Source organism: Hemitrygon akajei, chromosome 11, assembly GCF_048418815.1.
Source record: "Hemitrygon akajei chromosome 11, sHemAka1.3, whole genome shotgun sequence".
NCBI lineage: Eukaryota > Metazoa > Chordata > Chondrichthyes > Myliobatiformes > Dasyatidae > Hemitrygon > Hemitrygon akajei.
In genome coordinates, this window is record NC_133134.1 from 85,587,316 (window position 1) to 85,645,334 (window position 58,019).

At 49.2% G+C, this 58,019-nt stretch overlaps 2 protein-coding genes across 3 annotated transcripts in view; both read left to right on the top strand.

The window, feature by feature from the left end:
* LOC140736357 (soluble guanylate cyclase 88E-like) overlaps positions 1-965 on the top strand; it is a 54,222-nt gene extending 53,257 nt beyond the window's left edge. Inside the window, 2 exon segments of the mRNA XM_073062346.1 lie at positions 1-25; positions 768-965. The exon segment at positions 1-25 is cut by the window's left edge and continues 13 nt beyond it. Coding sequence (XP_072918447.1) covers positions 1-25; positions 768-965 — 223 coding nt within the window.
* Positions 966-30,230: 29,265 nt separating this feature from the next.
* Positions 30,231-53,081, top strand: tnfaip8l2b (tumor necrosis factor, alpha-induced protein 8-like 2b). 2 transcript variants are annotated; one of them, XM_073061283.1, is made up of 3 exons: positions 30,248-30,339; positions 32,392-32,498; positions 49,998-53,081. In XM_073061283.1, the coding sequence occupies exon 3, from the start codon at positions 50,004-50,006 to the stop codon at positions 50,562-50,564; it is 561 nt and encodes a 186-aa protein (XP_072917384.1). In that variant the 5' UTR covers positions 30,248-30,339; positions 32,392-32,498; positions 49,998-50,003; the 3' UTR covers positions 50,565-53,081. The 2 variants fall into 2 exon arrangements, with proteins under 2 accessions (XP_072917383.1, XP_072917384.1); XM_073061282.1 differs by lacking the exon at positions 32,392-32,498 and having other exon boundaries at positions 30,231-30,339.
* The last annotated feature ends 4,938 nt before the right edge of the window (positions 53,082-58,019 follow it).

The window sequence follows — 58,019 nt, forward strand, 5'->3', positions numbered from 1 at the left end:
TGGGGACAACATCCAGATTCGAGTGGTGAGTCTTCAGAGTCAGGTCCAGGAGGCAGGGGGTGTTGGGGGTGAGGGAGAGCATATGGGTGGCAGGTTGTGGGAAAAGGGAGGGTGGGTGTCTCCAAAAACAAATGCCCAACTGTCAAGTCATTCTAGTCACCCTGTGGGCAGGAGTCACGTACAAGAACGAATGGCCATTTGAAACTGGGACTTCAGCATCATCATCATCATCCAATGGAAGAGAGCTTTAATTTAAACCATTTGGCCATTTGGGAATTCATCAAGAAATCAGCAGGGAGCTGTAAACAAACCCATTTGGCCATTGGTTGTTTGGATTTCAACAGCCATGAGTTAAGACCCATGACCAATGGCCGTAAGCTGTGGGGGGTTTTGTCCCATTGACTGTTGGTGTTTGGATAACCAGCGGTTAGAGGGTTCTGCATTAAACCATATGCCATTGACTGTTGTAGATGCGTCAATGATAAAGAGAGAGGGCAACAGAATGCATCTACAGTGGTTCCAGCCTGGTTGGTATTCTGGACTGTTGGATGTTGTATTTTGAACTCACTTTGATTTTGTGAGGTCACACACTATTTTCCTAAATGTTTCATTGAGCTCCACCTATTCGGAGAAACCAGACCCTGGTCGGAATATGGTAGTCAGAATGGAATAGCAGCACCCAGGATCCCCGACTACAAACGTGACCCAATGAGTGATCAGGATATCATTCACAGCTCTCCACTCATCGTTTTACCAAATGCCAATAGCCAAATGGTTTCATTTCCAATTCTCAACACGAGTACTCACCAAATCTCAACAGCCAATGGCCACGGATTCACGAAAGCTCAATAGCTAATGGCCAACAGCTGATCAAATCCCAAAATCCAATGGCTCTCAGCTCAGCAAGTCCCAGCTGCCCATGGCATTGGCTCGGCATGGAATCTGGATTCCTGGCTGAGCAATAAAGCGTATGCAGATATGTATGATTTAAAGAATTTCTGTGCTGCACCAAAAGAAGCCTATGGCCTTAGATCATCATGATTGTCCCCTCTCCTTGGTGCTAATGGGAGCGTGCTGATCTTGGACAAAGAGAAAATCCTCCATCGGTGGACTGTGCACTTCGACAGTGTTACTCAACTGTAAATGATGAAGCCTGGCCCAGAAGTGACACGTCAGCACTCTAGCAGCATCAGACCCAATAGGAGGGAAGGCGGGGCAGTGCTAACAGAAAAGCACCATCAGCTCTTCCAACTCGTGGCAGCAAGAGCTTAAAGATGCAGCCATCATTCACCTGTATAAGTGAAAGGGAAACTGACAGTCCTGAGGCGACCATCGGGGATACCTTTGCTGTCTACCACAGGCAGGCCCTTGCTGGGCCTTTTCTCGAAGGTCTCACATCGCACCTCGACTGGGGATTCCCACCAGAGAGGCAGTGTGGATTCTGAAAAGAGTGTGGGATTATCCACATGGTGTTCTCTGCAAGAGAAATGTCAGCAGCAAAACACTAACAGGAGAAAATCTGCAGATGCTGGAAATCTGAGCAACACACACAAAATGCTGGAGGAGCTCAGCAGGCCAGGCAGCGTCCATGGAAAAAGTACAGTCGATGTTTCGGACCAAGACGCTGCGGCAGGGCTGGGGGAAAATGCTGAGGAGTAGATTTACAAGGTGGGGTGGGGAGGGGAGAAATAAACACAAGGTGATAGGTGAAACCTGAGGGGGAGGGGTGAAGTAATGAGCTGGGAAGTCGGTGGTGAAAACGATAAAGGGCTGGAGAAGGGGGAGTCTGATACAAAAGGACAGAGGCCATGGAAGAAAGAAAAGGGGGGAGGAGCACCAGAGGGAGGCAATGGGCAGGCAAGGACAAGGTGAGAGAGAGAACAGGGGATGAGGAATGGTGAAAGGGAGGGGGCATTACCGGAAGTTTGGTAAATCAATGTTCATGCCATCAGGTTGGAGGCTACCCAGTCAGAATACAAGGTGTAGTTCCTCCAACCTCATAATGACAGTAGAGGAGGCCATGGACTGACTTGTCGGAATGGGAAGTGGAATTAAAATGGGTGGCCACTGGGAGATGTCCCACTGACAGCTTCAACATCTCCCTGAGCAGCGCCACCGTTCCAACGTGCTTCAAGGCCGCCACCATCGTCCCTGTGCCGAAGAAGTCTTCAGTGTCCTGCCTAATTGACTACCGTCCCATTGCACTCACATCCATCATCATGAAGTGTTTCGAGAGGCTCATCATGAGGCATATCAAGGCCCTGCTGCCCCCCTCACTGGACCCCTTGCAGTTTGCGTACCGTCCCAACTGCTCAACAGACCATTGCCATCACCCTCCACCTGGACAAAAAAGACACGTACGTTCGGATGCTGTTCATAGACTTCAGTTCAGCATTCAACACAATCATCCCTCAGAAACTGATTGGAAAGCTGAGCCTACTGGGCCTGAACACCTCCCTCTGCAACTGGATCTTAGACCTCCTGACTGGGAGACCTCAGTCAGTCCGGATCGGGAGCAGCATCTCCAACACCATCACACTGAGCACGGGGGCCCCCCAGGGTCGCGTGCTCAGTCCACTGCTGTTCACTCTGCTGACCCACAACTGTGCTGCAACACACAGCTCGAACCATATCATCAAGTTCCCCAATGACACGACCGTGGTGGGTCTCATCAGCAAGAACAACAAGTCAGCTTACAGAGAGGAGGTGCAGCGGCTAACGGACTGGTGCAGAGCCAACAACCTGTCTCTGAATGTGAACAAAACAAAAGAGATGGTTGTTGACTTCAGGAGGGCACGGAGCGACCACTCCCCGCTGAACATCAAAGGCTCTTCGGTAGAGATCGTTAAGAGCACCAAATTTCTTGGTGTTCACCTGACGGAGAATCTCACCTGGTCCCTCAACACCAGCTCCATAGAAAAGAAAGCCCAGCAGTGTCTCTACTTTTTGTGAAGGCTGAGGAAAGTCCATCTCCCACCCCTCCATCCTCATCACATTCTACAGGGGTTGTATTGAGAGCATCCTGAGCAGCTGCATCACTGCCTGGTTCGGAAATTGCACCATCTCGGATCGCAAGACCCTGCAGCAGATAATGAGGTCAGCTGAGAAGATCATCGGGGTCTCTCTTCCCGCCATCAGGGACATTTACACTAAACACTGCATCCGCAAAGCAAACAGCATTATGAAGGACCCCATGCACCCCTCATACAAACTCTTCTCCTTCCTGCCGTCTGGGAAAAGGCTCCAAAGCATTCGGGCTCTTATGACCAGACTATGTAACAGTTTCTTCCCCCAAGCTATCAGACTCCTCAATACCCAGAGCCTGGACTGATACCTTGCCCTACTGTCCTGTTTATTATTTATTGTAATGCCTGCACTGTTTTGTGTTTTTTTTTTTCTCTGTGTTGTTTTTTACGTAGTTCAGTCTAGTTTTTGTACTGTGTCATGTAACACCATGGTCCTGAAAAACGTTGTCTCATTTTTACTATGTACTGTACCATCAGTTATGGTCGAAATGACAATAAAAGTGACTTGACTTGACTTTTCCTGGTGGATGGAGTGTAGGTGCTCAGTGAAGCCGTCTCCCAATCTACGTCGGGTCTCACCGATATACAGGAAGCCACACTGGAAGCACTGGAGGCAGTATATGACTCCAATGGACTCACAGGTGAAGTGTCGCCTCACCTGGAAGGACTATTTGGGGCCCTGAATGTCATGAGGAAGGAGGTGTAGGGGCAGGTGGAGCACTTGTTCCACTCACAAGGACAAGTCCCTCCACCCCCACTTTCTGCTTTCCACAGGGATCGCTTCCTACACGACTCCCTTTTCCATTTGTCTCTCCCCACTGTCCTCCCTCCTGACACTGACTGTTCTTATGCTATGTTGTCTGGTTAAGGCCTTTGACACTATAGATAGATAACTAGATAGATCGCTGGAGGTGTTGATTGGTAGATAGATAGATAGAGACGGACAGACATGGTGTATCTCATGGGTAGACATCTTGCCATAGTGCAGCAATTCCATGATGGCATGTAAGCTAGATTTCAGGAGAATGGTGAGGCAGCCGAGCCCTACACTGTCTCAAATGGGGTAAAGCAGGGCCACATCTTGGTGCCAATACTATTCAGTCGGGTGTTTTCCACCATGTTGACTGATGCCCTCAGAGATAGCGATGTGGACATTGGCATCAGATTCCACACTGAGGGAAACTTCAATCTCAGGAAGCTACAAACTAAAACTAAGTTTGTGAGAGACGTCATCGAAGGCTTCCTTTTTGCTGATGACTGTGCCCTCAATGCTGGCTCAAAGGATGATATGCAGCATTGTGTCGACAAGTTTTCTGCTGCCTGTACCAGCTTTGGGCTTACGATCAACAGCATGAGGACCGGGGTAATGCATCGGCCAGTTCCAGGGAAAAAATCAGATGCTGAGCGGTCAACTGTCAAAGACCCAACCTAGTGACCAGGTTCACATAACTTGTCAGCACACTGACCCAGAACATGGCCATTGACGATGAAGTACATGCCAGGATTGCCAAAGCAAGCGTAGCCTCCGGTGGACTTTATACCAACATCTGGAACAGAAGAGGCATAAGTCTCCAGCCAAAGCTGAGGGTATACAGGGCCAAACTACTTCCCACTCTGCCTTACGCCTGTGAAACATGGACAGTGTACCAAAGGCATGCCAGGGAACGGAAACATCTCCACACAGTCTGGATCAGAAAGCTCCTCAGCACGAAGTGGCAAGGCAGAATCCCTGCCACTGAGGTACTGACCAAGATGGGTCTGCCCAGTAACTCCACCATCCTGATAGTGTCCCTGTAACAGTGGGCAGGCCACCTAGCTCGCGTGCTAGAAACTCGCTGCTTAAGGAACTGCTTTACGGCAAACTACAGGATGAAAAGCGTTCCTGTGGAGGTCAGATGAAATGCTATTAAGACGGCCTGAAAGCTCCACTAAAGTCTTTTGGCATCAACCCAGATATGGGAATATCATCCAGGATCGGATCGAGTGGCTCTCCTCCCGCTACAGAGGTGCAGCAACACAAAGCAGAAAGGACAATTGCAGCAGAGAGACACAGGCCGGCCAGGAAAGACTAAGACAACAACCCTGAACCCAATGTAGCTGCCATTTTTTTTTTTGTCCACTCTGCCAAAGAACTTTTCAAGTGTGGATTGGTCTCTCTAGCTGTCACCTACCCACAGACCCATCCAGCCCCTACAAATCACAGATGACTAGAGTGGTTCTCATTGTTGCATGATGGATGATCAATCAATACAACACGAATTCACCAAATCCCAACAGCCAATGGCCATTGGTCCACTAAATGCCAACAGCCAATGGCCACTGGCTCACCAAATCCCAACAACCAATGGCCACAGGCTCACCAAATCCCAACACCCAATGGTCATTGGTCCACTAAATACCAACAGCCAATGGTCATTGGTCCACTAAATGCCAACAGCCAATGGCCACTGGCTCACCAAATCCCAACAGCCAATGGTCATTGGTCCACTAAATGCCAACAGCCAATGGCCACTGGCTCACCAAATCCCAACACCCAATGGTCATTGGTCCACTAAATACCAACAGCCAATGGTCATTGGTCTACTAAATGCCAACAGCCAATGGCCACTGGCTCACCAAATTCCAAAAGCCAATAGCCACTGTCTCACCAAATGCCAACAGCCAATGGCCACTGGCTCACCAAATCCCAACAGCCAATGATCACAGACTCACCAAATCCCAACACCCAATGGCCATTGGTCCACTAAATACCAACAGCCAATGGCCACTGGCTCAACAGCCAATAGCCACTGGCTCACCAAATCCCAACACCCAATGGATCCACATACAACTCTCTAGCCATTCTCCTCAAACCTGTTTTACTATACATAAAGTAGACATACAGTGGAGGCAGTTTAGAGTGAGTTCATCAGGTTGAGAAGGAGAGGTTTTGTTTAGGAAGAAAGGTTGGGTATGTGATGGGAGGAGGGGTATAGAGGTGAGGGGGAGGGATGGAGAAGAGAGGGGAGGTAGAGAGGAGATATTATTGGAACTTCTCAACCCAGAGAACTGAATTTGATTCCAACCTCCAGCGCTAACTGTGAGGAACTTACACATTCTCCCTGTGACTCTGTAGGGTCTCCCACGCCTCAACAACACGTGGGCTCAGTTGGTTAATCGGCCACTGTTTATGCCCCCCTCTTACCCCAATGTGAGGATGAGGGATAGAATCGGGGGTGGGGGAGGAAGATTCAAGAGAAAGTTGGGAGAATAATGGCAGATGAGTGAAAATAGGTGATCGGATTAGGAGGAAGAGGTGAGGGGAGGAGGGGGACAAGGGAGGGGTGAGGGGGAGGAGAGGAGAGGGGAGAGGATGGGGAGGGGGATGGGGACAAGGGAGGGAGAGGAGAGGAAAGAGGGACAGTGTATGGGCAGGAGTGGTGGTGAGAGGTGTTGAGTGGGAGAAGTGGGATGGGGAAAGGAGAGGGAAGATGGAGGTGAATGGGGACAGGAGAGGTGGACCGGAGGGCAGACAGAACAGGAGGGTGAGTCATTCAGGATCTGTGACTAACAGGAACTTGTGTCCAATCCAGGGATTCACTCTGGGATGGTGGTAGCTGGTGTGGTCGGTTTGAAGATGCCACGGTATTGCCTTTTCGGAGACACAGTCAATACCGCGTCCCGGATGGAAAGTAATGGTGTGGTGAGTGAGACCTTCTAAAGACCCCACCCAGACTCACACACACACACCGTTGCTGTAGACCACAGTCTGGTCACACACACTCGATTCGTCATTGTCCCTCCCACAGCACAGCTCCCTCCTCACTGCCCCACCCCTCCCCTCCCACAGCACAGTGCTCCCTCCTCACTACCCCTCCCCTCCACTCCCTCCTCACTGTCCCTCCTCTCCCCTCCCCTCTCACAGCACAGCGCTCCCTCCTTATCGCTCCTTCCATAGCACGATCATCCCACCTCTTCGCCCCTCCGCAGCACAGCACTCCTTAATCATCCCTCCCACTGTGCGGCACTCCCTCCTCAATGCCTCTCCTAGTTGCCCCTTCCACTGTGTGGTGCTCCATCCTCGTTGCCCTTCCCACAGCACACCCAAGTGTAAGCCACACTGCATGTGGGAATCTGTGTCCCTCTCAACCTTTCCCTCAGTCACTCCTTTCTGACAGTTTAACAAAATTCTTTCTCCCACTCCCCCCACCTTCTCTCTATCCCTCTCTCCCTTCCCCCGTATTCTTGCTTCTCTCTCTCTCTCCCCTTTCATTCTCCCCTCTCTCCTTTCTTTTGCTCTCCCCCTCCCCTCCCACTCCCTTCCCCTCCCCTTTCCCCTTCTCCCCTCCCCTTCCCTCCCCCCCTCCCCTTCTCCCCCTCCCCTTCTCCCTCTCCCCTTCTCCCTCTCCCCTTCTCCCTCTCCCCTTCTCCCTCTCCCCCTCCCCTTCTCTCCCTCCCCTTCTCCCCCTCCCCTTTCCCCTTCTCCCTTCCCCATTCTTCCTTTTTCTCCATCCCCACTCCCTCAACCACCCATACAATCCCTTTCTCCCCTCCCCTTCTCCCCCTCCCCTTCTCCCCTTCTCCCCCTCCCCTTTCCCCTTCTCCCCCTCCCCTTTCCCCTTCTCCCTTTCCCATTCTTCCTTTTTCTCCATCCCCACTCCCTCACCCACTCTCCACCCATACAATCCCTTTCTCCCCCTTTCTGCTTCTTCCCCTCTCTCCCCCTCCCCCTCCCCCCCACCCTCTCCCTCTCTCCCTCCCCCTCCCCCCACCCTCTCCCTCTCTCCTTCCCCTTTACCTCCACACTCTCCCTCTCTCCCCCTTCCCCCAGGGAATGCAAATCCACATCAGTCAGACCACTAAGGACCACCTGGAACACGAGCCCTACATCATCGAGGAGCGGGGTAAAATCTTCGTCAAGGTAAGCTTCTCAAGCCCAGCCCTGGTTTGCACGTTGTGTCCACAAGAGGTTGGGTGTGTAGGATAACCCACCGAGAGTCATCCACCACAGTAAAAGGCCTTTTGGCCCATCGTGTCCTTGCTGACCCATACCCACCAAACCCATTCGCCACCACTGGGTCTGTCCCCTTCTCTGCCTGGTCGATTCAAGTGCTCGTTTGGATGCTTCATCAACATTGTGAGAGTCTGTCTTCACTGTCCCGTCAGATTCCAAAATCCCCCGATGGGGGAGACGCAAATCCCCTCCAACACATCACAGTCCAGCACAAGCGAAGCCCGCCCTACCATTAAGTACATTTACGTGGATCGCTATAACAAGAAAGCGGCACCCATCACCAAGGACCTCCACCCCCGCCCCCAGGCCTTGCTACTCACATCGGGAAGCAGGTGCAGGAGCCTCAGGTCCCACACCACCAGGTTCAGGAACAGTTATTACCCCTCAAGCATCAGACTCCTGAACTGACGTAGATAACTACACTCACCCCAGTTCCACAGCCTATGGACTCACTTTCCAGGGCTCGACAGCTCGTGTTCTCAGTGTTATCTTTATATTCAGTTTGTTTTCTTTTACACATTGGCTGTTTGTCAGTCTTTGTTTATGTGGGTTTTTTTGGTAAAATTCGATTGCATTTCATTAATCCTTGGAAATGCTGCAAGAAAATGCATTTCATGGTAGTATATGGCAACATAACACACATTGACATTACTTTGAACTTTGAACCATCCCCTCAGTGTGTCCCAGATTCAAACCTCCCTCTGGGGGAATAACTCCCCTGAGATTCCCTCCCTCTCCCCTTAAAAATGTGCCCTTCAGATTAAAAAGTTGTTCCTCAGGTTCCTATTAAATCTCTCCGCCTCTCACCTCAAATCTGTGCCCTCTAGTTCTTGATTCTTCAACCAAGGGGAAAAAAAGACTGTGTGCATTCATCCTGTCTACACCTCCAATGCTCCAAGGAATAAATTAGCAGCCTGCCCAACTTCTCTCTATAACTGGCACTCAAATCTTGAGAAGACCAGAAGTCCATAAGACACAGGAGCAGAATCCGGCCATGTGGCCCATCGAGTCTGCTCCGCCATTCAATCATGGCTGATCTTTTTTTTCAATCTCCTCCTCAAACCCAGTTCCCAGCCTTCTCCCCGTAACCTTTGATGCCATGTCAAATCAAGAACCTATCAATCTCTGCCTTAAATACACCCAATGACCTGGCCTCCACAGCTGCCTGTGGCAACAAATTCCACAAATTCACCACCCTTTAGCTAAAGAAATTTCTGTGCATCTCTGTTTTGAAAGGGTGCTCCTCTATCCTGAGGCTGTGCCCTCTTGTCCTAGACTCTCCCACCATGGGAAACATCCTTTCCACATCTATTCTGTCTAGGCCTTTCAACATTCGAAAGGTTTCAATGAGAACCCCCTCCCCCATCCTTCTGGATTTCAGCGAGTACAGACCCAGAGCCATCAAATGTTCCTTGTTTGATAACCATTTCATTCCTGGAATCATCCTTGTGAACTTCCTCTGGACCGTCTCCAAAGCCAGCACATCTTTGAAGGGCTTAAAGCTCCTCACAATACTCAAGGTGAGATCTCACCAGTGCCTCAGCATCACATCCCTGCTCCTGTCTTCTAGACCTCTTGAAATGAATGCTAACATGGCATTTGCCTTCCTCACCACCGACTCAACCTGCAAGTTAACCTTCAGGGTGTTCTGCACAAGGACTCCCAATCCCTCTGCATCTCAGATTCCTGGATTTTCTCCCCATTTAGAAAATAGTTCTCAAATTTATTTCCACTACCAAAGTGCATGACCATGCATTCTCTAACATTGTATTTCATTTGCCACTTTCTTGCCCATTCTCCTAATCTGTCTAAGTCTTGCACCCTACCTGTTTCCTCAACACTACCTGCCCCTCCACCAATCTTCGTAACATCTGCAAATTTGCTAACAAAGCCATCTATTCCGTCATCTAAATAATTTATATGCAGCATAAAAAGAAATGGTCCCAACACCAACCCTTGTGGAACGCCATTGGTCACTGGCAGCCAACCAGAAAAGGATCCTTTTATTCCCACTCACTGCCTCCTAACAATCAGCCAACGCTGTAATGATGCCAGTAACTTTCCTGTAATACCATGGGCTCTTAACTTGGTAAGCAGCCTCGTGTGTGGCACTTTGTCAAAGGCCTTCTGAAAGTCCAAATATACAACATCCACTGCATCCCCTTTATCCATCCTACTTGTAATCTCCTCAAAGAATTCCAACAGGTTTGTTAGGCAGGATTTTCCCTGAAGGAAACCATGCTGACTTTGTCCTATCTTGTCTTACATCACCAAGTACTCCATCACCTCATCCTTAACAGTTGATTCCAACATCTTCCCAGCCACTGAGGTCAGGCTAACTGGTCTATAATTTCCTTCCTGCTGCCTTCCTCCCTTCATAAAGAGTGGAGTGACATTTGCAAATTTCCTGTCCTCTGGCACCATGCCAGTTCCAATGATTTTTGAAAGATCATTTCTAATGCCACCACAATCTCTAATGCTACCTCTTTCAGAACCCGATTAACATATCTATTAACCCTATCTATGCTCCTTATAATCTTACTCACCTCTATAAGGTCACCCATCAGCCTCCTTCACTGCAGGGAAAACTGCCCAGCCTCTTCCCATAACCGAAGACAAAATCCCTCTGCACTCTCCAGTGCAATCACATCCTTCCTGTGGATGGTGACCAGTGCAGTCTAACTAGTGTTTTGTTAAGTTGTAACATAATGTCCCACCTCTTATACTTTATGCCCAGGTAAAGTCAAAGGCTAAATCAAGTTTATTTTCATTGTAACACACACAAAATGCAGGCCAGGCAGCATCTATGGAAAAAAAGTACAGTTGCTGTTTCGGGTCAAACAGGTCGTTTTTTCCATAGGTGCGCTGAGTTCCTTCGGTATTTTGTGAGTATTACTCGGATTTGCAACACCTGCAGATTTTGTCGTTTGTTATTTTCATCGTATCTTGGTAAACGCGACAATTATGAATCAATTCCCAACGCACAAGTCCACGTGTGTGCAGGTTCAGAAAGAAACCTTCCTAATCAGCATCACTGATCAGAGACACATGAGAAACATAAAATAAGCAACTATTTTTGAGAAAGAACAGAACTGGAACCAAAACTTAACAGTGTGTATGGAGGTCACAGTGTTTCTGTATGAGGTGGTGATCGGGGTTGTACCGGTCGGTTCAGGAACCGAATGGTTGAAGGGAAGTTGCTGTTCCTGACCCTGGTGGTGTGGGGCTTCAGGCTTCTGTACCTCCTGCCCGATGGGAGCTGGGAGAAGATGGCCTGGCCCGGATGGTGGGGATCTTTCATGAAGACAGAAGTCCCATTCACCTTCAAAGATGAGTTTTATTGTCACATGTACATTGAAAGATACACTGAAATGTATCTTTGCAACAAAACAAATCAGGGAGGATATGCTGTAGGCAAGTGTCACCATGCTTCCAGTACCAACATAGCACACCCACAACTCACTGACCCTAACCTGTACGTCTTTGGAACGTGGGAGGAAACCAGAGCACCCAGAGGAAACCCTTGCAGAGAATGTACAAACTCCTACCCAGTGACAGGCACTTAACCCCTATCACTCGTGCTGTAGGGCATTACATCAACAGCTACATCACAGCACCATCCCAGCCAATGTATCAAGCTGTGTTACCACGTTCAGGTTATGAAGTCCCTCTGTTCCTCAACACTCCCCAGCACCCTGCTGTGATGTGAATAAAGTCACCAGAGGGGGACAGAGCCAGTGGATACAACGGTCTTTTATTCATCAAAATGAGACTCTCGGAGGAAGAGGTCTCCCAACCCAATGTTACATGACATTTTTTATATACTAAAGGTGAAAGGGAACAGCAGGACAATTCTATAGTTACAATGTACCTACAGTGCTTCTTTTGAATTACATACAGTTTTCACACCTCCCTCTTCACACCCACGCTCCAGACACCCAAGATGAACATTAATCCCCACTGATTGGTTTGATATCAACTCCAGGAAAACTATTGTTCAGGGCTGCGTTTTAAATTTAATCTACTATCCACATTCAGGCCAGAAGAATGGCTGCCGTTGAACATGTTATTTGTCATATACCCTGACTCCAGACTATGGTCTAACATAGCCTACCATTACTGTGTGCACTACCCTGGTTTGACTCCCAAAATACATGGCCTCACCATTCCTCAGGATTGAATTCCATCTGCTGAGTTTTCCAACCGATCCATGTTGGGAATGACAAACCCCTTTCCACTCTGTCCAGGGTAAAGGGTACTGGAGGATGTATTGGGAATGACAAACCCCTTTTCCATTCTGTCCAGGGTAGGGGGTACATGAGGACGTATTGGGAATGACGAGCCCCTTTTCCATTCTGTCCAGGGTAGGGGGTACATGAGGACGTGTTGGGAATGATGAATCCCTTTTCCACTCTGTCCAGGGTAAGAGGTAACGAAGCTGTGTTGGGAATGATGAATCCCTTTTCCACTCTGTCCAGGGTAGGGGGTACATGAGGACGTGTTGGGAATGACGAGCCCCTTTTCCACTCTGTCCAGGGTAAGAGGTAACGAAGCTGTGTTGGGAATGACAAACCCCCTTTCCTTTCTGTCCAGGGTAAGGGATACATGAAGACGTATTGGTTGAAAGGGAAGAGGACGCAGGGCTTCACGAGTGATTATAGCAATGAGTTAAACGAAAACAGCATCTCCAGGTAAAAGAGAAATAGAGCTTACCATTCAGCCCTTCATTCTCTGCTATCCCCTTCAGTGAAATTACATGCAATTGCCAACAGTCCTGATTTAACCAAACCATCCATTCTTTTACATTTAGCTCCATCTTACTTGCCCTCTCTCACCATAGTGAGTGGAGGCCATTCATCCCTTCATTTCTGCTTCCCCATGTCGTATCAGCACCTTTTCTTACACTTCTTACTTCATTTCCTATCCAATTGATCCTCGGCTCAGAAAACAAGCTCTTATTGTTCTGTGGGAGGGGGTGAGGAGGGAACGCCGTGGGAGGGGGTGAGGAGGGAACGCTGTGAGGGGGCTGAGGAGGGAACGCTGTGGGAGGGGGTGAGGAGGGAACGCTGTGGGAGGGGGTGGAGGGAACGCTGTGGGAGGGTTGGGGGAACGCTATAGGAGGAGTGAGGGGAGAAAAGCTGTGGGAGGAGATGTGGAGGGAACGCTGTGGGAGGGGGTGAGGAGGGGAACACTGGCATGGGGGTGAGGAGGGGAGGCTGTGGGAGGGGTATGGAGGGAACTGTGGGAGGGGGTGAGAAGGGGAGGCTGTGGGGGGGTGAGGAGGGCACTGGGAAAGGGTGAGAAAAGAGTCCTCGGGGGGTGAGGGGGGAACATAGAGAATGTCAAGTTCAGCAATATGATAGTGTTTGACAATTCTTTTCCCCCTCCCCTCACCCCTCCCCCTCTTACATCCCCTCATCCTCATCCTCACCCCTCACCTCCCCGTCCCCTCATCCTTGCCCTCCCCCTACCCGCTCCTTCCCCCTCCCCTACCTTCTCCATCGCCCCTCCCCATCCCGTCCCCTATCCCCATCCCCATCCCCCCTCTCCCTCCCCGTCCCTCCCTCCCTGCTCGTCCCCTCCCTCGCCCCTCTCCCCCGCATCTCTCCCTCCCGTCCCCTCATTCCTCGCCCTCACCCTCCCCTTGCTCTCCTCCCCCTCCCCTTCATTCCTTCATTCTTTCTTTCTTCTACCCTCTTCCCCCTCTCCCTCTGCATCCCCCCTTTGTAAATCCTCATCCCCCCACAGCCGGAGTCCAAGGGACTCCTCCCAGGAGCTGGACCCCGAGGATGAGGCCGAGGAGACCCCCCATTCCTCTAGTTCCTATGAGGGATCTGAAGACTTTCAGGAGCTCAGGAAGGGGGTGAGAGCCCCACAGAGGAAAGAGGTGCCACAGCAAGTTGTTGCCACGGAGACGGTGCCAATGACCAAGACGAGAGCACAGCCAATCACTCGCAGCCTTGCACCCAATGCCTACCTCAGGAGTGTCACCTGCGTTCTGATTTGAAGGCAGTTCGGCTGCCCGCTGTTTTTGTTGCTTGGTTGGAAAGGGGTTGGAAAAGGCCAGGAGGGCGGCCATCTTGTTTCTCAGCCCCATCGCCCCATTAAGCCAACATCCCCATCCTTCTCCTCACTCCTTTTGCACCATCAGCTCTCCCATCACTCCAAAACACCCAGACCCCAACCAGCATAAACCATCTCCCCTCCTATACTTGTACGTCCCAATCCTCCTGCACCCCATCTTGTCTCTGTAACACCCTTCCTCCTCTACACCCCTCCCTATGTCTGTAACCCCCTCCAGCTCCTACACCCCTCCTTGTGTCTGTAACCCCTCCAGCCCCTACACCCTTTCCTGGCTCTGTGACCCTGTCTGGCCCCTACACACTTCCATGTCTCTGGAACCCCACGGGATCCGACACCCCTCTTCCTCCTTCCCTCATTGTCCCTCTCATTCTCTCCCTCATTCCAATCCTTTTTCCACCATCCCCCCCTAACTCCACCATGTCCACCTCACATGCTCTCTGATGCCCGCATGATAAATTCCACTACCTCCCTCTCCCATCCCCTTTCCCCAGGACTCAGCCTGCTCAGATCCTTTCCTCTTTCAGCCTTAAACCTGATGCTGAGATCTCAAAGCAGTGGGATTCTCTTCCCCCATTCGGTGGGCTCTGTGCTGTGGGTTCATGCCTGCTGGGCCTAGGTTCGTGGTGTTAGGCCTCCGAGCCTTTGCTTGGAGTCTTAGTCTTTTAGACTTAGAAAACTTCTGTTTTTGGCCTCAGTTCTTAATCTTGGACCTTAAATTTGTGGCCTTAGTTGTTACTTTTGTGGTTTTGTATTCTTTTATAACCACGTAGGTGTGGTCACACTTGGAATGCTGAATTCGGCATTGGCCACCCTGCTGTAGGAAAGATGCCATTAAGCTGAAAGTGCAGAGCGGATTTACAAGGATGTTGCCGAGACTCGAGGGCCTGACTTACAGAGGGAGAGGATGAGCAGACTAGGCCTTTATTCTTTAGAGTGTTAGAGAGGGGTGACCATATAGAGGGGTATAAAATCATGAGGGGTGAATGCCCACAGTCTTTTCCCCAGGAATGGGAAATCAAGAACTAGCAAACTCTAAGGTGAAAGGGGAGAATTTAGTAGGAATCTAACAGGCAACTTCTTCACCCAGATAGAATAGTGCAGGCAGTTGCATTAACAACATTTAAAAGACTCTTGGACAGAGACACAGATAGGAAAGGATTAGAGGGATACGGACAGGTACATGGATAGGAAAGGTTTAGAGGGATATGGACAGGTACACGGATAGGAAAGGTTTAGAGGGATATGGACAGGTACACGGATAGGAAAGGTTCAGAGGGATATGGACAGGTACACGGATAGGAAAGGTTTAGAGGGATATGGACGGGTACACGGATAGGAAAGGTTTAGAGGGATACGGACAGGTACACGGATAGGAAAGGTTTAGAGGGATACGGACAGGTACACGGATAGGAAAGGTTTAGAGGGATACGGACAGGTACACGGATAGGAAAGGTTCAGAGGGATACGGACAGGTACACGGATAGGAAAGGTTTAGAGGGATACGGACAGGTACACGGATAGGAAAGGTTTAGAGGGATACGGACAGGTACACGGATAGGAAAGGTTCAGAGGGATACGGACAGGTACACGGATAGGAAAGGTTTAGAGGGATACGGACAGGTACACGGATAGGAAAGGTTTAGAGGGATACGGACAGGTACACGGATAGGAAAGGTTTAGAGGGATACGGACAGGTACACGGATAGGAAAGGTTTAGAGGGATATGGGACAAATGTGGGCAAATGGGACGAGCTTAGATGGGATCCTGTCATGGATCAGTTGGTCTGAAAGGCCTGTTTCTGTGATGAGGGACTGGGCATTGGGATTTTGGGATTTAGGCCGTGCTTTGTGTGTTGGACTTGGAATCTTGATGATGAGGAGGATTTGGAGGTGTGTTTGGGCCATTGGGAGACAGGGTTTTGTTTCCTCTGGCCTTGAGAATAAACAAGGAAGAAAGACGAGAAGGTATCTGTTCAAGCAAACCATATAACAGAGGAATGGCTGATGTTCTGGCCTTGTGCTGCGGTGGTCAGAGCTGCGGCCTCACATTCTGTAAGTCCCCGGTTGAGCCCGAACTCTGCCACTGTCTGGCTGTGTGGGGTTTGCCCGTTCTCCGGTCTTCTCCCACAGCACCAGCACTTGCAGAGTTGGTGCATTCATCACTCCTTACACACAGGTGAGAGTGAGAATTTCAGGAGCGGGGGCGGGCGTGGTGTCGCAGTTCATTTGATTGTTTGAAAAAGCAAAAATAGGGGGAAGAAGGGGTAAGAACAAGACTGCTGGGCCGAACTGCCTCTATACAGCTCAGTGTGAAAGATCTGTTGCCAAATCGGGTGGGTTATAATCTGTATTTTGCACAGGAATCACAACCAATTGGATACACAGTGATTTTAGGGAATAGGTAGACTAAAACATCCTGTCTGATCGGGTGTCAATGTAGAAAACTTTCCTGTAACCTTAACTACAATAAAACTCAGCATATTTGATAACCTTTTAAAGTTTTATTTCACATATTTGTGTAGTTGTCCTAATATTCTGAATTTATTTATGTATGATTTTCAGGAGAAAAGATTTGGGGAGAATTGAGAGTGGGACTTCCTTGCTGGTAGAATCCGAATCGGACACCTCCCACGTTGTCCGTCCCATCACACAGTCCCGGGGTCAGACACAGAGTGAAACTCCCTCCATACCGTCCCATCACACACTCCCGGGGTCAGACACAGAGTGAAACTCCCTCCACACCATCCCATCACACACTCCCGGGGTCAGACACAGAGTGAAACTCCCTCCATACCGTCCCATCACACACTCCCGGGGTCAGACACAGAGTGAAACTCCCTCCATACCGTCCCATCACACACTCCCGGGGTCAGACACAGAGTGAAACTCCCTCTACACCGTCCCATCACACACTCCCGGGGTCAGACACAGAGTGAATCTCCTTCCACACTGTCCCATCACACACTCCAGGGGTCAGACACAGAGTGAATCTCCCTCCACACTGTCCCATCACCCACTCCCGGGGTCAGACACAGAGTGAAACTCCCTCCACACTGTCCCATCACACACTCCCGGGGTCAGATACAGAGTGAATCTCCTTCTACACTGTCCCATCACACACTCCCGGGGTCAGACACAGAGTGAATCTCCTTCTACACTGTCCCATCACACACTCCCGGGGTCAGACACAGAGTGAATCTCCTTCTACACCGTCCCATCACACACTCCCGGGGTCAGACACAGAGTGAAGCTCCCTCCACACCGTCCCATCACACACTCCCGGGGTCAGACACAGAGTGAAACTCCCTCCACACCGTTCCATCACACACTCCCGGGGTCAGACACATTGGTAAATTATTATTATGTATATATTGTATAGCACCGGTATTTGTAATAAACGATTTTGTAAAAAATAAGGGTCAGACACAGAGTGAAACTCCCTCCACACCAAGCTTTAACCATTTCTTATCCCACACAGTATAACATCTGTGATGGTAGATGACATTGATAGAGGAGTCGAGGTCTTGTATCATGTAGGCAACAACCGCTCTGTCAGTGCAGAAAAAGATTAAACTGCAGATTGAGCAGAGTGTGGCCTGTTGTTGGACACAATGGTGGCTATTTTGGTGTCACAGCTGCTCAGAGGAGAAGCAGACATTTCGTCTGTGTTGTGAGCCACAAGATGTTCCTCCTGATTGGTCCCACCACCGTCTGGATGTTGACATCTGATGCAGTAGATTCTCATGGAGTCATCCAGCTGCTCCAGGCCTGCCGAGGAACTTAACTACGCCAGTCCTATTTGTCCAGGCTTGGCCCATTTCCCTCTAAAGCTGAAGCCAGGGCTCTGAGTTGGGATGTTGTGGTGCAGTTGTACGAGATGCTGGTGAGGCTGACTTGGAGTTCGGTGTACCGTTTTGTCACCCTGCTGTGGGAAGGGCGTCATTCAACTGGAAAAAAGTGATGGAGGAGTCACGAGGATGTTGCCAGGACTGAGAGCCCGAGTTATTTCTTATCTCTATGAAGAAATAATTTTTATTTCTTTCTTCTTTTTTTCCAAATGAATTCTTGAATAAGGGGCGTGTCTACAGAGCCTGTGTTCTGTTCTGGATGTCGGATGGGGGTTTCTAGGAGATTTCCGGCCTACCTGATGGCCACATCTGCACGGGGTCATCGAGAAGCAGCTCCTCAGAGACCGTGTTAGGGATCTGGAGCTGCAGCTCGATGACCTTCAGCTGGTTAGGGAAAGTGAAGCAGCGATAGACAGGAGCTACAGGAAGGTAGTCGCCCCAAGGCTACAGGAGACAGGTAAATGGGTGACTGTCAGGAGAAGGAAGGGAGAACATCGGATAGTGGAGAACACTCCTGTGACCGTCCCCCTCAAATGTAAGTACTCCTGTTTGAGTACTGTTGGGGGGTTGGAACCTACCTGGGGGCAGCAACTGAGTCTGGCCCTGGGGCTCAGAGGGGTTGGGAACGGAAGAGGAAGGCAGCAGTGATAGGGGACTCTATAGTAGGGGGACAGGTAGGCGATTCTGTGGGCGTGGTAAAGAAACACAGATAGTAATTTGCCTCCCAGGTGCCAGGGTCCGCAATGTTTCTGAACACATCCACAATACCCTGAGAAGGGAGGGGGAGCACCCAGTACCCCGTAACTGGGTCACTTACCAGCAAAGATAGAGAGGTCCGTTGAAGTCTGATGATACTATTTTTAACAGTATTTATTAGTAAAGATACACAAAAATAATATCAATGCAAACATACAGATAATATACGTTGTCAGTACTAAATCTAAAGGTGCGGGTATAATAATAATCAATAAGAAATAAGCTCTATCGTTGTCTAGGGGATAATGAATTGTCCGATGGAAATGTACAGTTCACTGCAGTTCCACCAGCTGCCGTCTTTTGGTTGTCGCTGTGTTGCACTTTGTCGGAGAGAGAGAGAAATAGGAATAGAATGGGAACAGTTACCCTGCGGGTTTTCCAACCTTTATGAGGTCGATCCGTCGGAGTCTCGTTGGGGGTGGTCGTTCACTTGTGGCCTCTCCTTTAGCTAAAGCCGTTCTTCCGTGTTAAGGCCGCCAATCCCAGGCAAGGGAAGGACGCACACGAGCCCCCCACCGGCTGTCGCTATTAAACGCTGTCACAGGATTTCTAGCGTATCTTCTGGTGCATCTAAGGGGCTGTTCCCACAGACCCTCTTTTTATCCTGACTCACAGGGGCTCAGGTGTCAATCAGGTTGGGGATGATGCAATCCCTCCACCAACCTCCTCCTTGGTTCATTGCCTGGGGCTTTGATTGCATCGTCCAGGATGCAATACACAAGTCCGTCTCCAAGAGACAATAGCCGGTATCAATGGGTCTGCCTTTCGGAGGCCAGGACACATTCCAACTCTTTTGTGGATTCTGCATGTCTTTCTCTCATTTCCTGTGTCTCCTGAATTGACTCAATAGTGATCTTGCGATTCTCACAAAGGAGGGGGCTACCCCCGCACCCTTCGGCCCCTCAGAGCTGTGGCACATTCATAACACCCCCTTTCTTCAAAGCGTTTTCACCAGCGGTGAAAACGAAGTAGTACAGAGTCTTACAGGATTTTAGAATCTAACACAATACAAAAGCTTTTCTTTTACGGAGTAATACAGTTATACATTCAATTCAGTATCTAGATGGTTACCGATTACAATTGTCACTTCCTTTAATATCTTAACATCTTGTACCCTACTAAAGTCTTGTAGCATCAGACTCCAATTGAATAACCACCTATTTTTAGGTCTTATTTTTCTTTAGCCAACAAAACTAAAGAGTTGTGATCTTAGCTTACGGGTATACCACAACAGTTCATGCAAATACTAATCTGTATGTTGCTTTCAAATGTAACAGGCAGGCTTCCATGGGGGTTGTCTTTTATTATTCACAGGCTTTGTCGAAATCCCTTAAAACCGGTTTCTGCTATTTAAAAATGGCGTCCCCATTAACCCTCGCCTCTTTTCCGGTTAGTTCCCACGTGGGGAGTTTGGGTACCCTGGCGAAATAGGCTTTTGCCCGCTTCTTTCATAGGAGTTATTTTATCAACACTGTGTCCCAAACTTAGACCATCTTCTGAATTTCCACCCAATTCTTTAATTTTACACGTTGCTAGCTTTCTCTTCAGGACCCTTCAGGCTATTAGTTTTCAGTTCGAACTCTTTGTTCAAGCAGCATTTCAAATTCTGCCGTTTCACACCACACTCTGGAATAACAATAGCATGGGGGGCCCCGTCATCTTCCAACTCAACCTGTAAGTGATCCGCAGGTTTTAAATTTTCTTCATTCGATTTGGGAACTACATATTTCCCGTTTTCTTCAATGATAATATTTATCTCCCCACTTTTGATCTCCACATTAACTTTTAACACACCTTCGAGCACAAACACCTGGGAACTCTCACTTCCCACTATTACCAAGGTTAACCCTTTCTACACTGAACCAAGTCTATCTGACCCACAAGGACTGCATTCCTTTTCAACTGAACCAAATACCTCAGACTTTTTCTGAGCTCCATTACTAGGTTCAGTACCCCATGCATCCACATCTTGGACACACTCAAACGGGACATTTGCCTCTTCCAGGCTTTCCATACCCGTACCCGGTCCAAATTCTAAATTCCCTTGATTCTCCCAGCTGCTCTCTGGGCAACTCCCTTCCAGAGAAAATTCAATCCCGTGGGCTGAAACAACCTCATCTGCCAACCCAGCAGACTTCTTCAAGGTAATGGCATCCTTTTCATCTAGGACTGCCCTCATTTCATTATCGGGAACACCTTTAGAATTTTCCACTTCTTCAAACAGTTCTGCCAAACCAGACAGATCATCCATGTCCACCTCTGGACGTTTTAACAGCTTTACCTGTTTCTCATCTCCATTTCGTGCCTCTAGCACTTCATTCCTCGCTAAGGGCAAGTCTATCTCCTCTCCCTTACTCTCTTTCACTTTACTACCCTCTGTTTTACCACCCTCCAAACCCTCGTGGTGCAGAGTTGGTAAAAACGTCTCGGCCAAATCGATACTGGCCAGATTTAAACTGCTCTCGTTCTCAGCTGCCTTTCTCGACATGCTGCGAGTGACCGCGCATGCGGGATAGATCTTGGACGCTAGGGGCGGGGTTGCAACGCTCACCTGCCGGCTCGTCGGTGTCATTGCTGACCAAACCTTACCACCAGCTAAATCGTTACCCAGAAGGACGTCCGCGTCAGTTCTCGGGAATTCTGATCGCACCCCCATTTCAACTGGTCCAGAGACTAGCTCACAATTCATAATGATCTTATGCAAGGGCACCATTTCCGTCCCTTTTCCTATTCCTTTCACGGCTACCATTCCCGTCTTGCGACCAAAATCTAGTACCTTACTGCTGATCAATGATAGCTCAGCCCCCGTGTCTCTCCAGATCCGTACTGGAACTGGGGTGCCTCCCTCCCTCACAGACACAGTTCCGTTTGACATATAAGTCTCAGACCCTTCTCGTACTCTGTCTACCCGGGGCTCTCTTGTCGATTTACTGATTACCATGGCACATCCGATAGGGACTGCTGCTTTCCCTTTTCCTGTCTCTTTCTTCGGAGCAAGGCACCTAGATGCAATATGTCCCCCCTTTCCACAATTAAAACAAGTCAAGCCCGGAAATCTCTGGCCGTCTTGCCTCTCCCCCTCAATCTTACCACTAGCTCCCGGCGGGACCTCTGCCTCAGCCGGCGGGCTTTCTCTATCGTTCCCACGGTCTCTCTGGGAACCTTTATTCGAGGAAAACTTTGTCTTGTGGGTTAGGGCATATTCATCTGCGAACCTAGCAAATTCGGAGATGGTCTTATTCGGCTTCTCATTCAAATACATCCGGATATCCTCCGAAACACAACCTTTAAATTCCTCAATCAGAATTAACTCCCTGAGATGCCAATAATCCTCTTCCACTATCTCTGCTATGCACCAACGGTCCAAGAGCACACCCTTCTCATAGGCAAACTCGGTATACGTCTGATTCCACCCTTTCTTTAAATTTCTGAACTTTTGTCTATACGCTTCAGGTACTAGCTCATAACTCCGGAGAATGGCCGCCTTTACTTTGTCATAACTCTCCTCCTCTTCCTCCTCCATGGACAACGCCGTATATGCCCGCTGTGCCTTCCCTTTTAACACACTTTGTAACAACGCCACCCATTGCTCTTTGGGCCACTTCTGATTCACTGCCACCTTTTCAAAAAGCAAGAAATAACTATCAACATCCGTCTCCTCGAACGGAGGTACTACCGTCAACTCCTGACTAACATTAAACCGCTCCTCTCGGTCTGACCCCTGAACTCGTTGCTCTTGCCTTAACTTCTCCATCTCCAAGTCATGTTTCCTCTGTTTCTCTGGCTCCCTCTCCTTCTCAGCTGCTTCCAGCTGTTTTAACTGAAGTTCATGCTCTCTTTCCTTCTCAGCTCTTTCCTGCTCCCGTTTCACCTCTAACTCTTTTAGCTGGAGCTCATGCTCCCTTTCTTTCTCAGCCCGGTCCCGCTCTAACTCCTTTAGCTGGAGCTCATGCTCCCTTTGTTTCTCAGCCCGGTCCCGCTCTAACTCTTTTAGCTGGAGCTCATGCTCCCTTTGTTTGTCGGCCCTTTCTTTCTCCTTCTCAGCTCTTTCCCTCTCTTTCTCTCTCTCTCTCTCTCTCGGCTCTTTCTTTCTCCTTCTCAGCTGCTTCCAGCTGCTTTAACTTAATTGCATGTTCCAACCTTAATTTCTCCAACTCTAACTGAGCCGTCCCACTAGCTGGTACCTTTTCAGGGATATTTTCCAACACCTCAGCTGTAAACACATTCTTCCCAATATAATACTGAGTTATTGCCCTTCGCACCTCCCGCTTTTTCATTGACAACCTCACCTCTGCGAGGTTTAACCCCTTCGCCAAATTTATCAAGTCTGATTTGGTGGCCGCCTCCAGCGCCTCCAGAGTCGGGTTTTCTATAAATTCCCCCACGTCCATCTTTGCTGGTTTCCCATCTGGCTACCCGTGTACCAGATCCAAGTTTGGGCTTACAAGCCCGATTCACTGGCTCCCCAATTTGGTATCAAATCTCGAGACAAGAACCCCAATTGTTACGTACCCCATAACTGGGTCACTTACCAGCAAAGATAGAGAGGTCCGTTGAAGTCTGATGGTACTATTTTTAACAGTATTTATTAGTAAAGATACACAAAAATAATATCAATGCAAACATACAGATAATATACGTTGTCAGTATTAAATCTAAAGGTGCGGGTATAATAATAATCAATAAGAAATAAGCTCTGTCGTTGTCTAGGGGTTAATGAATTGTCCGATGGAAATAGATAGATAGATAGATAGATAGATACTTTATTCATCCCCATGGGGAAATTCAACTTTTTTCCAATGTCCCATACACTTGTTGTAGCAAAACTAATTACATACAATACTTAACTCAGTAAAAAATATGATATGCATCTAAATCACTATCTCAAAAAGCATTAATAATAGCTTTTAAAAAGTTCTTAAGTCCTGGCGGTAGAATTGTAAAGCCTAATGGCATTGGGGAGTATTGACCTCTTCATCCTGTCTGAGGAGCATTGCATCGATAGTAACCTGTCGCTGAAACTGTATATACAGTTCACTGCAGTTCCACAAGCTGCCGTCTTTTGGTTGTCACTGTGTTGTACTTTGTTGGAGAGAGAGAGAAATAGGAATAGAATGGGAACAGTCACCGCTACGGGTTTTCCAACCTTTATGAGTTCGATCTGTTGGAGTCTCGTTGGGGGTGGCCGTTCACTTGTGGCCTCTCCTTTAGCTAAAGCCGTTCTTCCGTGGTAAGGCCGCCAATCCCAGGCAAGGGAAGGACGCACACGAGCCCCCCACCGGCTGTTGCTATTAAACGCTGTCACAGGATTTCTAGCGTGTCTTCTGGTGCGTCTGAGGGGCTGTTCCCACAGACCCTCTTTTTATCCTGACTCACAGGGTCTCAGGTGTCAATCAGGTTGGGGATGATGCAATCCCTCCACCAACCTCCTCCTTGGTTCATTGCCTGGGGCTTTGATTGCATCGTCCAGGATGCAATACACAAGTCCGTCTCCAAGAGACAATAGCCGGGATCAATGGGTCTGCCTTTCGGAGGCCAGGACACATTCCAACCCTTTTGTGGATTCTGCATGTCTTTCTCTCATTTCCTGTGTCTCCTGAATTGACTCAATAGTGATCTTGCGATTCTCACAAAGGAGGGGGCTACCCCCGCACCCTTCGGCCCCTCAGAGCTGTGGTACATTCATAACAGTACATATCGGTACCAATGACATGGGAAGAAAAAGAGAGGAGATCCTGAAATCAAAATACCGGGAGTTAGGAAGGAAGCTGAGAAGCAGGACCTGAAGGGTAGTAACCTCAGGATTGCTGCAGGTGTCACGTGACAGTGAGGGTAGGAATAGAATGAGGTTGCAGATAAATGTGCGGCTGAAGAATTGGAGCAGGGGGCAGGGATTCAGATTTCTGGATCATTGGGACCTCTTCTGGGGCAGGAGTGAGCAGTACAAAAGGGACGGGTTGCACTTGAATCCAAGGGGGACCAATATCTTTGCAGGCAGGTTTGCTAAAGCTGCCAGGAGTGGATTAAACTAATATGGCAGGGGGATGGGAACCAGTATGATAGAGCTGAGGATAAGCCAGCAGGTTTACAAGTAGATAATGTAAGATGTAACATGAATGTAAGGAAGAACAAGCCAATGATTGGGTACAAATGCAGACAGAGCAAAGAGTTAAATTGCACCACAGAGGCAAAATTCAAAAGGGTGAAGAATGCAGGACTGAAGGTGCGTAGCATTTGGAATAAGGTGGAGGAACTTATGGTGTAGTTCGAGATTGGTCGGTGTGACGTTGTGGGCATCACTGAGTCGTGGCTGAAAGAAGGTCATCGTTGGGAGCCTAACGTCAAAGGATGTACTTTGTAGTGAAAGGACAGACAGGAAGGCATAGGCGGTGGTGTGGCTCTGTTGGTATGAGATGGAATTACATCTTTAGAAAGAGGTGACATAGGGTCAGAGAATGTTGAATCTTTATGAGTGGAGTTAAGAAACTGCAAGGGTGAAAAAACTATTTTGGGAATCATATATATACTTCCAATTAGTAGCCAAGATGTGGGGTTGAGATTGCCAAGTGAGCTGGAAAAGGCATGTAATAACGGTAATGACACAATTGTGATGGAGGCCTTCAATATGCAAGGGGATTGGGAAAATCAGGTTGGTGTCAAATCACAAGAGAGGGATTTTGTTAAATGTCTTTTTAGAGCAGCTTGTGCTTGAGCCTACTCAGGGAAAGGCGATCTTAGATTGGGTGTTGTATAATAAGCCAGATCGTATTAGGGAGCTTAATGTAAAGGAACCCTTAGGAGGAAGTGATCATAATATGATTGAATTCATACTGCAGTTTGATAGGGAGAAACATAGCTCACATGAATCAGTATTGCCATGGAATAAAGAGAATGAGAGAGGAGCTTGCCCAAGGGGATTGGAGGAGGATACTGGTGGGGATGACGGCAGAGCAGAGATGGCTGAAGTTTCTGGGAATAGTTCACAAGGTCCAGGATAGATATGTCCCACAGAAGCATAAGTTCTCAAATGGCAGGGACAGGCAATCGTGGCTGACAAGGGAAGTTAAGGACTCCATAAAAGCCAAGGAAAGGGCATATAAGGTAGCAAAAGTGAGTAGGAAGTTGGATGATTGGGAAGCTTTTAAAATCCAACAAAAGCCAACTAAAAAAGCTGTAAGGAGGGAAAAGATGAAATATGAAGGCAAACCAGCCAATAATATAAAACAGGATACCAAAAGTTTTTCAGTTATATAAAGAGTAAAGGGGAGGTGAGGGTTGATATTGGGCCACTAGAAAATGATGCTGGTGAGGTAGTAATGGGGACAAAGAAATGGCAGATGAGCTTAATGGGTACTTTGCATCTGTCTTCACCGTGGAAGACACTAGCAGTGTGCCAGAGGTCCATGAGTGTCAGGGAGCAGGAGTGAGTGGCATTGTGCAAGGAAAAAGTGCTAGGCAGACTCAAAGCTCTTAAGCTTGGTTAAGTCACCCGGACCAGATGGACTACATCCCAGAGACCTGAGAGAGGTTGCTGAAGAGATAACAGATGCATTGGTCATGATCTTTCAAGAATTACTTGATTCTGGCATGGTCATGGAGGATTGGAAGATTGTAAATGTCACTCCACTCTAAGGGAGGGAGGCAAAAGAAAGGAAATTATAGGCCAGTTAGCCTAACCTCGGTGTTGGAAAGTGTTGGAGTCTATTATTAAGGATGAGGTTTTGAGGTTCTTGGGGACTAATGATAAAACAAGTCAAAGTCAGCGTGGTTTCTGTAAAAGGGAATCTTGCCTGACAAATCTGTTAGAGTTCTTTGAGGAAGTGACAAGCAGGGTGGACAAAGGAGAGGTAGTTGACATAATTCACTTGGATTTTCAGAGGGCATTTGATAAAGTGTCACACATGAGGTTGCTTAACGATAAAATTCTACAGCATTATGGGAAAGGTACTGATATGGATAACGGAATGGCTGACAGGCCAGAGGCAGTAAGTGGGAAAAGGGGCCTTTTCTGTGACTAGTGGAGTTCCGCAGGGGTCAGTATTGGGACCGCTGCTTCTCACATTGTTTGTCCGTGATTTGGATAATGGAATTGATGGCTTTGTGGCAAAGTTTGCACTTGATATTGAGATAGGTGGAGGTGGTGAGAAGCAAAGTGATTGCAGCGGGACTTAACAAATCGGAAGAATGGGCAAAGAAGTGGCAGATGAAATACAGTGTCGGGAAATGTATGATAATGCATTTTGATAAAAGGAACAATAGTGTGGACTATTATCTAAATGGGAAGAAGATTCAAACATCAGAGGTGCAGAGGGAATTAGGAGTCCTCATGCAGGACTCTCAGAAGGTTAAAGCACAGGTTGAGTCTGTGGTAAAGAAGGCAAATGCAATGTTGGTGTTTATTTCAAGGGGAGTAGAATGTAAAAGCAGGAGATAATGCTGAGGTTTATAAGACACTAGTCAGGCTGCACTTGGAATATTGTCAACAGTTTCAGGCCCTATATCTCAGAAACGATGTCATTGGAGAGAGTCCAGAGGAGGCTTACGAGGATAATTCCAGGAATTAGGGTGTTAACATATGAGGAGTGTTTGGCAGCTTTGGGCCTGTACTCACTGGAATTTAAAAGAATGTGTGGGGTTCACATTGAAACTTGCCGAATGTTGAAAGGACAAGATAAGGTGGATGTGGAGTATGGTGCGGGTATCCAGAACTAGAGCCTCAACAGTTGAAGGGCTATCTTTCAGAACAGCGGTAAGGACGAATTCTTTTAGCCAGAGAGTAGTAAATCTGTGGAATGTTCTTTCACAGAGTGTGGTGGAGGCCAACTCTGTGGGTATATTTAAAGCGGAAGTTGACATCGAAAGATAAGGCGAGAAGGTGAGTGTATGGGGTTAAGTGGGATCTGGGATCAGCCATGATGGAATAGCAGAGCAGACTCAATGGGCTGCTCCTGTGTCTTATCCATGGGCCTGTGCTGTGCTGTCTGACTCAGGGGCATCTCAGAGTCCCTCAGGATCGGGCAGAGGGAGGAGAGGGAGTTTCTTGATGGGTGCTGAGGCTGATATTGGCTTCAGCAAAGGGCCACAGGGATTGTTGACAGGACCAATTGGGGGATGGGGGGGAGGGGTTGGTGTGAAGTCGTGGTGTCCCACATTGATGTCTCCAGACCCAAGCTAAAAAATGATTGGTCTTCCAATTGGTCTTCCAATCTAGCTCGTCGTGGCCCTTGCACCTTATTGCCCGCCTGCACTGCCCTCTCTCTGTGACTGTGACACTCTATTCTGCATTCCATTTCCCTTTTGTACCAGCTCGACGTCCTGGTCTGTCTGGCTGCAACGCACAGTCACGTTTTTCATTGTATCTCGGTGATAATAAACCAGCTACCAATTACCCTCTCGGCCATTACTACAGTCGTTCACCTGCTTACGGGGATGGGGAGTCGCAGAATGGAGAGGCCCATGGTGTCACAGCTGGACAGGGTGACCTTCGTCAGTCAGGGCATCGACTGCAGGAGTTGAGAGGTTGTGTTGCAGTGTACAAGACATTGGTGAGGCCACATTGGGAATATCAGGCATAGTTCTGGTCGCCCTGTGATAGCACAGATGCCATTTAGCTGGAAAGAGTGCAGAGGAGATTTCTGAGGATCTGGGAGAGTTTGTGAAGGCTGGGAGTTTATTCACTAGAGTGTAGGAGGCTCAGAGGGGTATAAACAATGAGAGTGAATGCCTTTTCTCCAAGCGTTCGGGAATCTAGAACTAGAGGGTACAGGATTAAGGTGCAAGGGGTGAGCTTTGATAGGAACCTGAGGACAACCATTAGCCTATGCTTTACATATGGACAGGGACACGGATAGGAAAGGTTCAGAGGGATACGGACAGGTACACGGATAGGAAAGGTTCAGAGGGATACAAACAGGTACACGGATGGGAAAGGTTCAGAGGGATATGGACAGGTACACGGATAGGAAAGGTTCAGAGGGATACGGACAGGTACACGGATGGGAAAGGTTCAGAGGGATATGGACAGGTACACGGATAGGAAAGGTTCAGAGGGATACGGACAGGTACACGGATGGGAAAGGTTCAGAGGGATACGGACAGGTACACGGATAGGAAAGGGTTAGAGGGATACGGACAGGTACACGGATAGGAAAGGTTCAGAGGGATACGGACAGGTACACGGATAGGAAAGGTTTAGAGGGATACGGACAGGTACACGGATAGGAAAGGTTTAGAGGGATATGGACAGGGACACAGATAGGAAAGGTTTAGAGGGATACGGACAGGTACATGGATAGGAAAGGTTTAGAGGGATACGGACAGGTACACGGATAGGAAAGGTTTAGAGGGATATGGACACGTACACGGTTAGGAAAGGTTTAGAGTGATACAGACAGGTACACGGATAGGAAGGGGCTAGAGAGATATGGACCAAACACGTACAGATGGGAGTGGCTTAGATGGTAATCTTGGTCAGCATGGACTAGATGGGCTGAAGGGCCAGTTTCTGTGCTGTGTGACTCTATAACTCCAGAGTTGGACTATCCAGAAAGCAGAGTAACTGACCGTAATGTCCATCCAGGCTCTGTTATTCATCCCCACATCTGCATCTTCTCTCCAAAAACCCCATCCAGGTTGTTTTTGGGAATGTCCCATTCAATCTGCTGTGTCGCAGAATCCAAGGATACGTGTTGGAAAAATGACCTGGGAAGTAACATCACTCAGCTCCCTTTGGAAACCATTCCCAATTCCAAACAACACAGACAAAATGCTGGAGGAACTCAGCAAGTCAGGAGGCATCCTTAGAGAGGAATAAATAGTCAGCATTTCAGACTTTTCATCAGGACTTGGGCCCATGACATGTTTATTCCTCTCCATAGATGCTGTATGACCTGTTGGGTTCCTCCAGCATTTTGTGTGTGTTATTCTGAATTTCCAGCATCTGCAGATTCTCTTCAGTTCCCACTTCTATGTGCCTCAATTGAATCTCCTTAACCCCCGACTTGTCTCTGGCTCCAGGGCGCGGAATCCTTAGGAACAATTGAAATGCCTGTAAATATCCTCCCCAGGTAACCCATGGAAGGCCCAGAATTTTCAGTGGCCTATCCTGTTTAGCAAATACCTTTTCTGTTGTATTTACTTATTTATGTAAACAATAATTTGTGGGAAGAAAAGAAAGGAGTCTGGCTATAAACCAAGCAAGTTAATAGATTTTTTGGATGAGATAAGAGAGCAGGGAGCTCCGCTTTGTTTCCAGGCTTTGTGTCTTCCTGGTCTCAGGCCTCATCTTAGTCCACTTAACCTCACAATGCTCCCTACGCCCCTTGCACTTATGGGGAGAGCTTGGGGCGCTAGTGTAATGTTGTACGGTTAAACGATCTCTGAGTTAAGTGAAATTAGCCTGAGATTTTTATCTCCAGAGGAAGGGCGTTGTACAAGGCCTCAATGAGGCCTAGCTGTTTCCGTGGCAACTAGAGCCAACTCCTCGCCACCATAAGGGGATATTGCGTGGATTTCTTTTTTTTTGATCAGCGAGGAGCAACCGCACTTATATGCGTCAGCTCGTTGCTTCCTCCTTGTCGACGGTAAAGGCAGGAAGAGTCTCGTGCAAGCAGGAGAGGGCTGGCGCCTTTGGGTGAGTTGGTGAAAGTTTGTTGTGCAATGGGTTGCAGGGGGAGGTGGGTGTGCTCAGACCTGGCGTGCATGCAAGTCTGAGTGAGCGAGGGAGAGAGTGGACAGTCCCCGTGTCTGCACATCGGTGTGGAGGGGAGCGGTGGCAGGGTGTGGGGGGGGGGGGGGGGCATGAACAAGTTTGGCTGCACATGTGTTCTCTGTAGGAGTTAGTGAAAATGTGTGTACGCACAGGTGGGTGAGTATGTGTGTGTGCAGAGCAAGTGTGTGAGTGTGTACACAGGTCAGTGAGGCTGTGTGTGGGAGTGCAGGGGTGTCTCAGTGTGTCGTGATGTAACATAATGTGCACAAAGTGAGTGCTTGTTTGTTATCCGTGTGAGTGGAAATGCACAAGAGAGGGAGAGTTTGTGTATCTGAGACAGAATGTGTGTCTGAGAGTGTGTGGGGAGAATGTGTGTCTGAGAGTGTGTGAGAGAGAATGTGTGTCTGAGAGTGTGAGAGAGAGAATGTGTGTCAGAGTGTGTGAGAGAGAATGTGTGTCTGAGAGAGAGAATGTGTGTCTGAGAGTGTGAGAGAGAGAATGTGTGTCTGAGAGAGAGAATGTGTGTCTGAGAGTGTGAGAGAGAGAATGTGTGTCTGAGAGAGAGAATGTGTGTCTGAGAGTGTGAGAGAGAGAATGTGTGTCTGAGAGAGAGAATGTGTGTCAGAGTGTGTGAGAGAGAATGTGTGTCAGAGTGTGTGAGAGAGAGAATGTGTGTCTGAGAGTGTGTGGGAAGAATATGTGTCTGAGAGTGTGTGGAGAGAATGTGTGTTTGAGAGTGTCTGAGAGAAAGAGAGTGTAAGACAGTGTGAGAGAGTGCATGGTAGAGTTTGAGCGTGTGTGTGCGATACAGAATTTGTGTCTTACAGTACATGTGTAAGAGTGTGTGTGACTGAGAAAATGTAAGAAAGAATACAATTGGGAGTGCGTGTCATAATAGAGAGTGTGTGTGGGAACACATTTAAGTCTATATGCAAGTGTGTGTGAGTGTGTTGGTGTTTGTGTGTGTGTGTGTGAGTGTGTGTGTTTGTGTGTGACTGTGTGTGAGTGTGTGTGTGTATGTGAGTGTGTGTGTGTATGTGTGAGTGTGTGTGTGTGTGAGTGAGTGAGTGAGTGTGTGTGTGTGTGTTTGTGTGTATATGTGAGTGTGTGGGAGTGGGTGTGGATGTGTCTCTGTGGAGTTTGCATGTTGTCCCTTTGACCACGTGAGTTTCCCTCCTAGTGCTCTGGTTCCTCCCACATCCCATCCACATGCGGGATCGCGGGTTAACCGGCTGCTGTAAATCACCCCCTCCCCAGGTGTGCGTGGGAGAGGGGAGGAATCAGGGTGGAGCTGGTGGGAATGTGGGGAGAATGGACTGGGAATTGGTGTAAACGACTGACTGGTGGTTGTCATAGACTCGATGGGCCAAAGGGCTGGTTTCTGTGCTGGGTTGCTGGATCCTTCTCAGTGACGGGGTGTGACGTTACCCCCTGGGTGAGGACACATCCCCTGCACTTTGTCCCAGAAGAGGCCCTGCTGGGGAGGGGAGTGAGAGTTGGAATGATGGTGATGGACAGGACAATGGAGATGGGACTTGATCAGAGACCTGGTCCGCTTCCAACCGACCTTGCCCACTGGGCCCTGATAAACCACCAGGAGCTCTCTGCACACAGCAAGATCCCACAGGAAGCATTGTGATGCAAAGCCTCGGCCTTCTGTGACAACATTTGGAATGAGGACAGCCTCAGAGCCCCGGAGAGATTCCCCGCCCTTCCTACCCCTCAACTTTATGTATTAGCAAACTAGAGCGAGGGAAGTAGAGACTGGAAGGGTCAAGGAGATGAGGAAGGGGTTTAGAGATATGGGATGCGGGGGGTTGTAGGGCCCCAGATGGGGTCAGTGTCAGGGTGGGGTGTAGTGGGTGTTAGAAAAGGAACGACCCTTTCAGGTGATGTCAGTGGGGGTGGGGGTGAAAGTGGGAGGGAAGTGTGCTGTCACTTTAATTAAAGGCACCCCACCCTTTCATCCGTCAGCCACACCGCTACGTGGGTAGGTGGCAGAGTGCAGGGGGGACTTCCCATTGGCTCTCTGCACCATCCGCGCTGGGCCCCACGTACCCGGAATCTCTCGACCTCCGCAGGTAAGGTCCCGCATGCAAACCGCGCGCCCCGCCACCGCTCTGCCCCAGGGATCGCGTCCCAGCGTACGCCGAGCGGGGCAACCAGACACCCTCCAGCCCAGGTTCACCAGCACTAGCGGGTTCTGTGGGTAGGATCTGCATTCAGGCAGATAATCCTTAATGAGCCACCCCCAAGAGATCGTGATCATTTCTGAAGCAAACGAAATGTCTGACAACTTCCTAAAAATCGGCCGTTTTACCCAATTCATTATTAAAATGTGCGAATGCCCTGGGCCCACAAATAAGCCTAAATTTAGGAAAGATTGGTAGATTTCTTTCCCCGCTGAATCCAGTGGACTTCAGGAGATTCCCAAAATGTTTCTTTTAATTGGGGAATATGTACAGAAAATATGTCTTGAAGTGTGGTCGTAGATTCTTTGTGGAACAACATTTTTTTTGTGGTTTCTAGACCACATCCTGGGCCTCAGAAAACAGCAGGCACTCAGGCCTCAGATCTAGATTATTCAGTTTCCTCTGTGCAGCAGAGTACGCTCCATATGGAGGGAAGTAAATGTGCTGAATATGCAAGATAAAATACTCAGCCTGGAATAACACAGAGTGAAACTCCCTCCACACTGTCCCATCACACACTCCCGGAATCAGACACAGAGTGAAACTCCCTCCACACCGTCCCATCACACACTCCCGGGGTCAGACACAGAGTGAAACTCCCTCCACACCGTCCCATCACACACTCCCGGGGTCAGACACAGAGTGAAACTCCCTCCACACCGTCCCATCACACACTCCCGGGGTCAGACACAGAGTGAAGCTCCCTCTACACTGTCCCATCACATACTCCCGGGGTCAGACACAGAGTGAAACTCCCTCCACACCGTCCCATCACACATTCCCGGGGTCAGACACAGAGTGAAACTCCCTCTACACTGTCCCATCACACACTCCTGGGGTCAGACACAGAGTGAAACTCCCTCCACACCGTCCCATCACACACTCCCGGGGTCAGACACAGAGTGAAGCTCCCTCCACACCGTCCCATCACACACTCCCGGGGTCAGACACAGAGTGAAACTCCCTCCACACCGTCCCATCACACTCTCCCGGAATCAGACACAGAGTGAAACTCCCTCCACACAGTCCCATCACACACTCCCGGGGTCAGACACAGAGTGAAACTCCCTCTACACCGTTCCATCACACACTCCCGGGGTCAGACACAGAGTGAAACTACCTCCACACTGTCCCATCACACACTCCTGGAATCAGACACAGAGTGAAACTCCCTCCACACCGTCCCATCACACACTCCCGGGGTCAGACACAGAGTGAAACTCCCTCCACACCGTCCCATCACACATCCCGGGGTCAGACACAGAGTGAAGCTCCCTCTACACCGTCCCATCACACACTCCCGGGGTCAGAGACAGAGTGAATCTCCCTCTACACCGTCCCATTGTGCCTGATACAAAGCCCCATTGACAGCACAATCCTCTCTGTATCCTGTTACCCAAACCCATGACTTTTACATTGCTCTCTCATTAAACAAGTACGGATTCAATGAATTTCCAGTGAAAACAGTCCCAGCCTGTCCAGTCTCTCCTGTAAGCACTAGCCCTCTGATCCCAGTAACATCCTGTGAATATTAAACACTGAATCAACTGGATAGATTAGATGTTGAGAGGATGTTTCCACCAGTAGGAGAGTCTCTATGGGACATAGGACCTCATTCTTATAAACTTACGGAATTTTTTCCGCTCCTCTCCAGTTTCATAGATAGATAGATAGATAGATAGATACTTTATTCATCCCCATGGGGAAATTCAACATTTTTTCCAATGTCCCATACACTTGTTGTAGCAAAAACTCATTACATACAATACTTAACTCAGTAATAATATGATATGCATCTAAATCACTAACTCAAAAAGCATTAATAATAGCTTTAAAAAAAAAAAGTTCTTAGGTCCTGGCAGTTGAATTGTAAAGCCTAATGGCATTGGGGAGTATTGACCTCTTCATCCTGTCTGAGGAGCATTGCATCGACAGTAACCTTTCTATATCTGGGTGACCAGAGCTGTGTATGACACTCCCAGCATGGTCTCACTTACCTCTCGTACAATTGTAACATGACATCCCAACTGGTGTACTCAGTGCCGAGCACATTCTTCACCCCGTCTCCCCGTGTCATCAGCACTTTCAGGGAACCATTAGCCTGTACCCCTCGGTCCGTCTGTCCTAAAACACTCCTCGGGGCTTGCCGGTCACAGTGAAAGTCTTAACTTACCAAAATACACAATCTGAATTAAATTCCATATGCCATTTCTCAGCCCACTTCCCAGGATGATCAAACTCGGGGGAAACCCACACGCCGTCACGGGAGAGCGTGCAGACTCCACACCCGCACACACAGTCGGAATCGAACCCGGATCTTTGGGGCTGAGAGGAAGTGCCTCTACCCAAGTCACATGAATTGTCCATGAGCAGTTAGGTCGAGGGTCTGGAGTTTAGACTGGCACATCTCACTTCAGGGAGTTTCAACCTGAAGTGACTAATGTTGATAAATTGGGTACATACCTATATAAGGTACAGTGAAAACATGCACCTTCAGTACACAGTATGGGTAAGGGCCTCCGTCGGTCAGGGTCAACCTTGGATGTAGCGTCCTAGACCTCTAGATACGCAAGCCTGGGCAGTACGATACGGAGAGCGAGCTGGTGCCACGTAGCAAGCTCCCCCTCTGAACCCAAAGGAACTGCAGAGATGATACATTTTGGCATTAGCAGCATCGCAAGAGTTGCCAGTCGGCATTGAACTCAACGTAGGACTGCCTTAGGGACTCCAGCTCCGGATTTTTCCCTTGGATTTACCCCCAAAGCCTTCCCCATGAGTGGGGCAGTCATGAGTATGGCCGCCAGGCAGTGGAGGTTTGAGATCAGAATTTTCCTTCCCCTAGATGAGCTGCCAACTACAGCCGATGAGCCCCCTCTGCCTGAAGCGACAGATTTTAACCCTGCTTTGCCCCTTCTGCTGGTAGTAGAAGCGGTTCCACCGGACATAGTAGCTAAGCCACACGTGACGGCCAGGTGCTGGACTTGGTTGTCAGAGGCTATCTGAGGCGCACGCCATTGGGAACATTTAATAGATAGTGGGAGCTTGTCCCCATGACCACGCCCAGCTATAACCAGCTTAAGGAACCACTGCACGGGAAAACAATGCAGAATAAAGTGTCACAGCCACAGAGAGAGAGTGCCGTACAGACATGGTAAGGTAGATTGTGAGGTCATCTTTTCATACTAGGGTCTGATAACAGTGGGATAGAAGCTGTCCTTGAGCCTGGTGGGACGAGCTTTCAGGCTTTTGTATCTCCTGCCCGATGGGAGGGGGGAGATGAGAGAGTGTCCAGGATAGTTGATGTCTTTGATGATGCTGGCTGCTTTACTGTGATGAGGAGTGTAGAGGGGAGGCTGGTGAGCTGTGTCCACAACTCTCCGCAGTTTCTTGCAGTCTCAGGCAGAGCAGTTGCCGTACCAATCCGTGATGCATCGGGACAGGATGCTTTCTGAGGTGCAGTTATAGAAACTGGTAAGCTTCAATAGGGACTTGCTGAATTTCTTTAGCCTCCTGAGAGAGTAAGGGCGCTGGTGTACTTTCTTGGCCATGGTGTCCTCGTGGTTGAACCAGGACAGGTTATTGGTGATGCTTAAATCTAGGATTTGAAACTCTCAGTCCTCTTGACCTCAGCACCATTACTGTAGAAAGGAGCGAGTGCAGCCCCCCTTTCCTGAAAGGAAATGCATCATTAATCCTGATTGGACAACTTAATTCCTTCTGTCCTTCAAAGTCCTTCCACCCCAATCTCAGTCTTAGACTGAGATCCACTGACGTTTCGTACTGCACCTCAGTTCAGTTTGGGACAATCAGAGGTAGGCAATAAATGCTGGCATCCCAATAAGGGCAGTGTGGTAGATGTTGCACATGTGGATCCAGTGGGAGACCGTTCCAAAAGGTAAAGCCCAGCCAGCGAATTGGATCGGAAATTGGTGATAGGTAGCAGAGGGTGATGGGGGAGGGTTGATTCAGAGTTTGGAAATCTGATGTACCAGCCGAATCAGTGGTGGCACTATGACATATTGATCTGGATGTGAATGTAGAAGGTGTGATTATTAGGTTTGCAGATGATACAAAGATTTGATGCTGGTTATAGTGAAGAGAGTGATCAGATCTAGAATGACGAGTCGGTACGTTGGGCAGAGGAGAGCCGATGGAAGTAAGTCCTGGCTTGGCCGTGAAGGACGGGCTGAGGAGGTGGAGAGGTGTTATTCTGGCTGGGGCTCCGTGACCAGTGGTGTTCTGCAGGGATCAGTGCTGGGTCCTCTGTTTGCAGTACAAATAAATAATTTGGACAAAAATGTAGATGGATGGGTTAGTAAGTCTGCAGGTGACACAAAAGTTGGTGGATTTGTGGGCAGATGCCAGACAGAACAGAACAGTGCATTTCAGGACCTTCGGCCCACAATGTTGTGCTGGCCTTTTAACCTACTCCAAGATCATAGTAACCCTTCCTTCCCCCATAACCCTCCCTTTTCCTGGCATCTATGTGCCTAAGAGCCTCTTAAATGTCTCTAACGTATCTGACTCGACCACCAGCCCTGTCAGAGCACCCAGCACCTTCTGTGTAAACAACAAACTTACCTCTGATTTCCCCTCCTATAGTTTCCTCCATTCACATTAAAATCATGCCTTCTCATATCAGCTTGGGAAAAAATGAGCTGGTTGTCCTCTCTATCTATGCCTCTCATTATCTCGTACACCTCTATCAAGTCACTCCTTCACTCCAATGAGAAAAGCTCTCTCAACCTTTCCTCATAAGCCATGCTCTCTAATCCAGGCAGCATCCTGGTAAACCCCCTCTGCACCCTCTCTGAAGCCTTCACATCCTTCCTATAATGAGGGGGCTTGGACTGAACTCAATACTCCATGTGAGGTTTTACAGAGCTGCAGCATCACCTTGTGGTTCTTGAACCCAACCCACTCCCCCACCCCATTAATGATGGCCAATACTTTCTTAACAACTTGTGCTGCAATTTTGAGGGATCTGTGGACGTGGACCCTCTGTTCCAGCACTTCGCTAAGAATCCTGCCTTTAACCTTGTCCTCGGCCTTCAAGTTTGACTTAGCACAGCAGAATACAGATTAGTCAGAGACATGGACTGTGAAATAGCTGACGGAGTTTAATTCAGACAAGTGTGAGGTGCTGCACCTTGGGAAAATACACTGCAGTCAGTGGCAGGACCCTAAGGGGCATTGAAGTACAAAGGGATCATGGAGTTCAAATCGACTGCTCTCTGGAAGTGGCAAAGAAGTCGAACGGCGTGCCTGCCTTCATCAGCTGGGGCATCGAGTACAGACGACGAGAAGTCACGTTGCAGCCGTATAAACCTCTGATCAGGCTGCACGGAGTATTGTGTGCAATTCTGGGCACCCCATCACAGGGCAGGTCAGGAGGCTTTGGAGAGGGTGCAGAAGAGCTTCAGCAGGACGCTGCCTGGATTAGAAAGCATGAGAGGTTCAACAAACTCGGGCTGTTTTCTCTGGAGCCACGGACACCAGACAGAAGTTTATAAAATTACGAGAGGCATACAGAGGGTAGACAGTCAAAGTCTTTTATCCCAGAGTTGAAATGTCTACCATTGAAGGTGACAGGGTGAAGTTGAAAGGAGATTGGTGGGAAAAGCTTTTTCACTCAGAGACTGGTGGGTACCTGGGGTATATTTAGAAGTACAGTAGATACCACAGGGCTGTGAGACAGACACACAGTATGAAGATGCAGGGAAGGCATGGGGGGGGGGGGGTGGGATATGAACCATGTACAGACAGAGGAATTTAGTTTAATTTGGCATTGTGCTTGTCACAACATGGTGAGCCAAAGGCATTGTTCCTGTGCTGTACTGTCCTGTGTTCTAGGTTCCGAACCTTTTCCACCTTCCCCTAAACCTATCCCTCTAGATCTGATGCCTCGATTACGAAGGAAGGTTTCCCACTCTCCATCACATCAATGCTCTTCATAATTCCACCCTCCTCTATCATGCTCAGCCTCTTCGGCTCCAGGGAGGACAGACCGAGCCTTTCTCATCTTTCCTTATAACTGAAACACTCTGTCCCAGGCAACAACTGAGAGAACCACTCCAGATTCTGATGGAAGGTCTCAGCCTGAAACACTGACAGTTTATCCCACTCCATAGATGCTGCCTGACCTGCTGAATCCCTCCAGCATTTTGTGTGTGTTGCTCTGGATTTCCAACGTCAGCAGAATCTCTCATCTTAATGACTTGGTGTTCTTTAGTGTTGCTCAGGGTCCTACCATTCCCCTTCCCCAAGTGTACCATCAACATTATTATAGAACAGAACATCCCCTTCAATCCACAATGTCTGTGTGGACAGTAGTGCTGAATTAAACTGAATCCCTCATGCCTCCACATACCTCCATTCGCTGCATATTCATACTTTCCTCCAAACTCCTTAAAATTATGCCCAAACAAGAGAAAATCTGCAGATGCTGGAATTCCAAGCAACACACAAAATGCTGGAGGAACTCAGCAGGCCAGGTAGCTTCTCTGGAAAAGAGTACAGTACCTTATGAGCCGAAACCCTTCGGCAGGATGGCATAAAATTTTGCCCTCTTGTATTAGGCATCGCTGCCTGGGAAAAAGATGTTGGTAGTCCACTCTGTCAACACCTCTTATCACCTATACACCAAGGAAATCACCAGGAATCCGTCTACCTCCCTGTGGGTTGGAAGGGAAATTTTTCCCCTGACTTTCAATGGCTATTAGGCTATCCCAACATGCATTGCATCTGGGAAAGCCCTCTATCACAGCAGCAGTCACTGGTGGAGCTTCTCCTCCCTCTCATTAACAATTTTCAATGGCCAATGACTCATGCACCTCCAATTCAAGTTCAAGATTATTGTGAGAAATGCCTCGAATGTTAGCTTCCTGCAGCAGCACAGTGCATTACAAATGTGATGTGTTAACATGAAATTAACACGTATTTTAAATACGGTAACTAATGACAAAATTAACAATAACGATATTTGGCAAGTGACCGGGAAGCAGAGTCTGAAGTGGGGGGTAGGGTTTTTCAGGTGTGTTCAGGAACCTGACAGCAGTGGGGAGGAAGCTGTGGTTGATCCTCGAGGTGTGGGTCTTCAGGGCTCCTGTACCTCCTGCCCAAGGGCAGCACTGTGAACACAGCGTGTCCTGGGTGGTGGAGAAACCCCAATGGGGGCTGTCACTGTCCTAAAATGCCACCTCTTGTAGATATTCCTCGATGGTTGGGGAAGCAGTACTGGTGTGGAACTGGCAGAGTCCCAACGCGCTCTGAGGAGATGCCCAGGATGGGAGTCTCACTGCTCTCCTGTGTTCCTGTATGATGGTGTTCCCACACCAGGGTGCGATGTAACCAGGCAGAATGCTTTCCACTGCGCATCTGTCGAAGTTTGGCAGAGTTTTCGATGACTTGCCAAATCTCAAACATCTGGGTATGTCCTCAATACCCGAAGCCTGGACTGACACCTTGCCCTATTGTCCTGTTTATTATTTATTGTAATGCCTGCACTGTTTTTGTGCACTTTATGCAGTCCAGTGTAGGTCTGTAGTCTAGTGTAGCTTTCTCTGTGTTCTTTTTTTTTACGTAGTTCAGTCTAGTTTTTGTACTGTGTCATGTAACACCATGGTCCTGAAAAACGTTGTCTCATTTTTACTATGAACTGTACCAGCAGTTATGGTCGAAATGACAATAAAAGTGACTTGACTTGACTTGATTTGATGGAACTGGAAACTCTGAGACTAGGAATATCTAATGTATTATTGAACATATTCAATTGTGTGGTTGAAATGCTTTATTTCATCTGTTTAAGTTTGCGGTGATGCTTCCCTTGCCTAACCAGGCCATAACACCTTCTCCCAGCTCCCATCGGGCAGGAGGTACAGACGCCTGAAGTCCCACACCACCAGGGTCAGGAACAGTGACTTCCCTTCAACCATTCGGTTCCTGAACCGACCGTTACAACACCTTATCACTATCTCAGTAGCAGAACACTCCAGACTGCCTCACAGGCTCGTCCCTGATTGTTGTTTTCCCTGTGGGTTGTTTTGCACTGATAGAGTAGAGAACGAACCTTCGGCCCAGCTCGTCATGACAAACTCCTTAAGCTGGTAATTATTAAATAATCAGCATGGTAGGTCGTGCCTCAGGAGTCTGGAGGAGTTTTCTCGAGCAAATCAATGAAGGTAGAACATGTCCATGGATCTGAGTCTCCCCATGCTAGCTCACCCAGAAAGTCAGGTGGCACGGGCGTGGAGTTCAGAACTGGTTTACCCACAGAGGCAGAGGGGGGTATTAGATGCAGTTCTGCCTGGAGGTCGGTGACCAGTGGTGTTTCTCAGCGATCTGTTCTGGGACCCTCCTCTCTGTGATTTTTATAAAGGACCTGGATGAGGAAGTGGAAGGGCGAGTGAGTAGCTTTGCAGATGCCACACAGGTTGGTGGGGTTGTGGGTGGTGTAGAAGATTACAACACTACAGTGACGGGATGCTGAGCTGGGCTGAGAAGAGGCAGGTGCAGATCAAGCCAGAAAACTGTGACGTGACTCAGCTTGGAAGGTCGAATTTGAAGGCAGAGTTAAGGTCAATGGCAGGATCGTCAGCAGTGTGGAGGAACAGGAGGATCTTGGGGTCCACGTCCACGGGTCCCTCAGAGTTGCCACACAGGTTGATAGGGTGGCTAAGAAGGCCTGTAGTGTGTTGGCCTTCATTAGCCAAGGGACTGAATTCAAGAGCCAAGGGACTGAATTCAAGAGCCAAGGGACTGAATTCAAGAGCCGTGAGACAGTGTCACAGCTTTATAAACTCTGGTTGAAACCACACTTGGAGTATTGTGTTCATTTCTGGACACCTCATTATAGGAAGAATGTGGAAGCTTTGGAGAGGGTGCAGAGGAGATTTACCAGGATGCTGCCTGGATTAGAGAGGGTGCAGAGGAGGTTTACCAGGATGCTGCCTGGATTAGAGAGGGTGCAGAGGAGATTTACCAGGATGCTGCCCGGATTAGAGAGGGTGCAGAGGAGATTTACCAGGATGCTGCCTGGATTAGAGAGGGTACAGAGGAGATTTACCAGGATGCTGCCTGGATTAGAGAGGGTACAGAGGAGATTTACCAGGATGCTGCCCGGATTAGAGAGGGTGCAGAGGAGATTTACCAGGATGCTGCCCGGATTAGAGAGGGTGCAGAGGAGATTTACCAGGATGCTGCCCGGATTAGAGAGGGTGCAGAGGAGATTTACCAGGATGCTGCCCGGATTAGAGAGGGTGCAGAGGAGATTTACCAGGATGCTGCCCGGATTAGAGAGGGTGCATAGGAGATTTACCAGGATGTTGCCCGGATTAGAGAGGGTGCAGAGGAGATTTACCAGGATGCTGCCCGGATTAGAGAGGGTACAGAGGAGATTTACCAGGATGCTGCCTGGATTAGAGAGGGTACAGAGGAGATTTACCAGGATGCTGCCCGGATTAGAGAGGGTGCAGAGGAGATTTACCAGGATGCTGCCCGGATTAGAGAGGGTGCAGAGGAGATTTACCAGGATGCTGCCTGGATTAGAGAGGGTGCAGAGGAGATTTACCAGGATGCTGCCTGGATTAGAGAGGGTGCAGAGGAGATTTACCAGGATGCTGCCTGGATTAGAGAGGGTGCAGAGGAGATTTACCAGGATGCTGCCCGGATTAGAGAGGGTGCAGAGGAGATTTACCAGGATGCTGCCCGGATTAGAGAGGGTGCAGAGGAGATTTACCAGGATGCTGCCCGGATTAGAGAGGGTACAGAGGAGGTTTACCAGGATGTTGCCCGGATTAGAGAGGGTACAGAGGAGATTTACCAGGATGCTGCCTGGATTAGAGAGGGTACAGAGGAGATTTACCAGGATGCTGCCTGGATTAGAGAGGGTGCAGAGGAGATTTACCAGGATGCTGCCTGGATTAGAGAGGGTACAGAGGAGATTTACCAGGATGCTGCCCGGATTAGAGAGGGTACAGAGGAGATTTACCAGGATGCTGCCCGGATTAGAGAGGGTGCAGAGGAGATTTACCAGGATGCTGCCTGGATTAGAGAGGGTGCAGAGGAGATTTACCAGGATGCTGCCCGGATTAGAGAGGGTACAGAGGAGATTTACCAGGATGCTGCCCGGATTAGAGAGGGTGCAGAGGAGATTTACCAGGATGCTGCCCGGATTAGAGAGGGTACAGAGGAGATTTACCAGGATGCTGCCCGGATTAGAGAGGGTGCAGAGGAGATTTACCAGGATGCTGCCCGGATTAGAGAGGGTACAGAGGAGATTTACCAGGATGCTGCCCGGATTAGAGAGGGTGCAGAGGAGATTTACCAGGATGCTGCCCGGATTAGAGAGGGTACAGAGGAGATTTACCAGGATGCTGCCCGGATTAGAGAGGGTACAGAGGAGATTTACCAGGATGCTGCCCGGATTAGAGAGGGTACAGAGGAGATTTACCAGGATGCTGCCCGGATTAGAGAGGGTACAGAGGAGATTTACCAGGATGCTGCCCGGATTAGAGAGGGTACAGAGGAGATTTACCAGGATGCTGCCTGGATTAGAGAGTGTGTCTGATGAAGAAAGATTGAGCGACCTTGGGTTTTTCTCTCTGAAGCGAAGGAAGATGAGACGCCATGGAGGCGTATAAGATTATGAGAGGTAGAGACAGAGTGGACAGTTGGCACCATTGTCCCGGAGTGTCAAAGGCCAAAAGCAGAGAACATCCGTTCACAGTGAGCGGTGGAACGTTTATGGGAGGTATTAGAGGCAGTCGTGTTTTTAAGCAGAAAGTGATAAGTGTCTGGAGTGGTGGTACAGTCTGATACGTCTGACACAACAGGGACATTTAAGAGGCACATAGATGTTATAGGCTGTGTAGGAGGGGAGGGTTAGATAGATGATGGGGTAGGTTCAAAGTTCGGTACAACATTTTGGACCAAAGGGCCCACGCTATGTTGTACTAGCAACACACACGAAATGCTGGTGGAACACAGCAGGCCAGGCCAGGCAGCATCTATAGGGAGAAGCACTGTTGACGTTTCGGGCCGAGACCCTTTGTCAGGACTATCTGAAAGGAAAGATAGTAAGAGATTTGAAAGTAGGAAGGGGAGGGGAAAATGCGAAATGATAGGAGAAGACCGGAGGGGGTGGGGTGAAGCTGAAAGCTGGAAAGGTGATTGGCGAAGGTATCCCTTCTCCAGCTCTGTATCAGCTTAATCAGTCCCCTGGCTGTAACTGGGCAGGAAGTTCTTGTTGGGTCGAAAGGCCTGTTATCACGTCGTATCTCTAAATTCTCATTCTCCAATGTCCCAACAAATAAAAACTTGGCCCTTTAGTTCTGGCAACATCTTCGTAAATCTCCTCTGCACACTTTCCAGTTTAATGGCATTGTTCCTACAGCAGGTGAGCAAAGCTGCACACAATACTCCAAATGCAGCCTCACCAACATCTTACACAACTGCAACGTAACATCCCCACTCCTCCACTCACTGATGTTGGCTACAGAGTCAAACATCTTCTTCACTACCTGTGAGCGTACTCTCGGGAAACCATGTACCTGTATCCCCGGTCCTTCTGTTTTACAACACTCCCCAGAGCTCTGCTGGTCAATAGGTGCAGGAGTAGGCCATTCAGCCCTTCTAGCCAGCACCACCTTTCGCTGTGATCATACACAATCAGTACCCTGTTCCTGCCCTCTCTCCATATCCTCTGACCCCGCTATCTATAAGAGCTCTATCTAACTCTCTCTTGAATGCATCTAGAGACTTGGCCTCCACTGCCTTCTGGGGCAGAACATTCCACATATCCACCACTCTCTGGGTGAAAAAGTTTTTCCGCATCTCTGTTCTAAATGGCCTACCCCTTATTCTTAAACTGTGGCCTCTAGTTCTGGACTCACCCATCAGCGGGAACATGCTTCCTGCCTCCAGTGTGTCCAATCCCTTAATAATCTTATATGTTTCAATCAGATCACCTCTCATCCTTCTAAATTCCGGTGTATACAAGCCCAGTCGCTCCAATCTTTCAACATATGACAGTCCCGCCATTCCGGGAATTAACCTTGTGAACCTACGCTGCACTCCCTCAATAGCAAGAATGTCCTTCCTCAAATTTGGAGACCAAAACTGAACACAATAATCCAGGTGGGGTCTCACCAGGGCCCTGTACAGCTGCAGAAGGACCTCTTTACTCCTATACTCAATTCCTCTTGTTATAAAAGCCAGCATGCCATTAGCTTTCTTCACTGCCTGCTGTACCTGCATGCTTGCTTTCATTGACTGATGTACAAAAACACCTAGATCTCGTTGTACTTCCCCTTTTCCTAACTTGACTCCATTTAGATAGTAATCTGCCTTCCTGTTCTTGCCACCAAAGTGGATAACCTCACATTTATCCATATTATACTGCATCTGCCATACATTTGCCCACTCACCCAACCTGTCCAAGTCACCCTGCATTCTCATAACATCCTCCTGACATTTCACACTGCCACCCAGCTTTGTGTCATCAGCAAATTTGCTAATGTTACTTTTAATCCTTTCATCTAAATCATTAATGTATATCGTAAACAGCTGCGGTCCCAGCATTGAACCTTGCTGTACCCCACTGGTCACAGCCTGCCATTCCGAAAGGGACCCGTTAATCACTACTCTTTGTTTCCTATCAGCCAGCCAATTTTCAATCCATGTCAGTGCTCTGCCCCCAATACCATGTGCCCTGATTTTGCCCACTAATCTCCTATGTGGGACTTTATCAAAAGCTTTCTGGAAGTCCAGGTACACTACATCCACTGGCTCTCCCTTGTCCATTTTCATAGTTACATCCTCAAAAAACTCCAGAAGATTAGTCAAGCATGATTTTCCTTTCATAAATCCATGCTGACTCGGACTGATCCTTCTACTGCTGTTCAAATGTGTCGTAATTTCCTCTTTTATAATTGACTCCAGTATCTTTCCCACCACTGACGTCAGGCTAACCGGTCTATAATTCCCTGAGGAAATCTGTAGATTTCCTCGTGTTGCTCTTTAAATTCACTACTGCGAAGCCTCTGCCAGTGATGCCTACACTGAAGAAGTTTAAATCTTCTCTTCGATGGGAGTTCAGCTAGTCCTGACGAAGGGTCTCGGCCTGAAACGTCGACAGCGCTTCTCCCTATAGATGCTGCCTGGCCTGCTGTGTTCCACCAGCATTTTGTGTGTGCTATAATTCCATTTTCTTTCTCCCTCCTTTCTTGAGAAGTGGGACAACATTAGCCACCCTCCAATCAGCAGGAACTGTTCCTGAATCTATAGAACATTGGAAAATGATTACCAATGCATCCACGATTTCTAGAGCCACCTCTTTAAGTACCCTGGGATGCAGACCATCAGGTCCCGGGGACATCAGCCTTCAGACTCAATAGTCTATCCAACACCGTTTCTTGCCTAATATAAATTTCCTTCAGTTCATCCTTTACCCTAGTTCCTTTGGCCACTATTACATCTGGGAGATTGTTTGTGTCTTCCCTAGTGAAGACAGATCCAAAGTACTTGTTCAACTCATCTGCCATTTCCTTGTTCCCCATAATAAATTCACCCATTTCTGTCTTCAATGGCCCAATTTTGGTCTTAACTATTTTTTTGCTATTCACATACCTAAAGAAGCTTTTACTATCCTCCTTTATATTCTTGGTTAGTTTACCTTTGTACCTAATTTTTTCTTGGCATATTGCCTTTTTTGTTATCTTCTGTTGCTCTTTAAAAGCTTCCCAGTCCTCCGGCTTCCCGCTCATCTTTGCTATGTTATTCTTCTTTTTTATTTTTTTATTTTTCAAAGTGGAAGTCCTACCAGGATCTGAGTTCCCAAAATAGAACACCTCACACTTAACTGAATTAAACTGCATTTGTCATACCTCAGCTCACTTACCCAGCTGATCCAGGTCCCTCTCTAACTCCTGACGACCATCTTCTCTGTCCACAACAATGCTTGTCATCTGCAAACTCACTAACCACACCTTGTACATTCTCATCTGAATTGTTTATATAGTAACATTTGTGAATAGTGATGTCTCCTGAATTCTGAAAACACAAGAGATCTCCCCTCCTCAAAGCCAAAGTCGAGTTTATTGTCGTCTGCACAAGTCTGTGTGGGCACAGGTTCAGTGAAAAACTTACAGAGCATCACAGCCACAGAGCATCAGGTACACAGCCTTCACAAGATAAACATAAATTAAATCATTTTACAAGAAAGAGAATAATTATAACATAAAGAACACAGTCCATTGTGGTGCAAAGTGGTCACAGTGTTTCTGTACTGAGGTGGTGATCGGGGTTGTGCCGGTCGGTTCAGGAACCGAATGGTTGAAGGGAAGTCACTGTTCCTGAACCTGGTGGTGTGGGACTTCAGGCTTCTGTACCTCCTGCCCGATGGGAGCTGTGAGAAGATGGCCTGGCCCGGATGGTGGGGATCTTTGATGATGGATGTTACCTTCTTGAGGGAGGACCTCCTGTAGATACTATCAATAGTGGGAAGGGATGTGTCCATTAGACACAATTAGAATTAGATGCATTGGACCGAGTCCACCTACTCTGCAACTTCTCACGTGCCTGTGCATTTAAGTTGCCATAGCAGACTGCAGCACAACCAGTCAGGATTCTTTCAACAGTACATCTATAGAAATTTGTAACAGTGACAAAATGAATCTCCTAAGAAAGTCAACTTTGACTTGCAACTTCTTACGTTCAAAGATTCAAAGTATGTTTACTATTGCGGGACCGGACGGCATCCCAGAGTGGGAACTCAGGATGTGCACAACACAACTGGCTGGTGTGTTTGCAGACATTTTTAATCTCTTCCTCTCCCAGTGTAGAGTGCCCTCCTGCTTCAAATCATCCACCATTATCCCTGTATGAAAAATGACCATGTCTCAATGACTGGCGTCTTGTCGCACAATAATAAGCAAACGCTTTGAGAGGCTGGTCAAGGATTACATCTACAGCTTGCTGCCACCCACACTGGACCCCCTACAATCCGCCTACCGACACAACCGATTAACAGATGACGCAAATGCCACAGCCCTACACACTGTCCTTACACATCTGGAGAAGAAGGATGCTTACGTGAGGAATGCTGTTTGGACTAGAGTTCAGCACTCAGCGCCATCATTCCCTCCAGGCTCGACAGGAAGCTCAGAGGCCTCGGCCTTCACCCTGCCTTCTGCAACTTCCTGTCAGATCACCAGCAGGTGGTGAGAGTGGGCTCCCTCACCTCCAAACCTCTGACCCTCAACACAGAAGCCCCCCAGGGATGTGTCCTAAGCCCCCTCCTTTACTCTCTGTATACCCAGGTCTGTGTCGCCACCTACAGCTCTAACCTGCTAATTAAATTTGCCGATGACACTACATTGATTGGCCTAATCTCAAACAATAACAAGGTGACCTTCAGGGAAGAGTCATCTCCCTGACACAGTGTCGCTAAACAAAGGAGCTGGTTGTGGATTACAGAAGGAATGGAGACAGGCTAACCCCTATTGACAACAATAGATCTGGGGTTGAGAGGGTAAATAGTTTGAAGTTCCTCGGCATCCACATCACCGAGGACCTCACGCGGTCTATACACACCAGCTGTGCGGTGAAAAGGCTCAACGGCACCTCTTTCACCTCAGACGGTTGAGGAAGTTTGGTATGGGCCCCCAAATCCTAAGAACTTTTTACAGGGGCACAATTGAGAGCATCCTGACCGGCTGCATCACTGCCTGGTATGGGAACTGTACTTCCCTCAATCGCAGGACTCTGCAGAGAGTGGTGCGGACAGCCCAGTGCATCTGTAATTGTGAACTTCCCATGATTCAGGATATTTACAAGGACGGGTGTGTAAAATGGGCCCGAAGGATCATTGGGGACCCGAGTCACCCCAACCACAAACTGTTCCAGCTGCTACCATCCGGGAAACGGTACCGCAGCATAAAAGCCAGGACCAACAGACTCCGGGACAGATTCTTCCACCAGGCCATCAGACTGATTAAATCCCGCCGATTTGAGTGTATTCTATGTTTTGTTGACTGCTCTATTTGTTGTAAATTATTATAAATTACTACGATTGCACATTTCACATTTAGACAGAGCCATAAAGATTTTTACTCCTCATGTATGTGAAGGACGTAAGAAATAAAGTCAGTTCAATTATTATCAAAGTATGTATACAGAATATAACTCTGATACTCGTCCTCCCTCAACCAGCCATGGAATCTGTTCAAAAAAACATCAAACAGCCAACGTAGGAAAAAAAGAACAGGTTATGCAAGTGGCAAACAGCTGATAGACAATCAAGCATCATAGCAGGAGCCCAGTGCAGTTCAGCACCACACCACTAGCCCAGTGCAGGCCTCACCCCCATCAAACTGCTCAAAAACAGCTAAATAAGTAAGCCGACTCTAGGAACACACGCAACATGAACCTTAAAGCCCGCAAAACGAGTCCTCAGCCTTGCCAATCAATCCTGGCAACGTGGACCTCAGGACTCCGGCACTTTCCTGCGACCAGTCAGCGCAGGCAGACAGCACGCTCGTCCTTGTCGACTTCCACCTTATCCGGTGCCTCAATCGGAGAGGATCATGGCTGCCAGCCCCGTCTCCAGATGTCCAGGCTGCACACTCCAAAGCTCACCGAACTCCCTGGGAGACATGCCATGGTGCAACCAGCTAGGGTGAAATCGGTTTATTATTGTTACAGGTTCCAGCATAAAACTTTATTTAGCACGTCATCCCTACGGATAATTGCATCCTATTGGTCACTGAGGCAGAATGAAGTGTTACGTTACAGAGAGAGAGGTAGAGAAGAAGGTGAAAGGGCCACAAGGCAGACTGTGAAACCAAGACTCCATCTGATCGGACCGGGGAGCCGTTTGACATCCTACAACAGCAGGATAGTCGCTGTCCCTGAGCCTGGTAAAACCTGCTTTCAGGTTTTTGTATCCTTTGGCGAATGGGAGGGGGACAAGAGAGATTATCCCAGGGTGGGTGGTGTTGTTGACCCCTTCACTGAGGCAACGAGGCACAGACAGAGTCCATGGAGAGAGAGGCTGCTTTCTGTGATGTGTCGAGACCCGTGCTCAACACCCTGAAATTTCTTGCAGTCACGGGCAGAGCAGTTGCCTTACCAAGCTGTGCAAGAAAATGAATCTTGGAGTTGTGTACGGAGACATTTTAATAATAAATTCACTTTGAACTTTGAATATATCCAGATAGGATGGTCTCTGTGGTGCATCTATAAAAAATGGAGAAGGTCCAAGGGGATATGCTGAATTTGTTTAGCCTCCTGAGGAAGTAGAAAGTCTGGTGCATTTTCTTGGCCACGGTTGGACCAGGATGGGCTACTGGTGGTTATACTGATGCCCTCCCCTCTTGTGCTCACTCACAGGGCGTCATGGAGTCGTTCAGCTCAAAGGATCTGGCCCTCCGCACGCAGAAGAAGGTGCTGAGCCGGATGGCGTCGAAGACGCTGGCCCAGCTCTTCATCGACGACACCAGCAGCGAGATCCTGGACGAGCTGTACCGGGTGTCCAAGGAGTTCACGGGCAACAAGGCAGAGTCGCAGAAGGTGCTGAAGAACCTGGTGAAGATCGCGGTGAAGATCGCCGTCCTCTACCGGCACCAGCAGTTCTCCGTCGAGGAGCTGGGCATGGCGGAGAGCTTCAAGAAGAAACTGCGTCAGGGAGCCATGACGGTGGTCAGCTTTTATGAGGTGGCCTTTACGTTCGAGCAGAGCGTGATGGCCGGCATCCTGGAAGAGAGCCGGGACCTCCTGCTCAAGCTGGTCTCTAGCCACCTCACGCCCAAGTCCCACGGCCGCATCAGGCATGTCTTCAACCACTTTGCCAACCCTGATCTGCTGAGCAAGCTCTACAGTCCTGATGAGCCGTACAGGTCCCATCTCAAGAAAATCTGCACTGGCCTAAACAAGTTGCTAGAGGAGGGCACGCTATAGTGGGGGGTGGTCACTAGGCCCACCCTAACCCCCCCCCCTTTCCACTCCTGGCAATGCCCTCTCTTCCCCTCCCCTCTCCTCCCCGCACACTCAGGACGTCATCTCTCTTGCGAACACGTGGGACCTCTTCACTCGAACCAATCACTGGGAGTTTCTTCACCTCCATCACAGTCCAGAAGTATAGCAGCGGGGATGACAGCCACTCAAACCCTGTCCTTACCCTTCGCCATCCCATAAGGTAAAATCTTCCCTCCTCTAACACCTCCGTCCACTGATTCTCACACTCAAGATGCCACATCTCTTGAGAGGATGTGGTATCTTTCCAGACAACACCACCCCACTCAACCTTCCTCAGGAAGTCCCTCTCCATCCACCACAACCTGAAATCTTGGGGGGGGGGTGGTGAGGACCACTCGGCCCCCATTACACCAAGTCTATCTCCCTTTCACCATCCCGCAAGGTCAACCTTCCTTTCGATGCTCCCCCACTCTCCCAGAAGTTAAGACTTTCTGAGGGCTCCCAGAACTTTGGAAAGAGATTCATCCAGCACACGCTCCCCTATCCTGAACGGGTCTTCCCTGGTAAATTGGTGTACAAGGATTCAGTGAGTTGCGCCATACCAACAGCTCATTCCACTGAGAACAGAGTGTTACAGTTAGAGAGAGTGCAGTGCAGGCAGTTAAATAAAGTGCAAGGGCCTCAACGAGGGAGACTGGGAGATCGGGAGTTCAGCTTTTGGTGTGTGAGAGGTCCGTTCAGGAGTCTGGTAACCGCAGGGTAGAAGCTGTCCTTGAGCCTGGTGGGACGTGCTTGCAGGCTTTGGTATCTTCTGCCTGATGGGAGGGGGGAGAACAGAAAACGTCCAGGGTGGGTGGGATCTTTAACTGAACTTGGCTGCTTAACTGAGGCTGAGTCCACGGAGTGGAGGATGGCCGAGCTGTGTCCACAACTCTCTGCAGTTTCTCTCTGGCAGGCCTGGTAGGGGTTCCCCAGCCGGAGCTATCTCCTGGCCAGGCTTCCTTCTCTTCACTCCGCAACACAGTAGGGGTGGGGGCTCAGAGCCCAAGGGAGGCCAATAACTCACCCCTCTCGACAGTTACAGACTCCCCCTCAGGCCAAGGAGCTTGGATTATTATTGTCACGTTTTCTGAGACAGAATGAAAAGGCTCTGTCTGCCTTGGGTCTGGACAGATCATTCCGTGCGTCAGTGACAGGGGAGCCGAATAGAGTGTCCCAGCTACAGAGAAAGGGCAGTGCAGGCAGGTAAACGAAGTGCCAGGGCAACGAGGTGGACTGGGAGATCAGGGGTTCATTTTTAGTGTATGAGAGGTGTTGAAGGGTCTGCTAACAGCGGGGTAGAAGTTGTCCTTGAGCCAGCCGGCTGGTACGTTCTCTCAGGCTTTTGTATAATCTGCCAGACTGGGGGGAAGAGAGAGACTGGGGAGGGAGGGGCAAGATTGACTGGGCTGAGGAGGGTCCTTGATAATGTTGGCTGCTTTCCTAAGGCAGCAAGAAGAGTCACTAGAGGGGGGGCTGGTTTGAGCACTGTGGGCGGAGGGTCGTGAAAACCGGAGTCTCCGGAAATGCACAGGTCTTGAGGCGAAGTGCTCGACACCATCACAGCTCGGGATGTCCGGAGTCCAATTCCGGCACCATCTGTAAGGAGGCTGTACATCCTCCCCGTGGAATGCCTCGGTTTTCCCCAGGTGCTCTGCTTTCCTCGCAGAGTCTGAAGATGTACCGGCTAGGTTAATTGGTCATTCTAAATTGTCCCATGATTAGGTTCAGGTTAATCGGGGGTTCGGGGCAGCACAACTCGAAGGCCTGTGTGGCTCTGTACTGCTAAATAAATGGAACTCCGCCCAGATACATTCCCACACAGGCACGGGCCTCCAGCCCATCTCGGAATAGGGGGAGTACTTTTATACGACTGGTCACGCAGAGAGGTCAAGGGGAGAGACCTTTCCCCAGGTGACCCAGAGTGTCGATCGATGTAGTTTACTTAGACTTCAGAAAGGACCAGTAAGGTTATATCTCATTGTCCATCAATGAATCAGCTAAGTTGGAAAAATGGATCTGAATTCTCTAACAGGTCTGGCAGTCTTCCACAAGGATGGATACTCGGACCCTTAATTATAACATTATCACACTGGTTGTGAATGTATAAAAGAGAGGGGACTTGGAGACCCTCTCCCCGTTTCTAACGACGACTCATTGTCAGGGGCGACTAGAGATCATGTTTCAATGCGCAAATTAACTCCGTCCTACTCATCAAGATTTCAATGACTTTTATATCTACAATGAACCTCAATGAACCCCAGCACCTGACCTGGGAACATATTCACTCCTCTCCCCTTCCACCACGCCCCTACCACAATCTAACGATGATATTCCTACTTGGCAGTCTGTAACAGAGCAGTACAGAGGGAGCTTTGCTACGTCTAACCCTTTCTTAAAATGTACTTTATTCATAAAAATATGTATATATGCAAATGTTTAAGTAAACATTTTCCTAACAAATAATGTTATTCTATTACTTAACCATGTGTACATCACAAGCCTGGGAGTGTGTGATGGGACAGTGTGGAGGGAGTTTCACTCTGTGTCTGACCCCGGGAGTGTGTGATGGGACGGTGTGGAGGGAGTTTCACTCTGTGTCTGACCCCGGGAGTGTGTGATGGGACAGTGTGGAGGGAGCTTCACTCTGTCTGACACCGGGAGTGTGTAATGGGACAGTGTGGAGGGAGCTTCACTCTGTCTGACCCCGGGAATGTGTGATGGGACAGTGTGGAGGGAGCTTCACTTTGTCTGACCCCGGGGGTGTGTGATGGGACGGTGTAGGGGGAGTTTCACTCTGTGTCTGACCCCGGGAGCGTGTGATTGGACAGTGTGGAGGGAGTTTCACTCTGTGTCTGACCCCGGGAGTGTGTGATGGGACGGTGTAGAGGGAGCTTCACTCTGTCTGACCCCGGGAGTGTGTGATGGGACGGTGTAGAGGGAGTTTCACTCTGTGTCTGACCCCGGGAGTGTGTGATGGGATAGTGTGGAGGAGCTTCACTCTGTCTGACCCCGGGAGTGTGTGATGGGACGGTGTAGAGGGAGTTTCACTCTGTCTCTGACCCCGGGAGTGTGTGATGAGACGGTGTGGAGGGAGATTCACTCTGTGTCTGACCCCGGGGGTGTGTGATGGGACGGTGTAGAGGGAGTTTCACTCTGTGTCTGACCCCGGGAGTGTGTGATGGGACAGTGTGGAGGGAGTTTCACTCTGTGTCTGACCCCGGGAGTGTGTGATGGGACAGTGTGGAGGGAGCTTCACTCTGTCTGACCCCGGGGGTGTGTGATGGGTCGGTGCGTAGGGAGTTTCACTCTGTGTCCGATTCCCGGAGTGTGTGATGGGACAGTGTGGAGGGAGTTTCACTCTGTGTCTAACCCCGGCAGTGTGTGATGGGATAGTGTGGAGGGAGTTTCACTCTGTGTCTGACCCCAGGAGTGTGTGATGGGACGGTGTGGAGGGAGTTTCACTCTGTGTCTGATTCCGGGAGTGTGTGATGGGACGGTGTGGAGGGAGTTTCACTCTGTGTCTGACCCCGGGAGTGTGTGATGGGACGGTGTGGAGGGAGTTTCACTCTGTGTCTGACCCCGGGAGTGTGTGATGGGACGGTGTGGAGGGAGTTTCACTCTGTGTCTGACCCCGGGTGTGTGATGGGACGGTGTGGAGGGAGTTTCACTCTGTGTCTGATTCCGGGAGTGTGTGATGGGACGGTGTAGAGGGAGTTTCACTCTGTGTCTGATTCCGGGAGTGTGTGATGGGACGGTGTAGAGGGAGTTTCACTCGGTGTCTGATTCCGGGAGTGTGTGATGGGATAGTATGGAGTCTCAGACCGTGACTGGTTGTTTTATTTTACCGTAACAAGTTTATTATAAATACTACAGCACTACATTATGTCTCTACAAGCTACAACAATAATGAAACTTCAGCTGAACAGAACTATTTACACTCTGATCCTAGGTACAATTTTTCCATTGTTCCAGGAACAGACTCCATGAGCTCTCGTTCCCATTACAGCTGGGCAGTGGCCTTGGCTACCTGCCTGCATGGCCCAAAGGTAGCTAGTTTGGCCAACCGCAGGACCCATCCTCTCCGCACGGGGTCACCCAGTATTCAGAGGCTTGGGGTAAATGTCACCAAAAGGGAGAAGCAGCCACTCCAGGTAGGTTAGTATGTACTGTGCCCAGATACCCTCCAGGCACGTGTGATAATACACCGTCCCTTCCAGGCAGCAGAAGTGACAAGAATCAGCTTTATCATCACCGACATTCTGTGTGTCATGAAATTTAATGTTTTGTGGCAGGGGTACAGTGCAAGACATAATGAAACAGTCAGTTACAAGAATGGCCAGTGCAAAAGTGTTCCTGGAACATTCAAATGGCAGACGCAAGGAAACTGTGAACACAGGACACCGTCCCGCCATACAGGATTCTGTAACTGCTGGAAACCCTGAGCCACACACACAAAATACAGGAGGTACTCCGCAGGTCAGGCAGGGGCATAAACAGTCGATGTTTTGGGCCAAGACCCTCCATCAGGATCTATTCCTCTCTGTCGATACTTTCTGACCTGCTGAGTTCCTCCAGCGTTTTGAGCGGGCAAGAAGCTGTTCCTGAATCTCCAGCTCTTGCACTGCTTCCTCGATGGCAGTCACGAGGAAAGGTCCACTATACCCCTGTAGAAATGTGATAGTCTTTGGTGGCGTACCAAACTGCCTCAATCTCCTAATAGACAATAGGTGCAGAAGTAGACCATTCGGCCCTTCGAGCCTGCACCGCCATTTTGAGATCAGCCACTGGTGTGTCTTCTTTGTGATTGTATCACTGTGCTGGGCACACAACAGATCTTCTGGAACGCTGACACCCAGGAACACAGCGGCTGGGAAAATCACTTGGCGCCTCAAACACCTACTAAGGGGCACCGCTCTACGCAATGCCCTCCACCCCAGGTCCCCTGAAGTACAAGGGAATGGCCCTCACAAACAGGAACCACCATGAGGGTGCGTGACTGGACAGGGCAAGTTTCTACAAGTAACCTGCATCATCTCTGGGAATTTTCACCAGCTAACGGTCAACACTGTTCAAGAGTGCTTTAAGCAGACAACAGAGAGCTTGGCGGAAATAATTTTTAATTAGGTATCAAAGTATTCCATACAGCAATTGACTTACAGTGGGTCCCTGAAGGGATTTATTTACAGGCACTGCAGAGAGCAAGCGCCTTTGAAAGTCTTCCCAGCGACGTTTGGGTTTCCCCGTGCGTTCAGGTTCCAAGCACGCTGGTTCCTGGCTGCTGGACAGCCCTCACTGCTCATTATTTAAACCGTTCACAGTTCAATAAATAAAATTTAAAGGGGGTGGGGTGTCCCTTCCCCTACAGCAGTCTGGGGGGGGGTGGGGAGGGTCAAACCTTGCAAGGAGTTAAACAGACTGAGGCAGCAGGTAATGTAAAACCTCGAGCGATCTCTCCTCTGCGTTCACCCTCTCTCCAAGGCTCTGCTCCAGCACATGTCTGACTTCGGAGGGGAGTGCAGGACAACTTGTGAGGGCTGGGGGCACCGAGCTCAGAGCAGGTGATCCAAACGCAGCTGTTGGCTCCCTACAGAGAAGGGGACTGAATCCTGGGTTGAGCAATCAATCCACTCGAGACTGCAGATCCCTCACCACGCTGATTTCTGGAAGACTATTCCATATTGCACATTTCCCATCAACAAGAAGAAAAGGACTGAGGGGGTGGGGTCTCCAGGATTTAACAGCAAGGCAGGGAAGGGGTTCTGTAAACAATGAAGAGACAGAGGAGCCTTGCCTTGGGGTGGGGTCAATAATTGGAGAGCAGCATTTGGGGACCTCACCACCTCACCACCTCCCTCCCAATCCCAGCCTGTTCCAGTCCCAACAAAGCGATTCGGAACGTAGCCAGAAATTGGAGGATAACAGATGTGTCTCTGGGGAAGGAGGAAGGACGGGAAGAGAGCCCACTCCTCCCCCTCGGCCCTCTGAAGCGTGTTCACTCTGTATGCGCTTGGGCGTGGGGTGTAGTGCTGGGACCTCTATGAGTTAGCACAGATGGACGCCCATCCATTTCAAGAGCTGATGGAGTAGGGAGAGGCCGGTGACAGACACATGTCGGGGCAGAGACAAAGTCCAACTCTCCGCTCCCCCCCCCCACATAACTCCTTATCTGCGGGGCTGGGGTGGAGGGGCTGTAGAGTGAACGGGTGCTGATTTACTGTGTGACAGGGTGAAGGGGTGGGGCCGGGGAGGGGCAGATTCTCCACAACGATACTGTGTGGGGGTGGGGAGAAGGACACGTGAAGGGGCGGTTCTGCAGGATGATGGTGTGGGTGGGGAGAAGGACACAGTGAAGGGGCGGTTCTGCAGGATGACGGTGTGGGTGGGGAGAAGGACACAGTGAAGGGGTGGTTCTGCAGGATGATGGTGTGGGTGGGGAGAAGGACACATGAAGGGGTGGTTCTGCAGAATGATGGTGTGGGTGGGGAGAAGGACACCTGAAGGGGTGGTTCTGCAGGATGATGGTGCGGGTGGGGAGAAGGACACAGTGAAGGAGTGGTTCTGCAGGATGATGGTGTGGGTGGGGAACAGGACACAGTGAAGGGGTGGTTCTGCAGGATGACGGTGTGGGTGGGGAGAAGGACACATGAAGGGGTGGTTCTGCAGGATGACGGTGGGGGTGGGGAGAAGGACACAGTGAAGGGGCGGTTCTGCAGGATGACGGTGTGGGTGGGGAGAAGGACACATGAAGGGGTGGTTCTGCAGGATGACGGTGTGGGTGGGGAGAAGGACACAGTGAAGGGGTGGTTCTGCAGGATGACGGTGTGGGTGGGGAACAGGACACAGTGAAGGAGTGGTTCTGCAGGATGATGGTGTGGGTGGGGAGAAGGACACAGTGAAGGGGTGGTTCTGCAGGATGATGGTGTGGGTGGGGAGAAGGACACATGAAGGGATGGTTCTGCAGGATGATGGTGTGGGTGGGGAACAGGACACAGTGAAGGAGTGGTTCTGCAGGATGATGGTGTGGGTGGGGAGAAGGACACAGTGAAGGGGTGGTTCTGCAGGATGATGGTGTGGGTGGGGAGAAGGACACATGAAGGGATGGTTCTGCAGGATGATGGTGTGGGTGGGGAACAGGACACAGTGAAGGAGTGGTTCTGCAGGATGATGGTGTGGGTGGGGAGAAGGACACAGTGAAGGGGTGGTTCTGCAGGATGATGGTGTGGGTGGGGAGAAGGACACAGTGAAGGAGTGGTTCTGCAGGATGATGGTGTGGGTGGGGAGAAGGACACATGAAGGGATGGTTCTGCAGGATGATGGTGTGGGTGGGGAGAAGGACACAGTGAAGGAGTGGTTCTGCAGAATGACAGTGTGGGTGGGGAGAAGGACACATGAAGG

Coding starts and splice junctions, on each gene's coding strand:
- tnfaip8l2b (XM_073061282.1), top strand. CDS start 50,004: ATGGAGTCGTTCAGCTCAAAGGATCTGGCCCTCCGCACGCAGAAGAAG.